The sequence below is a fragment of the Oncorhynchus tshawytscha genome, linkage group LG11 (genome assembly GCF_018296145.1).
Source record: "Oncorhynchus tshawytscha isolate Ot180627B linkage group LG11, Otsh_v2.0, whole genome shotgun sequence".
NCBI lineage: Eukaryota > Metazoa > Chordata > Actinopteri > Salmoniformes > Salmonidae > Oncorhynchus > Oncorhynchus tshawytscha.
In genome coordinates, this window is record NC_056439.1 from 43,322,237 (window position 1) to 43,394,325 (window position 72,089).

The 72,089-nt window shown below is 43.1% G+C and overlaps 1 long non-coding RNA gene across 1 annotated transcript; it reads right to left on the minus strand.

The window, feature by feature from the left end:
• Window positions 1-19,996: 19,996 nt before the first annotated feature.
• LOC112262333 lies at window positions 19,997-59,535 on the minus strand. Its single transcript, XR_002955337.2, has 3 exons — window positions 59,013-59,535; window positions 58,181-58,241; window positions 19,997-21,070 (listed from the first exon to the last, which is right to left on the minus strand). It is a non-coding gene; the product is annotated as an uncharacterized LOC112262333 (long non-coding RNA).
• Between the last annotated feature and the right edge of the window lie 12,554 nt (window positions 59,536-72,089).

Consider the following 72,089-nt stretch of genomic DNA (forward strand, 5'->3'; position numbering starts at 1 on the left):
TGTCCTCCTTATAGTGTTCTCTAACATATGGAGTATGTCTGGATTCTGAAAACAACATTTCACATTCAATATGAAAACTATTAATATTAATATCTCAAAAGTATCCTTTTTTAATTGTTTATTGTTTGGAACAATACACTATTCAAATAATTCATATTTCCAGAAGGGGCTCTCTGGTACTTTTAATGATATGACCCATTTATACATACAAATTAACATTATTGGTAATTAATCAATCACAGCCCTCCTTTAGGATTGCACATTCAGAAAATCACCAGCAGAGGGAGGTTCCTTTTGAATCCATTTTCCCATTCACTGTGTTGGTGGTGCTCATCAAATGTTTCAGAACTTCAGAATTAGCAGAGAGACCAGAAATGTGATGTACTTGTAGAGTACATTGTTCTTAAATTAAACAAAATCAAGAAGTGTCATTTTGATATATTTTATATGTCCATATTTGAGAGCACACTATATGGATTATAATGAAACCAGTGTTATCTGTATCACATATGGTTCACAGATCATAGGGTCTTACAGGAGACATGTACAGTATGTACTGTATAGGTTTAAAAAGGGCCTAAAATGGCCACTGTCATCATGATGTTCTAGAAAATTGTTTGTCATGCAAATGTAAAAAACAAACATGGCATTTATTCTTCCTCCAAATGAAGTGTTTATGTGCGAATTGCCAGAGCAATCCCAGAATATTTTTTGGCTTCCCTGGCGTGCAATCGCCCTGGTCCTATACGTATCATGTAGTTTGGACCCAAGCTGACATCTCACTCTTCGGATCCCCTTCATGTATTTCTAATAATGCCTGCTGGCCTATATGGATGGATATGTGTCGACGTACCTGTTTTCCAGGTAATGCCCATTGGTCTTTCTTTGAAGTTGTTGCTTCTCCACTCCTTTCATCTCCTCACTCATGTAGTAGGCTATATGCTCCACTCCTATCATCTCCTCACTCATGTAGTAGGCTATATGCTCCACTCCTATCATCTCCTCACTCATATAGTAGGCTATATGCTCCACTCCTGTCATCTCCTAACTCATGTAGTAGGCTATATGCTCCACTCCTGTCATCTCCTCACTCATGTAGTAGGCTATATGCTCCAATCCTGTCATCTCCTCACTCATATAGTAGGCTATATGCTCCACTCCTGTCATCTCCTCACTCATGTAGTAGGCTATATGCTCCACTCCTGTCATCTCCTCACTCATATAGTAGGCTATATGCTCCACTCCTGTCATCTCCTCACTCATATAGTAGGCTATATGCTCCACTCCTGTCATCTCCTCACTCATATAGTAGGCTATATGCTCCACTCCTGTCATCTCCTCACTCATATAGTAGGCTATATGCTCCACTCCTGTCATCTCCTCACTCATATAGTAGGCTATATGCTCCACTCCTGTCATCTCCTCACTCATATAGTAGGCTATAAGCTCCACTCCTGTCATCTCCTCACTCATATAGTAGGCTACATGCTCCACTCCTGTCATCTCCTCACTCATATAGTAGGCTATATGCTCCACTCCTGTCATCTCCTCACTCATATAGTAGGCTACATGCTCCACTCCTGTCATCTCCTCACTCATATAGTAGGCTATATGCTCCACTCCTGTCATCTCCTCACTCATATAGTAGGCTATATGCTCCACTCCTGTCATCTCCTCACTCATATAGTAGGCTATAAGCTCCACTCCTGTCATCTCCTCACTCATATAGTAGGCTACATGCTCCACTCCTGTCATCTCCTCACTCATATAGTAGGCTATATGCTCCACTCCTGTCATCTCCTCACTCATATAGTAGGCTATATGCTCCACTCCTGTCATCTCCTCACTCATGTAGTAGGCTATATGCTCCACTCCTGTCATCTCCTCACTCATATAGTAGGCTATATGCTCCACTCCTGTCATCTCCTCACTCATATAGTAGGCTATATGCTCCACTCCTGTCATCTCCTCACTCATATAGTAGGCTACATGCTCCACTCCTGTCATCTCCTCACTCATATAGTAGGCTATATGCTCCACTCCTGTCATCTCCTCACTCATATAGTAGGCTATAAGCTTCATTCCTTCCAACTCTCTCTCCAAGGGCCTTAGAATTGCATTGTTTAAATGTGTACATGGTGGATTGAGCAGTCCTATGGAGATGGACTGTTCGCAGGTGGTAATAATGGTGAATAAAGTCTTCAGCATTATCTTTCCTCTCAATAAGGTGGTCAATATCAACCAACCGTTTACATTTCCACCCAAACATGATTTCAGGATATTCAAATATGTTTGGGGGGAAATGGAGAACTACAACACATTTTTCCGGCAGAGATGATTGTATTTCAGGCAATTAAATGGAAATGGTGTTTGGATGTTGATTCAAATAGGGTACTCTCTCATGGGAAAAAAATGTCAAATTGATATCATCCTTCTTTTTCTAGGTTAAATTCTAGCACGTTTGATATTAAACATGAATTTGTCTAGTTCTGACAGGTAGGATACAGAGATGAGTAAGAACTGGTCAGATTCATCTAAGACATGATAATAATACACACATACAGTTGAAGTCAGAAATTTACATACACCTTAACCAAATATATTTAAACTCCTTTTTTCATAATCCCTGACATTAAATCAGAGTAAACATTCCCTGTCTAAGGTCAGTTAGGATCAACACTTTATTTTAAGAATGTGAAATGTCAGAATTATAGTAGAGAGAATTATTTATTTCAGCTTTTATTTCTTACATCACATCCCCAGTGGGTCAGAATTTTACATACCTTCAATTAGTATTTGGTAGTATTGCCTTTAAATTGTTTAACTTGAGTCAAATGTTTTGGGTAGTCTTCCACAAGCTTTCCACAATAAGCTGGGTGAATTTGGGGTTTCTAAATCAGTGTAGTATAATGAAATGCTGACCAAGTGGTTGTGTTTTTTTTCTGGGAAAAGGAGAGCTTCACTGTCTCTCTTTGGAATGTTTTCTGGGGCTGTAATCTTGGATGGAGCAAGTGAGATAGAGGCATATTTCTACCACATTGAAAAGGCCTGGAAATGTTTTGGTTGTTTTTAACCTAGGGGTTGCAAATACCCACACGCAGCAAAAAGTGTTAGTTGAGTTTAAAAAAATACTATGTTTGGATTGGTATGTTCTAATTCCTTTGAGTTTGAGGAGTTTTCCATTTTTCCTAGAGCCACGATATCTTAAAGGGGTACGTACACACACACATGGAATTTTAGAAGTTTTATTTTCTGAGTTTTAATTAAACATGTGAATTATTTTGATAAAGGGAATATTCTGGGAACCTGGGATACAACATGTAGAAAATGTTTGACGGTGTCACGTTCTGACCATAGTTCTGTTGTGTTTTCCTTGTTTTAGTGTTGGTCAGGACGTGAGCTGGGTGGGCATTCTATGTTGTGTGTCTAGTTTGTCCGTTTCTATGTATGGCCTGTTAGTCATTGTCTCTGATTGGGAACCATATTTAGGTAGCTTGTTTTGTGTTGGGGTTTGTGGGTGATTGTTTCCTGTTTTGTGTCTATTCACCAGATAGGACTGTTTTTGGTTTTCACATTTGTTGTTTTGTAAATTGAAGTGTTCAATTTGGATTTATTATTAAATGAGATGAACACTCGCTGCGCTTTGGACCTCCTCTCCTTCAGCGGAAGCAAACCGTTACAGACGTTTTTTCTTTCATTTGTCTACCACTTCTTTGAAGGGGTGGAATGACTTTTGACCTCTGTCATGGCTTTCCTTTGTGGTCTGATCAGCCTCATGGGAGGGCCATTTGGATAATGAATTTGAGGTAATTTGTGATACTCATTTTAAGGTAATTTGTGTAATTGATCATTTTGATGGAGTTTATAGTTCTTTGACATATTTGTAATTTGAACTGAACACTAAAACACAAATAACAAGAGAATAAATGAAACTGAAACAGTCCCGTAAGGTGCAAACACTAATACAGAAAACAACTACCCACAAGACACAGGTGGGAAAAGGCAACCTAAGTATGGTTCTCAATCAGAGACAACGATAGACAGCTGCCTCTGATTGAGAACCACAACCGGCCAAACACACAGAAATAGAAAACACAGAACACAGAACACAAAAACATAGAATGCCCACCCAACTCACGCCCTGACCAAATCAAAAGAGACATATAAAGGATCTCTAAGGTCAGGGCGTGACAGTACCCCCCCAAGGTGCGGACTCTGGCCGCAAAACCTGAACCTATAGGGGAGGGTCTGGGTGGGCATCTGTCCGCGGTGGCGGCTCTGGTGCTGGACGTGGCCCCCACTTCACCGTAGTCATCCCCCACCTTGTCCGCTTCCGTGACCTCCTAGCCACGGCAACCCTACTTAATAACACGGGACAGAGGGGCAGCTCGGGACAGAGGGGCAGCTCGGGACAGAGGGGCAGCTCGGGACAGAGGGGCAGCTCGGGACAGAGGGGCTCTTCAGACTCCGGCAGCACAGGAGAGGAGGAAGGCTCTGGCAGATCCTGGCTGACTGGCGGATCTGGAAGAGTCTGGCAGACTGGCGGATCTGGAAGAGTCTGGCAGACTGGCGGATCTGGAAGAGTCTGGCAGACTGGCGGATCTGGAAGAGTCTGGCTGACTGGCGGATCTGGAAGAGTCTGGCAGACTGGCAGATCTAGAAGAGTCTGGCTGACTGGCGGATCCTGGCTGACTGGCAGATCTGGAAGAGTCTGGCTGACTGGTGGATCTGGAAGAGTCTGGCTGACTGGCAGATCTGGAAGAGTCTGGCTGACTGGCGGATCTGGAAGAGTCTGGCTGACTGGCGGATCTGGAAGAGTCTGGCTGACTGGCGGATCCTGGCAGACTGACGTCTCCGGCTGCTCCATGCTGACTGGCGGCTCTGGCTGCTCCATGCTGACTGGCGGCTCTGGCTGCTCCATGCTGACTGGCGGCTCTGGCTGCTCCATGCAGACTGACAGCTCTGGCGGCTTCTTGCAGACTGGCAGCTCTGGCTGCTCCATGCAGACTGGCAGCTCTGGCAGCTCCTTGCAGACTGGCAGCTCCTTGCAGACTGGCAGTTCCTTGCAGACTGGCAGCTCCTTGCAGACTGGCAGCTCCTTGCAGACTGACAGCTCTGGCTGCTCCATGCAGACTGACAGCACTGGCTGCGCTAAACAGGCAGGAGACTCCGGCAACGCTGTAGAGGCGGAAGGCTCTGGCAGCGCTAAACAGGCGGGAGACTCCGGCAGCGCAGGAGAGGAGGAAGGCTCTGGAAGCGCTGAACAGGCGGGAGACTCCGGCAGCGCAGGAGAGGAGGAAGGCTCTGGCAGCGCTGGAGAGGCGAGGCGCACTGTAGGCCTGATGCGTGGTGCTGGCACTGGTGGTACTGGACCGAGAACACGCACAGGAAGCCTGGTGCAGGGAGCTGCTACCGGAGGGCTGGGGGTGGAGGTGGTACTGGATAGATCGGACCGTGCAGGCGCACTGGAGCTCTTGAGCACCGAGCCTGCCCAACCTTACCTGGTTTAATACTCCCAGTCGCTCTGCCAGTGCGGCAAGGTGGAATAGCCCGCACTGGGCTATGCAGGCGAACCGGGGACACCGTGCGCAAGGCTGGTGCCATGTAAGCCGGCCCAAGGAGTGGGGACCAGCACTGGGGACCAGATGCGTAGAGCCGGCTTCATCGCATTTAGCTCGACGCTCAATCTAGCCCGGCCGATATGCGGAGCTGGAATATACCGCACCGGGCTATGCACCCACACTGGGGACACCGTGCACACGACTGCATAACACGGTGCCTGCCCGGTCTCTCTAGCCCCTCGGTAAGCACAGGGAGTTTGCGCAGGTCTCCTACCTGGCATAGCCATAATCCCTGTGAGCCCCCCCCCCCCAGAAATTTTTGGGGCTGACTCTCAGGCTTCCATCCGCGTCGCCGTGCTGCCTCCTCATACCAGCGCCTCTCCGCTTTCGCCGCCTCCAGTTCTTCCTTGGGGCGGCGATATTCTCCAGGCTGAGCCCAGGGTCCTTCACCGTCCAGTTCGTCCTCCCATGTCCATTCCTTCTCTTGCTGCACATTGGGGCGGCTACACTCCCCTGGTTTAGCCCAGGGTCCTCTCCCGTCGAGGATTTCCTCCCAAGACCAGAAATTCTTGTCGCGCTGCTCCTGCTGCTGCTGTTGCCTGTTACCACGCCACTTGGTCCTGTTGTGGTGGGTGATTCTGTAACGGTTCTCTTGTGGTGAAGGAGAGTCGGACCAAAATGCAGCGTTGTGATGATTCATGTTAATTTAATAAAGGAAACCCTATACATGAAAACTACCAAAATAATGAAAATGTGAAAACCGAAACAATCCTATCTGGTGCAAACACAGAGACAGGAACAATCACCCACAAACACACAGTGAAACCCAGGCTACCTAAATATGGTTCCCAATCAGAGACAATGACTAACACCTGCCTCTGATTGAGAACCATATCAGGCCAGACATAGAAATAGACAAACTAGACAATGAAACATAGAATGCCCACTCAGCTCACACCCTAACCAACCAAAACATAGAAATATACAAAATAAACTATGGTCAGGGTGTGACAGGTTAACTTTAACCTCTAATGACTCCTCATCCCACATGAGGGAGCGTAATCATCGACTGACACTAATTAGCATAACGCAATGGACATAAATATTCCTAGAAAATATTCCTATTCATGACAATCACAAGTGAAATATATTGAGACACAGCTTAGCCTTTTGTTAATCACCCTGTCATCTCAGATTTTCAAAATATGCTTTACAGCCAAAGCTAGACAAGCATTTGTGTAAGTTTATCAATAGCCTAGCATAGCATTTTGTCCAGCTAGCAGCAGGTAACTTGCTCACGGAAATCAGAAAAGCAATCAAATGAAATCGTTTACCTTTGATGAGCTTCGGATGTTTTCACTCACGAGACTCCCAGTTAGATAGCCAATGTTCCTTTTTTCCAAAAATATTATTTTTGTAGGCGAAATAGCTCCGTTAGTTCTTCACGTTTGGCTGAGAATTCGCCCGGAAATTGCAGTCACGAAAACGCCGAAAAATGTTCCAAGTTAGCTCCATAATATCGACAGAAACATGGCAAACGTTGTTTATAATCAATCCTCAAGGTGTTTTTCAAATATCTATTCGATAATATATCCACCGGGACAAACCACCTGGTTTTTCAGTAGGACCTATTGGAATAATGGCTCACTCTGGGAGCCATCAGGTGACCAGTTGCGCAATGTAGCCGCTTACGGGTATTCTTCAACAAAAATGCGTAAAACTATGTCACAATGCTGTAGACGCCTTGGGGAATATGGAGAAAAAGTTATCTGGTTGATAGCCCATTCACTGCTCAATAGGGACGCATTGGAATGCAGCGCTTTCAAAACATGAGGCACTACCGGATTGGATTTTTCTCAGGCTTTCGCCTGCAATAACAGTTCTGTTATACTCACAGACAATATTTTTACAGTTTTGGAAACTTTAGAGTGTTTTCTATCATAAGCTGTCAATTATATGCATATTCTAGCATCTTGTCCTGACAAAATATCCCGTTTACTACGGGAACGTTATTTTTCCAAAAATGAAAATACTGCCCCCTAGTCACAACCTAGCCACAGTACCAGTGTTATAGATACAAGAATGTCACCGAGAACTTAGATGATTTTAATGGCTGAAAGGGAATCGTTAATGTGACTGACTTAGGTTTGGAAGTACAGGAGAAAATTCTTAACCTCACAGCACCTATAACACGTAAAAAAAACAAAAAAACTGCATAGTTTCCTAGGAACGCGAAGCGAGGCAGCCATCTCTGTCGGCGCCGGAAGTCTCCTAACGACTACCGCCCCGTAGCACTCACATCCGTCATCATGAAGTGCTTTGAGAGACTAGTCAAGGACCATATCACCTCCACCCTACCTGACACCCTTGACCCACTCCAATTTGCTTACCGCCCAAATAGGTCCACAGACGATGCAATCTCAACCACACTGCACACTGCCCTAACCCATCTGGACAAGAGGAATACCTATGTGAGAATGCTGTTCATCGACTACAGCTCGGCATTCAACACCATAGTACCCTCCAAGCTCGTCATCAAGCTCGAGACCCTGGGTCTCGACCCCGCCCTGTGCAACTGGGTACTGGACTTCCTGACGGGCCGCCCCCAGGTGGTGAGGGTAGGCAACAACATCTCCTCCCCGCTGATCCTCAACACTGGGGCCCCACAAGGGTGCGTTCTGAGCCCTCTCCTGTACTCCCTGTTCACCCACGACTGCGTGGCCATGCACGCCTCCAACTCAATCATCAAGTTTGCGGACGACACAACAGTGGTAGGCTTGATTACCAACAACGACGAGACGGCCTACAGGGAGGAGGTGAGGGCCCTCGGAGTGTGGTGTCAGGAAAATAACCTCACACTCAACGTCAACAAAACTAAGGAGATGATTGTGGACTTCAGGAAACAGCAGAGGGAACACCCCCCCATCCACATCGATGGAACAGTAGTGGAGAGGGTAGCAAGTTTTAAGTTCCTCGGCATACACATCAATTGGTCCACTCACACAGACAGCATCGTGAGGAAGGCGCAGCAGCGCCTCTTCAACCTCAGGAGGCTGAAGAAATTCGGCTTGTCACCAAAAGCCCTCACAAACTTCTACAGATGCACAATCGAGAGCATCCTGGCGGGCTGTATCACCGCCTGGTATGGCAACTGCACCGCCCTCAACCGTAAGGCTCTCCAGAGGGTAGTGAGGTCTGCACAACGCATCACCGGGGGCAAACTACCTGCCCTCCAGGACACCTACACCACCCGATGCTACAGGAAGGCCATAAAGATCATCAAGGACATCAACCACCCGAGCCACTGCCTGTTCACCCCGCTGTCATCCAGAAGGCGAGGTCAGTACAGGTGCATCAAAGCTGGGACCGAGAGACTGAAAAACAGCTTCTATCTCAAGGCCATCAGACTGTTAAACAGCCACCACTAACATTGAGTGGCTACTGCCAACACACTGTCAATGACACTGACTCTACTCCAGCCACTTTAATCATGGGAATTGATGGGAAATGATGTAAATATATCACTAGCCACTTTAAACAATGCTACCTTATATAATGTTACTTACCCTACATTGTTCATCTCATATGCATACGTTGATACTGTACTCTATATCATCGACTGCATCCTTATGTAATACATGTATCACTAGCCACTTTAACTATGCCACTTGGTTTACATACTTATCTCATATGTATATACTGTACTCGATATCATCTACTGTATCTTGCCTATGCTGCTCTGTACCATCACTCATTCATATATCCTTATGTACATATTCTTTATCCCCTTACACTGTGTATAAGACAGTAGTTTTTTTGGAATTGTTAGTTAGATTACTTGTTTGTTATTACTGCATTGTCGGAACTAGAAGCACAAGCATTTCGCTACACTCGCATTAACATCTGCTAACCATGTGTATGTGACAAATAAAATTTGATTTGATTTGATTTGAACTGATGTAGGGTGGGCTCGTACCAGCAAAGGACGCATACGAGTGGTTAGGAACTTGCGCCCTAGGGTTATTGGTCCAACCAGTTCAAGTTAATCATCAGAGGCCAGTTATAGGAGGCTAAAGTAGGCACAGGAGCAGTTTTGACCAGGATGGGAGTAGCTTTGTCTAGATGGATGCTATTGGCATCCCCAGGGAAGTTCCAGATGAATACAAAGCTAGGAATTAAATTAGGTTAAGGCTTTACCACTACGTTCTTTTGGTGGTTGACAATAAATAAAAATGGGGATTGTATTAATTACATCTACAGTATTATAATTAACAGAGATTCATGAATGAAACCGGGATGCAGTAAAGGGGTTCTCTGAACAATTATCCGCCACCTCCCTCATGACCTGGTAAAATAGACTGACTCTCAATATGTTATTGGCAGAAAAGGGTGGGGTATGTAGGTTCATTGCTGTACGTTTATTTTTTTAATAACACAGCTCCAGACGGATCAGTGACCAAGGCCCTGGCCGGTTTGACCACATTAGCTCATGAGTTAGCAGAGAACTGGGGTGGATACTTCCCTGACAGGGTGTTCGATAGCATGTTTAGGAAATGGAAGAATATTGTAAGTACTGTATTGTGGGCTGCTTTCACCTGTATGAGTGTGTTGGTGTGGTGTGGATGCTGTTTGGTCCCATGTGTGAGAGATTTAATCACCAGAACTCTGGAGAGATCGATGACGCAACAGATGGTAAGATATGGACCGATTCCGAGCTCCGACCAGTGGGATGACGAATACAGGCCTCCAGGCCTAGGAGAATGCTCCGTTTCTTTTAACCATGAGGAGCCAATGTTAGATGAGACTATCTTCAATGTTTAGACAGACTGTTCTTTCGTGAAGATTATGATGAAAATCCTAAAAAGAAGAGTTATAATTGGATATAGGCCTAGAACAGTCATTGATGGGTATCGGATGTAAATGCTGTATGGGTTTTGTTTATTCTTGTATAACATTTATGATTCCATATGGTGTTTGATGTAACAGTGTGTATTATTTAGTCATTAAGGGTGGATTGATAAGGGAATTATATGCTTTAAAGTAATGAATAAAATATTCCACCCTGAAACCATATAATTGTATGAAATGTATTAGAATAATAAAACTATAATCTGATGATGTGTGTAGTTCTAATCAGAATTAGAACAAGGACCTTTTGTTCCTTTTTAGTATGTAAGCAGGGTGCACGTGTGAAACAAATGATAAGAGGAGCTATCGACAGACAAGTTGTAATACTGTGTTCCTTACAGGACATTCTCTCTCCACCTGTGGAGGGGAGAAACTGTTAGGCTTGCAGAAAATTATGAAACATGTTGCAGATTAAAGAAACAATGTATCTGTATAGTGAAAAAACACTGACTGTCTGAGCAAGGCGTAGCTTAAGATTTGAACTTGTTTGTGTGTGTTATAAAGACTGTGTTTGCATTCTTGACTTTAGAACGTTCTCGTGAATAAACTGTACGGACCTTTTGCACAAGTCTTTGCCTAATTATTATTAAACCCAGGGTCTTACAAACCTCAGGGACTGGTCAAAGCTATTGATTGTTAGTTATTATCATTGGGATTGAAAATTCTCCGAACAGATGCGCTGTGTTCGCACCCAGTTCTCGTCACCCCGGACTTCTCAAAAAACCTCCTGGTCCAGACAGAAGCGTCTGAGCAGGAAGGCGAGGAGCACCCAATCATGTACAGTATGTCAGCTGGAAGCTCCTCCCGAGGGAGAAGAAGTTCTCAATTGGAGAAGGAGTGCCTCGCTTTGAAGTGGGCACTGGACTCCCTCAAGTATTACCTCCTCGGGAGGAAGTTCACCCTGATCACTGACCATGCCCCCCTTGTGTGGAGGTAAGTACACGAAAGACCGTGTTGCCCGCTGGTTCCTGTCCTTACAACGATTCTCTGTCATCCACAGGTCAGAGGCCCAGCATGGCAATGAGGACACCCTCTCCAGGAGGCATGCAAACCTAGCCCTGAGCAGGCCTCCCTCCCAGTCAGGGCTAAGGGGGTGGTATCCCAGGAGGTCTACCCCAGGGGGTGGTAATAGAGGGGAGGTACGTGATGCGACGTTGGCTTCCTCTGCTGGGAGTACACGAGCTGGGCACCCCGACATGGATAGCTCCAAGTGGAGATAACTAGGGGAAAGTGCCAAGCAGCCGTGGAGGCCACATAAGAGGAGCACTGTGGCACACCGCGAGGGAGAACCGGGAGAGACCAACACAGAGCCAAAGCTGAGAAGAAGGACTGAGCCAACACTACGTGATTTTCTTTGTTATGTTTATTTCATGGCCGAGTAAAGTTGTGTTTGTGGACTAAAACCTCCCTGTCTCTGTGTTAATCTCTGCACGCTCAACCTAACACCCCACGGTTTACCACTATATATCTATCTATATATATATAGATATATAGTGGTAAACTGTACCGTGGGGTGTTATATAATATATATATATATCCGCAAGTTCTCCCACTTAAAAAGACGAGAGAGGCCTGTAATTTTCATCATAGGTACACTTCAACTATGACAGACAAAATGCGAAAAAAAAAACAGAAAATCACATTGTAGGATTTTTAATGAATTTATTTGCAAATTATAGTGGAAAATAAAGCTGTTTTGCTATATGCTGAATGCACACTGTATATGCTAGATACAATTATATAGGAACTATTTTCATGGTGTTACATCATACCATGAAACATGGTACAGAGGTTTTCACATTACTACTTCATCAAGATTTCACCATCAGCAGCTCTGTACAAACTTTGTAAAATAAATACTTTTCAAAACCGCACCACGGAGCTAATTGTTTTTGCTTTGTGTGCCAAACCAGTCAACAAGGGTGCTGAAAAAATGAATGCCATAATTGATTCATATTTTTAGCCACATAGTTAGAACAGAAGTCTAATGGAAAAAGTAATAACTTGTAATGCAAATTAGCTAATGTGATGAAGCCTTATTTGAAGTCAAACCTTTTGTTGTCAGGGCAACTGTACTCTCTGTTTTTAAACCCAGCAAGGGACCTTTTACACTTTTCAAAGCGATATTTTTGCTTGAATAATTCATCACACTATAAATCCACAAATGGTGCTGCCTTGGTCTGTGTGGCCCGCTGTTTAGCGCTATACTACTTCCTAATGTGGGCTAAGACATTCCAAGCAGAGGTGCAACACATCACAAATACAAAAGGCAAGTCACAATTATAACACTGCTTTTATGAAGAAAAACATGGACAACGCTAAGTCCAAAATCTATTTTGACCGTATCAGTCAACAGGATGAACTGAAATCCAAATCTAAAATCCTAAAAATAAAGGTGAAAACGTAGATTATTTTACAGACCCATCAAACTGAAATCTCCTATATAGAATTGTTTTAAATCATGCCCTCCAGTGCTATAGTAAAAGCCTGAGTGACCTACGGTATATGTTGCTTGGCAGTGGGACCTGACTGCGAGGCAGTACAGCAGCAGCAAACCTGAGCCTGGGTGATATGGAGGTCTGTGTGTCTGTGTGAGAGCAGGGTAAACTGATACCCCCACTCTCTTTCCACACTGACCTCTGCCAACTGTGTAACAGGAGAGAGGACAGGAGAGTGGACAGAGAGAGAATAAGAGAGAGAGTGAGAGAGAGTGAGAGAGAGTGAGAGGACAGAAGGAAGAGACAAGAGTGAGAGGGAGAGCGAGCGAGAGAGTGAGAGACAGTGAGGGAGAGAGAGAGGGGGAGCGGGGGATAGGGGGAGAAGAAGAAGAGGGAGAGAGGAAAAGAGAGGAGCTGTTGTGTGGCTGCAGTGGCCAGACCAGACATTGTGGTGGTGTGCTCCATGCCTGCAGGGGCTGGTGCTCTGGGATGATGGCCCCTCCACAGGGCCTGAACTCCTGTCAAGAGCCACACACGTAGAGACAAAAGATGCACACACACACAACCACACACACACTGAGAGGAAGACAAAAGCATGCACACACTCACACACTCACACACACACACACACACACACACACACACACACACACACACACACACACACACACACACACACACACACCACACACACACACACACACACACACACACACACACACACACACACACACACACACACACACACACACACACACTGTGTTCCATGCAATGGCACTAAGGCTACATTAAAACAGCAATATCCATCACACACCCCCACCAACAGAGAGAATGGCCACTCGAATATGCAAACTGTATCTCCTAATTTGCATAAATGACACCCATTGGCCACAAAACAGCCAATATGATTAGTCCAAGACATATACACAGTAGACACCAACATACTAATAGAATCCTCACAGGCACACACCTGTAGAGTTTAACAATACTTTGACATACATAAACATACACTGCCGTGTATCGTCACAGGCGTTATCACAAGTAACACAATACTGTTTAACCACCTAAACACTCCCCCATTTGTTGACTTGACTAATATTTTGCCCAGGTGACAACCAATCCGGTCCGTACATTTTCTGTTATCTTTTATATTCCACAGACAGAGATAAGGATAGATGTTTCTGCTCTATACTGGAATTATGAAAACGTATGTGAGTGGAATGAAATATCTAAGATAAGGGCCATAGAGGACACACCTTAAGTATAATAATGAGAACCCTGATTCATTATTTAAAAAATAAACATCTTAGATTTTCTGAAGTGCCTCTTACAATGTCACGTTGGTGTTTGGCGAGAAACACTCTAAGATACATACTGTTCTTACAGTTTTTTCCAACTGCTTACACACTTTTTCAAAACTGTCTCCTTTTTTTTCAAATCTCTACACACAATTCCCAAAACTGCACACACAAAATGCAAAATGCCTCACATCTCCTTCAAAATGTAACACTGCATTCGAAATTACATAAACACATGTCAGAATGAAGCATTTGCATCAAATGGCAAACACTGCTTTCATAAAAGGACATTTTTGTATATACCATGTAAACACAAAGCTCTTTGGTCTTTCATAGGCTTATATCTACATTTCAACACAATGTTCTACGGTGAAAGTAATCTGCTGAGAGGGGTAACAAGTACACTGTAAACACCAATGTAATGTAGAAACAGAAAATATTTATTCGGCCAAACATTACTGTTGTATACAGTAGCATACAACAAAACCATAAACATATGTAAACCAAAAGTATATTCTTTAGAATACAGTAAAGAACACAATTGTGTGTGTGGGGTCCTGGGGGGCAGTCCAGGAATTGGTAGGGGGAGGCAGTCACCAGTGCTAAGCTACGCTTCATCTCTTCTCCGGCCTGGGTCTGGCCACAATACTTTGTCCACATCACAAGATACTTCCCTCGATGTTTGGCAAGAGAAAACGTATCTCCTAGCATGGCGTATCCAACCTTGGACAGAGGCAACCTCTATGTCCCCACATGGAGGGAAGTATCTCCTAGCATGGCGTATCCAACCTTGGACAGAGGCAACCTCTATGTCCCCACATGGAGGGAAGTATCTCCTAGCATGGCGTATCCAACCTTGGACAGAGGCAACCTCTATGTCCCCACATGGAGGGAAGTATCTCCTAGCATGGCGTATCCAACCTTGGACAGAGGCAACCTCTATGTCCCCACATGGAGGGAAGTATCTCCTAGCATGGCGTATCCAACCTTGGACAGAGGCAACCTCTATGTCCCCACATGGGGGAAGTATCTCCTAGCATGGCGTATCCAACCTTGGACAGAGGCAACCTCTATGTCCCCACATAGAGGGAAGTATCTCCTAGCATGGCGTATCCAACCTTGGACAGAGGCAACCTCTATGTCCCCACATGGAGGGAAGTATCTCCTAGCATGGCGTATCCAACCTTGGACAGAGGCAACCTCTATGTCCCCACATAGAGGGAAGTATCTCCTAGCATGGCGTATCCAACCTTGGACAGAGGCAACCTCTATGTCCCCACATAGAGGGAAGTATCTCCTAGCATGGCGTATCCAACCTTGGACAGAGGCAACTTCTATGTCCCCACATAGAGGGAAGTATCTCCTAGCATGGCGTATCCAACCTTGGACAGAGGCAACCTCTATGTCCCCACATAGAGGGAAGTATCTCCTAGCATGGCGTATCCAACCTTGGACAGAGGCAACTTCTATGTCCCCACATGGAGGGAAGTATCTCCTAGCATGGCGTATCCAACCTTGGACAGAGGCAACCTCTATGTCCCCACATGCGTCCTCCATTGCCTGGAGAAGCGGCATGCGGGCATAGGGTTGGCGATCATACACTTTCTAGCGCCAGGCTGAGAAGAATTCCTCTATGGGATTTAGAAAAGGTGAATATGGGGGTAGGTACAAAACTACAAATTGTGGATGGGTGGCAAACCAGTTTTGGACCAGAACAGCCCGGTGAAAACTAACATTGTCCCGTAAAACCACAAATCTAGCAGGCTCCTGATCTGGATCAGGGACAAGCATTGTGTAAATTGCATCCAGAAAAGTGAGCATATGGCCGGTGTTGTACGGACTCAGTGTGGCATTGTGATGGAGGATGTGCCTCTCTCATGGTCAAACCGTGGTTGATCACATGATCAACAAGTGTTGCCCTAATCTCATCAGAGATGGCTCTCCTTCCTTTTCTTCTTTGTCCTCGTCCTCTTCTTCCTCTTCATCTCCCTCCTACTCCTCTTGCTCTCTGTCCATTGTTGGCATCCATTGTTCAAAACAGGTAATCTGACCTTTGACCTGTTTATAGGCCTATACTACAGTAAAGCAGTGATTGGTTAGTGATCAGTTAAGCTATTAGTGTTTGCACATATGAGGAGTATGTGTGTGTGACCTGGTGAATAAGTGTAGCATTTTGATTGGTTGTGTTTGGAAAAGGAAAGCAAGTCACTTCCTGTTCGATTTTTGTGTTTTAGGTAGAGAATTGTGAGTAGTGTTTCGAAAAAAGTGTTTTATGCAATTGACAACTGAGTCAAAGGCTGAGAAATAGCTAATGGTTTTGGTGTGTAGTTTTGCACTTTGAGTGAGAGGTTTCAAAAATCGTGTGACATGAAAAGATTTTGTGTGTAAGCAGTTGGAAAAAACTGTAAGATAACCTGATGAGGGTATGTGAACTACGAACTGTGTCTGGTCAATGCCTCTCAACCACCTCTCACCCTGTTAACGTTTCATGACGACTTCCATGACAGCTTCCACGACAGCTTCCATACTGCCTTTGAAAGCTGATATGAATTCCCTGCATTTTGCCCATCAAGGGCCGGCTTTACAGGGGCCAATGTTCCTGTCTCCGAACATGGAGGGAGTGAGGGGGCCAAAGGTTACATTAATCCACATCAACAGAGTCAAATGATTTACGCCCTGTGCAAGCAAACGCCACTGCCATGGGCTCTGTGTGGCGGCGGAGTGGAGGTCTGCAAGCCCACTGCCAGCTAAACTAGCCTGACCCTCGTCACTCTTCTCCTTATCTGTCTCTCGGCTGTCCGCTCCTCATTACTCTTGTATTGGTGATCTTGTGTACTGTATTTGTATGTGTATGTGTTTTGATAAATGTGTGTCTGTGTCTGTCTACTTGAGTGTATCAGTTTGTCCGTGCTATCAAGTAAAAATGCATGTGCCTGATTATGTGTGTCTTTCTGTGTGTGTGTGTGTGTGTGTGTGTGTGTGTGTGTGTGTGTGTGTGTGTGTGTGTGTGTGTGTGTGTGTGTGTGTGTGTGTGTGTGTGTGTGTGTGTGTGTGTGTGTGTGTGTGTGTGTGTGTGTGTGTTAGACTCAGTCTGGGAAAAGACGGAGCAGGCTCTCTCACACACACAGCCCTGCCCATGAGTTCCAATCAATAGCCAGCCGGTCCCCGCGGTTGCCCCGAGCAAGCTGTTTGAAAAGTCAGAGTAGCATGAAATGGCCATTATTAAATGACTGGAACGGACACATATAGAAGGCTATGCATTAAGAGAGCAAGCTCACCAATTAAGGGATCAGACCATTAATAGTTCTGGATGAAACTGGCATCTGATCACAGATTACATGCACTGGAAATAAAATCCATTCACTCATTGGTGGTGCACTCATTCACTGTATGCTGTGAAAATATAGAGCTCCAATGACAGGTCCTAGCCTGTTTTGTAACTCCACAAATTTCAAATGTGTTTGTGCCCCAGAGAGTTGTTATGAAGCACATCTCTTTTATCCTCTCTCTCCCTGGCCATTCAAAGGAAGAAACAGCTCAAATATCTCTATTCGGTGTTCAAAAAAGCCCAACATCCAGTGAAAATTAGATTGAAAAGGCAAGCGACAGCGAAGCTCATTAGTATTCAACACGCTGTGTAATCGAGGTCCCTCTCAGTTCAGTGACCTGCTTCGGTTCAGACTCTATCGCCCGCGTCAATTTCTAAATGAAATGGCACAGCAGTAGACTTTGTACTCTTCCAGGCACTACTTTCCTTTTTTCGAGTAGCACCACACATTTATTCCAGCTCAAGGAAGATCACTGAAACAGACTTGCTTATTTCAACACACTTCTGAGTGAACATTGGCACAACGTTCACCTTTGGAGCCCTAGGCTTATTTTTTATGATTTTGTGTGCTAGCTTGTTTTTAATATGAATTATTTACCCCTGAGAGACAATGCTAAGATACCAGGGGCCTCGTTTGCTCTTCGTTTTACAGCTGGTCAGGCAGAAATACAGCTTCTGAACGTAGAGTCACTCTGACAGCTGGGAATTGCCTTTTTTTTGTTCCAATTTTGCCTTCCCATTCCCATTCCATTCCAAATCCATTCCCAATCCATTCCCATTCCCAATCCATTCCCATTCCCATTCCATTCCCAATTCATTCCCATTCCATTCCAAATCCATTCCAAATCCATTCCCAATCCATTCCCATTACCAATTCATTTCCATTCCATTCCCAATCCTTTCCTATTCCATTCCCAATTCATTCCCATTCCATTCCCAATCCATTCCCATTCCATGCAAGCATCGGAAAACACACAGAGCTACGGTACATCCAGCAAAAGGTTACAGAGTACCTGGACTGTAGGGATGCGTAGACACTTATTTCTGACGGCTTGGCCGGGTTGGGTTGAATGCAGAAGACACATTTCAGAGGAATGCATTCAGTTGTACAACTGACTAGGTATCCCCCTTTCTCTTTCCCTTTCTCTCGACCTTGAGGCTTGATTCTTGATTCCGGCAGTCCACAGTGTGTACGAGGGTGTATCGATCCCGCTCTCTCCAAATTCACCCACGCAGAGACACAGCACCGCACTCACTGGTTAACCCTTGACCTTTTGGTATAGGACCTACATGATACCTCGGAGTGTTGTGGAATTTACCTCGCTACATGGTAACTGAGTGGGAGGACCTCTGATTACTAAAGTATCGGGTCCCTGGGTGATGCATTCAATCATTTTGAAGCTAATGTAAATAAATGTTAAATGGTTGGCTAATATAAGCCAGCAGGCTAAATTTTACTCATCGGCTTTACTTTTTACCTGTTCTTATTGGTACCTTCACACACTTGACCAGTACACTTAAAGTCTAAGTAGTCAAAAAATAATACTTATGGTAGTCCCTATATACTTATGATAGTACCTATATACTTTTGGTCGTACCTTTATATTTATGATAGTACCTATATACTTATGGTAGTAAGTGTCCCTGAGACGCAACCTCTGCTATAATTAAGAAATATCCCTTTGGTATGTCACCTTAATTGCTGAAGTCCTTGAAGCTTTACTCAGCACTAGGGCTGTGGCGTAAAATTTGTCAGCCAGTGATTTTCAAGCAAAAAACTAATGGTAATTGACCGTTAATAAACATAAAGATATTAAGCATTTCCTGGATTCCACAGATAGCCTACAAGCCACTGATGCAGACCTTTGGAACATCTACCTTTTAAGAAGTCTAATAAATTGATGTAATATAGCGTACACTTTCACAATAAATCCATTATTTATTTTAGACAGGTCTAAAAAAAGCATGATATGAAGATAATGTAGTCTATTTCAGAAGAACAGAATAGCATACTCTGAGTACAGCAGGTTAATATGCTTAATTTAAATAAGTTATTTGGCCACTTTAATTGTGATACAAACCTTATCAAAACATATAGGCCTATGGGCTAGGCTACATGAGGTGTGCGACTATGATTTAAAAACGTAGCTAAAAAAAAGGTATTGTTTCTTATGCTAGTCATCATTCACAAGCAAGAAAAAATGCATGTCATCTATACACTTAAATAGTGAATGGAGGATGCTTTTCCTGTGGTTCATTTTCATGCCAGCCAGGTAGGCTATACTCCTGTTGAAAAAATAAGCAATGTGTTTAATATTAGGAAAGTTGTGAATAAAGCCAGTAGGCCTAGCCTGTAGAAAGCTGATGGGATCCGCCTCTTTTTTAATAGAGGCCATCACTCTGTTTTCTCGCGTAATTGCAAAGCCTATAGAAATGTTGTGCAACATGAGCATGGGCACTCATGAAGTGTTTGATTAGATTTTCAATTACATCTGAATTGATGTCAGAGTGATTAGAGGGACAATAGAGTGCAGAGTGCCAGGCAGTTAGCTAGTTTGGTAGGCTACTAATGACCATCATCAGCATCAGAAATTGGAGAAGCCTAATTACCGGTCATGTGGAATTTGACTGCCTTTATGCCTGGTGAGTGCTGGTGTGGCGGTAATACGTCACCAAAACAGACTTACTCAGCACCACACTGAAGCAGGTATACATCGTCTGCAAGGCAATGAACTATGGAGAGTGTTTTGATTATACAGCAGGAACCATTACTTGACATGAACTTCCCCTTACCTCCAGTGTCCTCACAGAAAAGACGATGGGCCTTAAGTGGGTGAGAGTTTTTACCTATTTATTTTCTGCTTGTCTGCTACATTTATTCAGAAAAAAATTGGATGTTTGAGAGCCTCTCTAAAGTCGCTAGTCAGCCGACCCTCACTCGACCCACAAACCTCCCTCTCAGCTTGTTTGCTATTTAGCAGGAGATTCTAATGAAACCAGAATCATCTGTCTGACCTGGGTGGCATGGATAACACAGAGAAATGCTTGACAGGCTTAAGCTACTGTAGCTACCTACCTTACGGCATTTTAGCATCAAATGTGACGATACAGCAGTAAGACATTACAATACAGCAGAGCCATATCCTGTAGGGTGTTTAACTGTTCGTAGCTCTTATCGGACCATTGAAAACCTTTGGTCTGATTGGCCAACAGTCCCTGTAGGGGCTCGGAGGGTCTAGGCATAACTGGTATCTTACTGACACCAGCGTTGTACTGCCCTTCTATCTCCTCCCCGACTGCTTCCTCTTCATCAACCAGCTCAGCAGACAAACAAAAACCCGGTTTAGATTAGATACCAGCAAAGCCTGCTGGCACACATGGATTTGCGAAAGAGCGAGGGGAGGGCTGTGGAAGGCTGCTGCCGGGCCTTGGGCCAAGGTTTGGATCCCCGGACGACTGGCGTCCTTCCAGCTCAGAGGAGCGGGCGTTCCATGGAGCTCTGTGCGCTCCCCAGACACGGGAGAGAGCCATAGACATCTGTATAATGTGTTAGAATGAGAGAGATAGAGAGAGGGAAAGAGGGAAGGACAGAGGAAGAGAGAGAGAGAGAGAGAGAGAGAGAGAGAGAGAGAGCAAGAGAGAGCAAGAGAGAGTAAGATGCGGCTGGCTCTCACACAACAGGACATCCTTCCACACACATTACACATGTCTGCTCCAATCCACTCACACAGCCAGGACTACACTCACACCACAGCTCCAATCCCTCTGACTGACAGCCCATACCTGGGATCCCTCTGTGCTGTTAGGTATCGGCTGGCAAAGGACCGCTAGCATGTTCCAAAGTCACACTGCAATATAATTATTCCTAGGCTTTAGTGTTTGGGAGTTATACTTACAATAGGGCAAGGGTTGGATCGAAGGGGGTAATCTTATTGGGATGAGAGACAGGAATTACCAAACAGAGACAAGAGAGTACACCCTCTGTTTTCTCTGCCATGTGGAAACATGGCTTCCAAAGGAAGATGAAGCCAATGTGGCACTGACATCACACTAAACGCTAAAGCTGTTTCTATCTCAACTACGGCAAACTTAACTTCTCTAGGGTATGGGGCAGCATTCGGAATTTTGGATGAAAAGTATGCCCAAATTAAACGGCCTGCTACTTGGGCCCAGAAGATATGATATGCATATGGTAGATTTGGATAGAAAACACTCTAAAGTTTCCAAAACTGTTACAATAGTGTCTGTGAGTATAACAGAACTGATTTGGCAGGCGAAAACCTGAGAAAAATCCATTCAGGAAGTTTTTTGGGGGAGGTTTGTAGTTTTCTATTCAATGCCATTACAGTATCCATTGACTTAGGACTCAATTTGCAGTTCCTATCCCTTCCACTAGATGTCAACAGTCTTTAGAAATTGTTTCAGGCTTGTATTCTTATAAATGAGGGACTAAGACCATTCTGAATGAGTGGACCCTGATGTGTCACTGAGCTTTTTTATGCGCAATCCCGAGAGAGTTCATTTCTTGTTTACCTTTTATATTGACAACGTTATTGTCCGGTTGAAATATTATAGATCATTTAGGCTAAAAACAACCTGAGGATTGAATATAAACATTGTTTGACATGTTTCTATGAACTTTACGGATACAATTTGGATTTTTTGTCTGCCTGTTTTGACTGCGTTTGAGCCGGTGGATTACTGAAGAAAACGCGCGAACAAAACGGAGGCTTTTGGATATAAAGAGACTTTATCGAACAAAAGTAACATTTATTGAGTAAATGAATGTCTTCTGAGTGCAACCATATGAAGATCATCAAAGGTAGGGGATTCATTTTATGTCTATTTCTGAGTTTTGTAATGCTTCTGCTTGGCTGGTTACTGTTTGTAATAATTTGTCAACTGGGCTATGTTCTTAAATAATCATAATGTATGTTTTGCAGTAAAGCATTTTAAAAATCGGACACCGTGGTTGGATTCACAAGAAGTTAATCTTTAAATCTATGTAAAATATGTTTTGGTTTCTGAATTTTTATAATGATTATTTCTGTATTTGAATTTGGCGCTCTGCAATCTCACTGGATGTTGGCCTGGTGGGACGCTAGCCACATACCCTAGAGAGGTTTAAAGAAAATCCAACAAAAACACCAAATTGCTGTGATTAAAACATGTCCTCAAGTGCTGGCGACTGTTCACTTATCAAAGAAATAAAATAATATACAATGAGTGTACAAACATTAGGAACACCTTTCAAATATTGAGTTTTGGCCTCAGAACAGCTTCCATTCCTTGGAGCATGGACTACAAGGTGTTGAAAGCATTTAACAGGGATGCTTCCCACAGTTGTGTCAAGTTGGCTGGATGTCATTTGGGTGGTGGACCATTCTTGATACACACGGAAAACTGTTGGAGTTCTTGACATAACTGGTGCGCCTGGCACCTACTCCCATACCCAGTTCAAAGGCACTTAAATATTTTGTCTTGTCCATTCACCCTCTGAATTGCACAAATCCACAATCCATGTCTCAATTGTCTCCAGCCTTAAAAATCATTATTTAATTAACCTGTCTCCTCTCCTTCATCTACACTGATTGAAGGAGATTTAACAGTAGACATCAATAAGGGATCATAGCTTACACCTGGTCAGTCTATACCATGGAAAGAGCAGGTGTTCCTAATGTTTTGTGCACTCAGTGTACACAAGTAGGGGAGTCACAGCTTTCTGGGATAATAATACAATTATAACGGTACACAGGCTTGTGCTGTATGAATGGAGTTGACTTTCAACTGCGTCACTCGATTATTGATAGGAATTTATCTCCATGGAGACGCATGTCAAGTTGGTACGGTTGGACACCTCTTGAATATAAAACAATCAGACAAAACAAAAAGGGCTACGTCCTCAAGTGTAAAAGAGCACTAACAGCCCAACCATCGGAGTCCTCCACAGCCCTGTAATAGCCATTGAAGTCGTCAGCCTTGATCACGATACTGAGTAGCTTGTTGACTGTGCCTGTTGAAGACACATTATTACGACTGCACTATGTATACCACAAAGTGGGCTTGGCTCACCGCATGAAATCTTTAGTTTCCAACGCAGCTAGCTAAAGTCAGATAATGGCACTAATGAGGATCTTGTATCAGTTATTAACGAGACAGGATTTGTTATTAGTTAGAAGGAAGTTCCATGCCACTCACATTAAAGAATGAACAACTTCAGATTCGTCTAGGGCCTTAGAAGAGTGTGAGACTAGATGTCTGAGTGATGTTCCATTTTGATCACTTCTAATGACGTGATCAGAAGACTTATCGTCATGACACTGAAATGGAAGGCTGCAGGAAAACTAGTGTGATTCGTTAACATGGGGCAAGCTGCTGAAGAGCAGCCAGGAGTGACAAGCAGCCAGGGGTGATGAGTGCTGGGGTGACGAGCAGCAGTGGGTGTGTGTCTACACATGTAAGTGTTGAATTATTCATCATTAAGTGACAAAATAAAAAAAGATCTCGCCAAGATGAAATTAAATTGACATTATTTATGAGGCCAACACATTTTCAAATGTTTGAATAGTTTAAGGAATACTATATTATGGCACATTCTTAGATAAAACTGGTCCTGTTTTAATTTTTAGATGAATAACTCATTAATAATCATAACGATAGTGGTCCCGACGAATAGTATGCAGATCATTCCTCTATAATAGATTGACCAACACGCTATGGCAAATTACATCTGCAATGAGAATGGGACACTGGAAAATAGCTCTTTATCTAAGCCTGGTTCTTCATATCTCAAGGACATCAGACTGGCCTCTGCCCAGTACCCTGCATTGTCACTAGCCGGCCTCCACCCAGTACCCTGCACTGAACTTAGTCACTGTCACTAGCCGACCTCCACCCAGTACCCTGCACGGTCACAAGCCGGCCTCCACCCAGTACTCTGCATTGTCACCTGGCCGACCTCCACCCAGTACCCTGCATTGTCACTAGCTGGCCTCCACCCAGTACCCTGCACTGAACTTAGTCACTGTCGCTAGTCGGCCTCCACCCAGTACCCTACCCTGTCACCAGCTGGCCTCCAACCCATACCCTGCACTGTCACTAGCCAGCCTCCACCCAGTACCCTGCCCAGTACCCTACCCTGTCACTAGCCGGCCTCCACCCAATACCCTGCCCAGTACCCTACCCTATCACTAGTCGGCTACCACCCAGTACCCTTCCCTGAACTTAGTCAAACAATACATTTGTTTTGATTTGTGCCTTGTCCCTATCAGATACATTATACCTATCGTATATAATAAATAATAGATTCCCCTATAGCTTTTTATGTTAATAATTGTATGTTGACTGTCAATCATAATCCCGCAATGGACACCTCCTCTGTCAAGAGAGTGGCAACCAATTGCTGATGGAGTTTTGTCTGATCATTTTTATTAGGGTATCAGTATTCTCCAGAACCAGTTATGCAGTTCACAAACAAAATCTACCCTCATATCAAATATGTCTAGGCACACACTTCAAACAGAGGCTGGTTTAAATGCGCATGATTGTGGACAAAGCATACATGAACATTCTAAGCTATTGTCCTGGAGGGTGTGCAAATCCATATGTGTCTGTTTACCCTCTGTAAATGGAACGCATGCTGAAAGATGCACAACACACCCTGTTTGTTAACAGGGGTTAAGGTTTAGGGGAAGCGGATGATTTTGAATCTCCATTTATTTGGGGCTCTGTCGAGGCACGAGTGAAATGCATGCTGGGTCTCCACACAACTCAGCGCTAATGGAGTTCAATGCCCCCACTGCTTCCCCTCTAGCCTTTCATTACAGTGGGGATACTTTTCTGTGTGTGTGTGTGTGTGTCCTAAAAGGGAACAAGCTTACTTTATTTTTGACTCTATGATTGCACCTGCCAATATCCCCTTGTGTGTTACAGGACTCCTGAGTGGCGCAGCTGTCTAAGACACTGAATCTCAATACTGGAGGCGTCACTACAGACACCCTTGTTCAATTCCAGGCTGTATCACAGCCGGAAGTAATTAGGATGACATAGGGCAGTGCACAATTGGCCCAGCGTCTTTAGGGTTTGGCTGGGGTAGGCCGTCATTGTAAATAAAAATATTTTCTTAACTGTCTTGTCTAGTTAAATTTAATTAAAATAATAATGCTACAGGCCAGTCCATTGGCTGCTAACACTACATATTTTATCTTCCCTCACAGTTCTGTCACGTGTGCTCCCTCTCCGGGCCCCTAGGTCACCAGACTGCCTGTTATGGCGCACACCTGTCACCTTCGTCATGCGCACCTGCGCGTCATCACTCACCTGGACTCCATCACTTCCTTGATTACTTGCCCTATATATGTCACTCCCTTTGGTTCCTTCCCCAAGCGTCATTGTTTCTGTTTCCTGTCTGTGAGTTGTTTGTGTGTCTTGTTTTATATTATGTTGTGTTTATTTTATTCAAACACTCACTCCCTGAACTTGCTTCCCGACTCTCAGCGCACATCGTTACAGCTTTGTTGGTTTAGCTGATGCTCAGAAATATATCCTCTCTTGGCTCCTTCTCAGAACCCAAGTCTCTCTGGTCCATGTCACTTACAACCCTGCTCAGAACGATCACTTCATCCATACATTTATATGTACATATTCCTTTTCCATCCCTTTAAATTTGTGTGTATAAGGTAGTTGTTGTGGAACTGTTAGATTACTTGTTAGATATTACTGCACTGTCCCAACTAGAAGCACAAGCATTTAGCTACACTCACATTAACATCTGCAAACCATGTATATGTGACCAATACAATTTGATTTGATTTGTATTTCCTGTGGACACCATGTGACATTAGGCATCCCCAACTCAGACAACGCTTTTGAAAGCCCATTCAGCACAAACTGAGTGGAAATGGAACATTTCACCACAACTTAAGTACCCCAAATGGGATTTACATCATCTAGGTCTTCCTGGTGGTCTATCATCTGAGGTTAGTAGGGTAGCACATGGTATCAAAGCATGCTACCGGCCCATGGAACCACCTTACATTTCAACACGGAGAATGGCCGTTCTGGACAGGTACTGTATGACATCATGGTGGCGTAGCTGAAATATACACCTCTCTTCTTTTCACCTGGATGGTTCCATAGGTTCCCACTGCCCCATGTCTTAGCCGTAAACACAGTGTCCACTTCATCACCAGTCCCTGTGGTGCGCGGTATAAGGCTCGAGGAAAGAGATGCTTCTTCAGGGATGCGCATAAAGGACAGCTACAATTTATCTTGTCGGGGTCACCAATCTGAAGTTTGAAGTTTTGGTCCTGTGATAAAACTCAGTTCTTGTCAGGGCCATGAGCTTGGATAAATGGTGTTCAGTAGAATGCAGTTCAGATGTGCTATATACTGTTCAATTGCCCTTTTCCCACTGTATTTCTCTCTTACGCTGTCATAGTGGCCAGCATTCCAGATCTATCACACACACTCCACCTTGTTTCCTGTAATAGATGGGACATGGCAGCAGATGAAATCCAAGGTCATGCTTTCTAGCTCTGCAGCCATTTATTAATTTGCTGAGGGAAATGAAGCCTGACATGAGAGAGCCACTCCAGAGGTCATTTGGGAGGGTAATCAAACTGATCCATTTACTGAACGATGTGGAAAGCATCACATCTACAATGCATGTATGTGTGTCTGTGTGTCTGTGTGTGTGTGTGGGGGGGGGGGATTTAGAAATTTGGCCAGCATCGTCCAATCAAATTGTACACACATGTTTACATCTATGAGTGAAGAGACTCTTTCACTGTGCTGTCCTAAGTGACTGTAAGACTTAACAGAGATAGATAATGCGATGCAACCTCTATTTAACCCATCCACATATACAGAATAATCAACCTTATACCCATTCCAGGGTCCAATCAATCATTCAAATAATAATGAATCCAGGCTCCATTTCTAATGCCCTCCTGGTCTGTAATTGATTTCCAGGAACTGAAGCAGAACAAATATAGACACAAATTGCCCTATTTTTCAGTCTTTAGACTGCTACATTAACTGGGAAATATATTTTTCATAAGAGCTTCTTAGAATGGAATGAGGTGCATAAAAACGTTCTACCGTTGCCATTTGCTATTCTTGAAATGAATTAGAGTTTGGTCCCCAGAGGGACTGGGGCCTGTTTTTTTGCTGATTCCACACTGATTTGCAAGGAGGGACATGGCAAGCACAGCAGCCAGAGGTCCTGAGTGTGTTGTCAGCCGTGTGCTGTAAATGCATAGAATTACAATGTAAAATGTCTACAACATCTGTATAGAATACGCTGGACTGAATAACTAATGAATTGAACACATCAATTGGATGAGAAAGCCAAACAAACCACGGAAGTACAGTGAACATGAATAACAAGTATTGTTTAATTCCTTGGGAATTATGACTCTGGGTCCGGGCACAGTAGCCAGCTCAAGCTCCGCCTCCAGAGAATGACATACAGTAGTATGCAGATAGAAAAGAGGTGCAATCTGTACAGGGTTTAAAAACACATCTGAACCATATTCTTTACTTTGGAAGAGAAGTACAGTTGATTTCCACTACAACCATTTCAAACTGAACACTCAAACTCTTCATATCTCTGCCAAGAACACAAGGGGTTATTCAAGTTACCAGATCTAATTTCTATTTTGCTGGAAATTAGTCCATAGCGATACAATCATTTGAAGAGACTGATAAAAAAGTGACAAATTCATGGTCACGCGTCACTGGGTCCGATTTCTTGGGAGCTGTGGTTAATTCTGTCTACTGTGGTGTGGGCTGTGTTCACTCTGTTGCGCAGCGGGCAGCCCTGCCTCCAGAGAACCCAGCCGTCTGGAACCCCACTGACACAAAACGGTCAGAAAAGTCTGATGTGCTGAACAAGCACTCACCACTCGCTATTGCACTGCAATTTCATCATCCGCCGCCCGATTTGATAGGCATGTCCTCTTATTAGAAAACCTGGGGGGTGGTCAGAGAAATCGAGAGCATCTTCATCAAAATGCAAGATGAAACACCCGCAGTGAGCACAAGGTCAGCTCGATTGCAAATTCAACAGTTATATAAATAATACATGTTTTGGAAGTACAAATGACTTCTATACTTCTGAGAAATCTGTTTCAATTGCTGGAATTTTAGCGTATTGGCGAATACTGTTACTGGGGTTTCTGTTCCTGCTTTCGTACCAATTCATTAATTTCGGGGTATGTACCTCACCCGAGGGGGACAGGGGGAGCAGGTAGTGGTGTCTATTCAGCAGCCTAAGGTCTGGGGGTAGAAGCTATTGGCCAGTCTTACAGTTTTTGCCATGATGCTCCAACACTGTTTAGGTGTTATAGGGCAGTGTGCAGTGCAATGGCGATTGTGTCGTGATGCAGCCCGACAGTATGCCCCTGATGGTGTCCATGTGGTTTTTGACCATTTCAGCTCCTCTGAGATGTGTACACTGAGGAACTTTATTTTTTTCATCATCTCCATGGTGGCCCCGTTGATGAGGATGGGGGCATGCACTGACTGGTTTCTCCTGAATTCCACAATTAGCTCCTTTGTTTTTCTGACATTGAAGGAGAGGCTGTTTACCTAGGACCACGCCGTCAGAGTGCCTACCTCATCCCTGTAGACCTTCTCGTCGTTGTTGGTGATCAGGCTTACTACTGTCGTGTTGTCAGAACTTGACAATGGAGTTGGAACTGTGTGATGCCATGCAGTCGTGGGTATACAGTGCCTTGCGAAAGTATTTGGCCCCCTTGAACTTTGCGACCTTTTGCCACATTTCAGGCTTCAAACATAAAGATATAAAACTGTATTTTTTTGTGAAGAATCAACAACAAGTGGGACACAATCATGAAGTGGATGACATTTATTGGATATTTCAAACTTTTTTAACAAATCAAAAAGTGAAAAATTGGGCGTGCAAAATTATTCAGCCCCCTTAAGTTAATACTTTGTAGCGCCACCTTTTGCTGCGATTACAGCTGTAAGTCGCTTGGGGTATGTCTCTATCAGTTTTGCACATCGAGAGACTGAAATTTTTTCCCATTCCTCCTTGCAAAACAGCTCGAGCTCAGTGAGGTTGGATGGAGAGCATTTGTGAACAGCAGTTTTCAGTTCTTTCCACAGATTCTCGATTGGATTCAGGTCTGGACTTTGACTTGGCCATTCTAACACCTGGATATGTTTATTTTTGAACCATTCCATTGTAGATTTTGCTTTATGTTTTGGATCATTGTCTTGTTGGAAGACAAATCTCCGTCCCAGTCTCAGGTCTTTTGCAGACTCCATCAGGTTTTCTTCCAGAATGGTCCTGTATTTGGCTCCATCCATCTTCCCATCAATTTTAACCATCTTCCCTGTCCCTGCTGAAGAAAAGCAGGCCCAAACCATGATGCAGCCACCACCATGTTTGATAGTGGGGATGGTGTGTTCAGGGTGATGCGCTGTGTTGCTTTTACGCCAAACATAACGTTTTACATTGTTGCCAAAAAGTTAAATTTTGGTTTCATCTGACCAGAGCACCTTCTTCCACATGTTTGGTGTGTCTCCCAGGTGGCTTGTGGCAAACTTTAAACAACACTTTTTATGGATATCTTTAAGAAATGGCTTTCTTCTTGCCACTCTTCCATAAAGGCCAGATTTGTGCAATATACGACTGATTGTTGTCCTATGGACAGAGTCTCCCACCTCAGCTGTAGATCTCTGCAGTTCATCCAGAGTGATCATGGGCCTCTTGGCTGCATCTCTGATCAGTCTTCTCCTTGTATGAGCTGAAAGTTTAGAGGGACGGCCAGGTCTTGGTAGATTTGCAGTGGTCTGATACTCCTTCCATTTCAATATTATCGCTTGCACAGTGCTCCTTGGAATGTTTAAAGCTTGGGAAATCTTTTTGTATCCAAATTTGGCTTTAAACTTCTTCACAACAGTATCTCGGACCTGCCTGGTGTGTTCCTTGTTCTTCATGATGCTCTCTGCGCTTTTAACGGACCTCTGAGACTATCACAGTGCAGGTGCATTTATAAGGAGACTTAATTACACACAGGTGGATTGTATTTATCATCATTAGTCATTTAGGTCAACATTGGATCATTCAGAGATCCTCACTGAACTTCTGGAGAGAGTTTGCTGCACTGAAAGTAAAGGGGCTGAATAATTTTGCACGCCCAATTTTTCCGTTTTTGATATGTTAAAAAAGTTTGAAACATCCAATAAATGTCGTTCCACTTCATGATTGTGTCCCACTTGTTGTTGAATCTTCACAAAAAAATACAGTTTTATATCTTTATGTTTGAAGCCTGAAATGTGGCAAAAGGTTGCAACGTTCAAGGGGGCCGAATACTTTCGCAAGGCACTGTACAGGGAGTACAGGAGGGGACTGAGGACATACCCTTGTGGGGTCCCCAAATTGAGAATCAGTGTCAAGGAGGTAATGTTGACTACCTTCTCCACCTGGGGGAGGCCAGTCAGGAAGTCCATGACCCAGTTGCATAGGGAGGAGTTCAGACCTTGGGCTGTGATCTTTGTAAAGAGCTGATAGGGCACTATGGCACTATGGCATTGAAGGCCCGAGCTGTAGTCCTTTTGTCTAGGTGGGTGAGGGGAGTGTGCAATTCAATGGCGATTGCGTCGTCCGTGTACCTGTCAGAGTTGTAGGCGAATTGGAAAGGGTCGAGTGTGTCGGTGAGGGAGGAGGCGATGATGACGGAAGTGAGTGCTAGGGGTCGGTAGTCATTCAGATCAGTTACTTTTCCTTTCTTGGGCAAGGGGATGATATTGGACATCTTGAAGCAGGTGGGGAAAGATATATCATAAAAATAATATACATTTCTTTCATTTTTGTCTTAATTTAAGGTTAGGGTTAGGAATAAGGTTAACAGTGTTGCTAAGGTTAGGGTTAATGTTAGGGTTAGGTTTAAAATAAAATATAAATAAGATAAAGCCATAAGACTGCTAAATAGTTAGATAAATTGTTAACCAATAGTTACCCGGAATGTCTACATTGACTACATTTATTTTTGCACTAACTATTTTCGCTCATCACATACACTGCTGTTCCAGTTTATAATCTACCTAAAATTACATATCTACCTCAATTACCTCGTACCCCTGCACATCGACTCGGTACTGGTACCCCATGTATATAGTGAAGATATCGTTACTCATTGTGTATTTATTCTTTGTGTTATTATTTTTCTATATCTTCCTCGTGTCATTTCTTTTTTCTCTCTGCATTGTGGTGAAAGGCCCATACATAATTATTTCACTGTTAGTTTACACCTGTGTTCACGAAGCATGCGATAAATACAATTTGTTTTGATTTCCTAGCATTCTTCTAAAAGGCTACTCCTGATCTGCTCCAATCAAGACCTTTATTCATTTCAACAGCTTGAACAATGGATTGTGTCTGGATAATTGTTTTAATTAGCAAAGTGCTCTTTACATTCCATTGAACCAGTTTCAGTGAAAAACCACCCATACTAAAAGACGGCAGACACGTCACATGAAATAGAAAAATAAAAGAAATCTCTTTAACACAGACAATCCTCCAGGTGCTGTAAAGTAGTTCCAGCGGGCATTAGGCGGAAACCAATGAAACCGTGAGTCCTTCCGCTTCTGGCATTTTATTCTAACTAAATAATGCAATGGCAAGGATTCATTGGAGGAATCCATTAAAGAGGTCTGATATATAATGCTGAGATGCATGATCAGACTCTTATCACTTTCAGGGAGCATGTTATAGTGCAATGGGAATAACTTTCTATTGTCATGTCTCTGACTAAGTGCTTAACCCTTTGGTGGCTTGTCGTATAAACTTGCTAATGAGTTCGGGATGCATTATACAACTCTTACATCTAGATATGATACAGATGGTGTATAACCCGGGGCTGTGTGTACTGTACAATGGCGAGATTGGGACACTGAAGGCAAGTGCAAGCTGTGGAATTAGCGGATGACACATTTCTCAGCCCTGCCACCTAGACTTCTCATCAGCCAAACACACTGGTTACAAAGCTAGTATTACTCGATATGGACTCCAGAGGAAGGTCATAAGCGCAAAAAGTGATTATACAATTTGAAGCATCTGAGCGCTGAAAAACCAGAGAGATGATTTGTTTGATGCCAGCTATTTCTATTCTGGCTGGCTTCTTTTGAGGAATCCTCTCATTAAACATAGTCTATTGAAGAGCAAATGAGGTTGACAGTGTTCCATCATCTTGTCAAAGGCAACGCACGCTGCAGCGTTCACAGGTGGAGTCGTTAATGTGCTTTCTCATCCACTAATCTTCCTGTCAGTAATGAAGTCTCTGCTTAAGTGTGGGAGAGCAACTGTCATCTATTAGTGTCAGCCATTTCCATTAATGGCGATGGCACGGATCACTTATTATTTCCTGATTAATAAACACTCTTAATGCTGAGCGTGTCCTCGTAGCCGTCTCAATAAAGTACAGCTTCATTTAACGATTAGCGTTAGCGCTAATGCTAATATTGCTGTTTACACTCATGGAGGCAAGAACATTGGCTTTGTGTTGTTGTTAGCATAAGAAAGGTTAGGTAATGTATGTATTTCCTTTTTTTAGTTAATTAATTAATACATATACCAATACATTATTATTCAACATCAACCTCCTACTTCCAAGGTAATAATATCATAAACATTTCACATTACCTTGATATTTGGACTTCCTGCAGCACAAACAAGTAATCGAATTAGCTCACAGAATGAAGCACTATTGATTTCAGTAAAAACATTACACAATCAATTTTAAGGGTGGCTAATGATATTCCTTTACATTTGTGTGCTAACGCTGTTGTGTGCTAACGCTGTTGTGTGCTAACGCTGTTGTGTGCTAACGCTGTTGTGTGCTAACGCTGTTGTGTGCTAACGCTGTTGTGTGCTAACGCTGTTGTGTGCGTGTTTTTTGCTCTATTTGGATGTTGATGCTGGGAGCGTGATGATATGAGGCTGCCTCCCAGACCACATAATAATGGGAGGCTTAAAGGTGATCTAGCCTCCCATTGATCAAAGCTGTTTAACCTGACATTCACTTAGCTCATCATTCTAACATCTTCTTTTTTTTGTTGCCTTCAAATGCAAAAAATTTAACTGAATCAGAGTAAAACTCCAACTTGTCCTGCGGTCTAAAACATTAATTCCTTCTCCCTCCCTAAAAGGGACTCTTTTACACATGCAAACAGTCACACTTGTCTAGCAATACAACGTCTTTTAAATATTCATGTTAACAGAGCTTGAACCTCTGTCACCGTTACTTTTAGTTGGATTATGTATTGGACACAATTAGATTCTAGTGGCGGAGTACAAATAGCCTGGGGATGTTTGCATGAATTACGCCATGCCGGAAACGATTGTAAGGTATTGTATTGCAGTGTTCACATTCTGCCTGTGTAAATCTCCCACGGTCTCCAGACACTAATCCTTCCCGCAGTAAATTCTATGTTGTCTCATTTTGACGCCAGGCCTGGGGATGTTTTCTTTTCAATAATCTCATAGGCAAGTATAACTTGATTAGACTACAAAAATTCAAGGGTAAAACTATTGATTGTATCCAAATGGAATTAATCTGAAATACAATTATGTTGGCCATCTTCTCCGGTATATATTTGTCTGTGGCTCTAAATCAACATCTCACATTCACATAGACTTAGAGGCAAACTCAATCCAATTATGTAGATAAAATAGGACTAATCATGCAACACAATTTGAATATGAGCTTCACGGGCAGGTCGATAAGCATAATCATTCACCGGGGCCAAATTTACAGCACAATTTCAGATAACACAGAAAGAGAAAAGGGCAGAATTGTAACTATAAATAGTTAACATACGCAGTATAGGGATCCAGATAAGAGGGAGACATTTCATTAACTGAAAAAAAAAACAGTTGATTAAAATACTTTTTCCTATTTACCACCATTTCCATAATTTATACAGGATGAGCTTCTTTGTGGAAAGGGACACATTATTGTTCTGAATCTTTCAGGCTTTATTTCAAAACGTAGTGATCCACAACCAAAGATCCAAGAAAGGACTTCACCCCCCATATTGAATAGTCATATGGTAATGTAGGTCATAATTGGAAGGGTAAGACACATCTTCTCACATTTAGAAAGCTGCTCATTTCCTCATTCCCACTACCTTATCTTAAGGCTGCGTGTAGACGTCTATTTATAGGCAGTAAATTCATTAAACACTGATTGTACCTTTGAAATTCTTAATGTATACAATTTAATCGGCAATGACAACAAATACTCTACCAAGTCTACATCTTGGTCAAGGGGATTCATTTAATGTCAAGGACATCCCCCTAACACATTGTTTTGTTTTTTGCACGACACATTTTTTTCTGAAAATCAGCAATATGTTTTCCCTTTGAGGGATCTTGCTCTGAAATTTGGTGACTGATCATGTTTGCTTATCTGGCGGCTAGATAGAGAGGCCTGAAACCTCTTGATCATGGAATCAATCTCGATGGAAACACTAGATTCCTAGCGTATTGTAATGCTGAAGGAGAGAAACTAGGCCGTGTGGAGGCCGTGTGGAGTAGTTCGGTTTAGTCAGCAAAATAAACTAGGACGTGTGTAGAGTAGTTCGGTTTAGTCAGCAAAATAAACTAGGACCTGTGTAGAGTAGTTCGGTTTAGTCAGCAAAATAAACTAGGACCTGTGTAGAGTAGTTCGGTTTAGTCAGCAAAATAAACTAGGACCTGTGTAGAGTAGTTCGGTTTAGTCAGCAAAATAAACTAGGACCTGTGTAGAGTAGTTCGGTTTAGTCAGCAAAATAAACTAGGACCTGTGTAGAGTAGTTCGGTTTAGTCAGCAAAATAAACTAGGACCTGTGTAGAGTAGTTCGGTTTAGTCAGCAAAATAAACTAGGACCTGTGTAGAGTAGTTCGGTTTAGTCAGCAAAATAAACTAGGACCTGTGTAGAGTCGTTTGGTTTAGTCAGCTAGACAGTCTAGGCTGTAACATACTGTTCCACAGTCACCACATACTGGATAGAAACTGCAGGAGCTTTCACAGACCAAACATGGCACAGCATGACAGTCTTCATAGACAACAAACCCAAGCTCAACACATGCTTATAGTCTTCAGTGAGATCTACTGGGCTACAGCTCTAGATATGAGGGTGTTCATAGAGACAGTACCCAGCACAGCTCAGTATAGAACCGTACACTGCTTAAACCTCTGGAGGTAGGGGACAATGATCTGGGTCTGATTGACAACCCATCAATTGTCAATTATAAAGGATCTTCAGGTACATTTTCAACTGTGTAAAAATTGCAGTTTTTAAACATACCAATCCAAGAAACTGCTGAAACTGAAAAAAAGTCAGGTCTGGTGCCAAATGTTCAAGGGTTAACTTCCACAGCCTTAAAGGCCCAGTACTGTCAAAAACATGATTTTGCTATGTTTTATATACAGTACCAGTCAAAAGTTTGGACACACCTACTAATTCTACCTTTTTTCTTTATTTTGACTATTTTCTACATTGTAGAATAATAGTAAAGACATCAAAACTATGAAAAAATACACATGGAATCATGTAGTAACCAAAAAAGTGTTAAACAAATCAAATTATATTTGACATTTGATACTTCAAAGTAGCCACTCTTTGCCTTGATGACAGCTTTGCACACTCTTGGCATTCCCTCAATCAGTTTCATGAGGTAGTCAACTGGAATGCATTTCAATTAACAGGTGTGCCTTGTTAAAAGTACATTTGTGGAATTTCCTTCCTTCTTAATGCATTTGGTGCTAATCAGTTATGTTGTTACAAGGTAGTGGTGGTATACAGAAGATAGCCCAATTTGTTAAAAGACCGAGTCAAAATAAAGAAAAACCCTTGAATAAGTAGGTGTCTCCAAACATTAGACCTGTCATGTATATGAATGGACCTGTTGTAAAACTGTTCCGATTTTGTGAAAGAGTTGACGTCATAGGTTTCATATCTGAGGTACAGTGTGACTACGCCCTGGTTCTGCAATGTGTGTTCTCTTCAATGTTTCCTCACTCATTGGTTGTCAGAGGTGTCAGGTTTGCTTTCTCTCCAGGTCTCTTTGGGGCTCAGCTCTGAGAAATCTCTGGCCTGGTACCTGACACACTTCTAATTCCACTCCGCCTCCCGAGAATTATCCTAGGTTTGCATTTGGCTTTCTCATTTGAACCCCTGCCAAATGGTACAGGCTGAGGAACCACCACATTCTTGCTATTTGAGTCAATCTCTCTCTCCTTCTCTCTCTCTATCTCTTCTATCTCTCTCTCTCACTTTCTTTCTGTCTTTTTCCCCTGGTTCACTGTTGAATATCCAAAATGTGGATTGCAAAACAGATTGAAATATTGGTTATTTGGAGGGTGGGAGTGGAGGGGTGGGTAACGTTCACTCATTAGAAGTATATCCTCTCTGACACACCAAGTGGAGCTTTCGTACCTCTGACAGCGAAGGAGAGACAGAGGGAAGGAGAGAGAAAAATGGAGAGGGAGAAGGAGAGAAAGAGAGGGAGAAAGAAAGAGAGAGACAGAGAGAGAGAGACAGAGATTGTGCTCCTATGCAATGGACAGGGAAAGATTCATGTAGATCTCCAAATAAGGAAGACATTAACATTCATTAGCACCTCTTTATTTTTCCCTGAGTGACAGAGGAGTGGAGATAATGGCACAGTGATTTAATGATTTTAGATTTCTTCCTCTCATACTCTCTGCTGCCACCGCCACCTCCCTCCCTCCCTCCCTCCCTGCCTGCCTCCCAGCCTGCCTGCCTCCCTCCCTCCCTCCCCCAGAACACAATCAGCAGATAGATTTAGCCCCATTTTTTATGAATTCCTCACAGACCCAGCTTCACATAATTACACCCAATTCTGCCACCTTATCTCTCAAATTAAAAAGATTAGATTATTTGTGAAAGAAATGTATGCAGCGTCTCTCAACAGACAGACCCAGCCAGGACCTCAGTATTGTTGAAAGTGCCTCATTTTAATATATTCATATACCGTTTATTCTGTCAACAGAGAGTCTGCATATTGACTCTGATGGAGAAGGTTTATTTTGGCACCAATATCTAATATCAACAAGCCCCACGAAATACATGATTGGTTTAGATGAATATATCACTACAAAATACTAAAGTTCTTTCAAGAATCCACTTAAAAGAGTCATCACTGCTTTTCTTTGCTATCTGGTATACAATAATTGAGAGTCGTATTAAGAGTAATTTATGTATGCAACAAAGAATATGGCCGCAACGAAGGCTTTATTGTGATTCAGGCTTGAGCATAGACTGCTATACCTTCTGTATTGTTCCTTATCACAGCAATGGAATACCTCTTCCCTTGTTCAGATAAAAAATACAGCAAGCACAATGAAGTGTTGTGATAATAATTCAGCCCCTTTGTTACTATTCAGTGAAGTTTAAATGGTCTTTGTCAAGAAAAAAATGGATTATCTCAGGTTTTAACTTTGCCTGACAATAATATAGTTTTCTGTTATTTGCCTCCATTCATTTATTTATAGTCCTTATCGTCCTGGCAAAATGTTAGCAAAATGACTTGAACATACAGGAGTGAAACAATAGCGGAAAACTGTAACAAGATTTACTGAAACAGACCGAATAAAAGCAGCTTGATTTGACATGTTGACAAAGCAACAGTTTAATTGAATTAGACCTGCTATTGTATGACATACTATCACTCTGTTCAATCTAATGCACAAACTCACATTTCCCATTGAAAACATGTCTTATAAATCAATAAAAATATATATAAAGTCAAAAAAGATAAGCGTTATGAGGTTAATGTAAAGAAATAAAGTAGAAAAAAATCATGATTTATTGTGATTTAATTTGAATTTGAACAACACGAGAACACATTTGGATTATTTTACCTGAAATCTTGGACCCATGATAGTCTGTTAGTCAAATGAGGTTTATCCTAATGAGGATGCATCATTTCCTTTGTGTGATGACCTGCTGTAAAGTGATCAGTGATGGCTTTGGGAAGAAACAACACTGACCTAATGTAATTCTTAGTGTAAGGAAACCAATCAGCCCTGCGTCTAACTCATCCCTAACATCACAACCACTACTGTAGACATAAGCTTATGCCTTCACCCCACAGTGTCACCAATTGATTAGCTGATTGAGATCCCATTAATTCCGGGTCAGGCCTTAAGCTTAGTCTCCAAGCAGAAGCCCCCTCTAGAGGATTAGTGTCCTACTGATCAGATGTATATTTTCATAGGGAATTAGTGGGTGGGCTGTCGTAGCGAGTCATTGTGGTGAATTGATTTGGGTGGAAAGAGGTGGAAAGAGAGGGTGAGAGGAGATGAGGATTGGGTGGCGTGTGCGGTTGATGATGTTGAGCCGCGTGTTTCCCGCCTCATGGCGTTATCACCAAGATGAGAAGCATGGCATTCTGGGTAGCGGGCCTGAGCTCATCCTGTCACATTTAATCACTGCAAAAGCAAAGGGGAGCGAGAACATGTGTTTGTCCTTCAAAAACACGACTGCCATTCAATCGGCATCATTACGCAGCCGATGAAATCGCTGTCTATGTGATCTTAGAGATTCGTAATTGAATCGGGTGGCGATGCCTTTGATAAAAGCAATAGCGTTTTTGGTATACAATAAGGGCGCGTTTTGTATTTACCCTGTTGTGTTACAGTATTTAGATTTTCCACAAGACAAGGTTAATACGATCATTATCCAGTTTCATGAGCAGACTGCTCTTAAATACAGTTGACTTTGGCACTAAGTCCTATAGAGGACGATGTTGAAATGAGCTGTTCATCTTTGAAACATCATTAAAGGTCCAATGCAGCCATTTTTATCTCAACATCAAATAATTTCTGCTTAACAATTAAGTACCTTACTGTGACTGTTTCCAATTAAAATGGTCAAACAAGGATTTAAAATTGCTTCATAGTAAAGATCAATTTCTCAAGCAAGAATTTTGCTAGGACTGTCTGGGAGTGGTCTGAGTGAGGGGCCTAATTGGAGGAGCCTAATGGGAGGGATGTGTAACCTGAAAACTAGCTTTATTGGCAGAAAGGTTTGAAACTCTCTTTGTTATTGGTCTACGTGAACGGATGATCTCCACATGTGTGGTTCCCACCTTGAAGCATGGAGGAGGAGGTGTGATGCTGTGGGGGTGCTTTCCTGGTGACACTGTCAGTGATTTATTTAGAATTCAAGGCACACTTAACCAGCATGGCTACTACAGCATTCTGCAGCGATACGCCATCCCATCTGGTTTGCGCTTAGTGGGACTATCATTTGTATTTCATCAGGACAATGACCCAACACACCTCCAGGCTGTGTAAGGGCTATTTGACTAATAAGGAGAGTGATGAAGTGCTGCATCAGATGACCTGGCCTCCACAATCACCCGATCTCAAACCAATTGACATGGTTTGGGATGAGTTGGACCACAGAGTGAAGGAAAAGCAGCCAACAAGTGCTCCGCATATGTTGGAGCTGGTCGAGAGAATGCCAAGAGTGTGCAAAGCTGTCATCAAGGCAAAGGGTGGCTACTTTGAGGAATCTTAAATGTTAAATATATTTTGATTTGTTTAACACATTGTTTTGGTTACTACATCATTCCATATGTGTTATTTCATAGTTTTGATCTCTTCACTAAGAATTCTAAAATGTAGAAAATAGTCCAAAAAAAGAAAAACCTGTGAACTTGTGATTTGTACACGCTTAGCAAAAAGAAAGGTGCTATCTAGAACCTAAAAGGTTTATTTGGCTATCGCCATAGGATAACCCTTTGAATAACCCCTTTTGATTCCAAGTAGAACCCTTTTGTGTTCCATGAAGAACCCGTTCCACACAGGGTTCTACAGCCATATGGTCCTCCTATGGGGAAAGCAGCAGAACCCTTTTGGAACCTTTTTTTTATAAGAATAGCTCATTGCCCTCCAGGAGAATTTCTCTAGCCTATATGTTCTGTGCATTCAATACTTTCAACCAAAACTTCTATTGGTATCTGTTTTGGTTTGAACATGGTTGGCTGCTTTGTGTGACACATTTGAAACAGCTGCATTTTTTAGTTGCATCATGCACAACCCTTTGCACCAATTACATGTACATGGGTAGCATACTGTAGGACACAAAACATTGGGACAAATTGAATTAGTAATGGAATGTTGCAACATGCGGTAATCTCTTCTTAGATCTATTGGTCCCACCAGTGCTACATTATTTCCAGAGCAAGACTCCTAGCAGATATGAATATTCTCAGCTAGTTCTAGGTAATTCCCCTATAGCTTTCCCAGTGCATTCACATGCATTTACCAGGCAGACACAAGTCCTCCGGCGTATTGAGACTGCTGCGGCAGACACACAGCATGCTCACACCCCTTGTCATACTGAGACCACTGCAGACTCTAAAGAGTTGGCTCTGACAGGGCAGTCTGTACCTGCGGGGTGAAATGTGTGTGTTTGTGTTTAAGGGAGAGGGGTGATACTGAGCAGTGCCAATCTCTAAGACAGACAGACTCAATCTCCCATGTGCACTGAAGTGGCAAAGAGCACCACTAATGATAAGTCATGGTTGGACAGCTCACAGTCACAAGGGAAGCTTTTAACCCAGACATCATTAAAAAAAAAAACTATTAGAAAGCAAATAAAGTTGAGGGCTTGGTTCATATTAGATAGTGGATCCTTTAACCTCAAACATCAAATGTCAACAATTTAGACCTTGTAAATTAAAAAATAAGAACATGAACTGGCATGTTCTAGATCTGAAGTCACAAGACTGAAACGGACACTCACTTGGATGAGGAATATAGGAAATGACAAGCCATCAATTCAACTTGATTCCAAGGCATGCAACAGTAACAGTATGTTGACTACCAGCCTTAATCAGAGAGAGTTTATTTGCTCTCAGTAATCTTCAAAGGGGGGGAGAGGAGGCGTGTGGGCCTACTGTCAGTATTTGTTATCACATAGAGAAAATACTGGAAGATGTCCAAATAGGCATGTCTAAGGATATCTAATGAGGAAATATCCAGCCATACCATGTATGATATGTGGAGGTAATCCAAAAATGAAAAGCAAATCAAGCTCCAGATATGGACCTCAGCCAAAAGAAGCATATCTGGAATCAATATAGATATGTGATGTATACAGTTAGTATTTGTCAACATGAAGAGTGAAAATATGATGTCACATATCTCAGGATATTGAATGAGTCCATATCCGGCCATAGGAAATGTCCATGCGTGGTATTCGGAGTAATCCCAAAATCATATATGTGTAAAAGACACATCTGAATTCAGAATTTGTCAGGATATGGTGCAAATCCACAAAACTCCAAATATGCATTGGAAATGTTCTGTATTCTCTAGAATATCAAAAACATGCCATGTGAAGATATCCACTTTTCACCTAGTGCTCTCTCTCTCTCTCTCTCTCTCTTCCCTCTCCCTCTCTCTCTCTCTCTCTCTCTCTCTCTCTCTCTCTCTCTCTCTCTCTCTCTCTCTCTCTCTCTCTCTCTCTTCCCTCTCCCTCTCTCTCTCTCTCTCTCTCTCTCTTTCTTTATCTCCCCCACTTTCTCCCTCCCTCCCTATTCTCTCTCTACTCTCTCTATACTCCCTCTCCTTCTACATGAACTCCCATTGCCCAGTCTGAGCTACTGGCTTCCATAATCCTGGAAGGTTTAGCGCAGCATTCATGTGATTGGTTAGACATTACCAGTCGCCATGTGATTGGTTAGACATTACATCAGAATGATGTAATACTCCCAGGACTGGCTGGGGGAAGGGGTGAGGATGAGGAAACGAGGGAGGGAAGGAGGTTATTATTGGAGCCCCTGCCGCCTGCAGCCAGCATCAGAGAGCCTCCTTAATCCCAAAGCACACAGCAGTAGGAAGAAGAAGAAGGATGGAAATAATAAAGAGTGTTTCCATTAGAAGGAAGAGGAGGAGATAAGCTCTGGTGTGCATGCTGCAGTGTGTGACGGTACAGCTGTTTGTGTGCCCCAAGGTTATTATACTTTTGTGTTTTTATATTAGTTTTTATTTTTATTAGTTTTTCAATTTTGATCAGAAATGTTGTTTAGTTTCAGTTCGTTTTCAAAGTTGATTCGCTAGTTTTTATTTAGTTTAAATTGTATGAAAATATTTCAATTTTGTTTTTATATATATCATCCTAGAATCTAAAAATAAATTAGGTGGCATTTTTTTGTCTTATAGTAACGTGTTGCAGGAATTAAATTCCTCTGTTTTAATACCCAATTAAAATTAAACACTCTGTCAATTCATAAGGATTTGTATGACCCTTATTTTATAAAAATGGACAGAGCCCGGTCTTAAAGTCAAACAGCAGATTTTATTCACGAGAGTACTGCTCCTTACACATTTTATCACAGGTTATAAACTGAAAATTACGTCAGCGTTTTCTAAATGTTCCATCTCTTCTTGACACTGGTAGAAAGGCTCTATAGTTCTCAAGCCTTCCCTTCTCGCCTTGAGCCAAGGTCAGCCTGTGTAGATAAGCATTCTAGCCAGTCTGGCGATATAGTTCATTAATTTCTACCAAGGAACAGACAGTCATTGTTCTAATTCTTGATTATATTTACACACATTATATTCAGTACTAGGATTAAAAAGAAAATTCATACATATACAGTAGCATAATAGTATTCTGATTAGTACATACACAGTAACATACTAGTATTCTGATTAGTACATATACAGTAACATAATAGTATTCTGATTTTTCAGTCCTGATTGAAATGTATACATAATTAGTCATTATTGATAAAAATTCCCTTAACATAACGTTATACTATGCTATTATATTTGGTTCTGTTATGTAGAATACTACCATTACGTAATCTTACAGACACTGATTCAGCTTTGATCTAACTTTATTAAACGAGCACCATTCGCCTGATTAGCCTGTTCTCTTCGAGTAGACCAGAGACTGTGTGTAACGTAGAGAATCCTGCACATGCACAGAAGCTTCGGGACTTGTAGCTGTCGGGAATAGGGCTCCACAAAAGTCGGATCCACTGCCACAGTTTTAACTTTAGTAGTACGTGTAAGAAGAATCAAGTTAGCTACCTAGATGATATTTCCCCTGTTAGCTAGTAAACTAGGCCTATTTGAAACGTTGCCATCTCCTGGCTGCGTTTACCCGCCAGATGAAGTAGCTTGAAAACCCCATTGAAACCCCATTAAAAACTAAACATAATTCATGAATGCTTTTAGATTATTTTAGTTTGTTTTGGAGTCAAATATTTTGTTAATTATTAACTACATGTTAATTATTTTATTTATTTAGCTTTTCAGTTTTAGTTTACTACAATAACCTTGGTATGCCCATCCTCACACAAAACAGAAAATTGACTTTTGGGGAGTTGAATCAATCATTAATTGTAAATAGACAGAAGAGAGGAAGACAGTGCCAAGGAGTTTGAGTTGGGTGAATTATGATTCAGAGGCAATTTGTCACTTCAATGCAAGGTAGAGATTATGTATTCTGCTGGATGAACCATGGTCCATGATATAGGTTTCTGAGGTAGTATCATAAGCATCATACACTGAGTGTACAAAACATTAGGAACACCTTCCAAATATTGCGTTGAACCCCCTTTTGACCTCAGAACAGCCTCAATTCATCGGGGTATGGACAAGGTGTCAAAAGCACTCCACAGGGATGCAGACTCCAATGCTTCCCACAGTTGTGTCAAATTGGCTGGATGTCCATTGGGTGGTGGACCATTCTTGATAAACATGGAAAACTATTGAGTGTGGCAAAAAGCCAGCAGCATTGCAGTTCTTGACACACTCAAACCGGTGTGCCTGGCACCTACTACCATACCCCCTTCAAAGGCACTTAAATACTTTAACTTGCCCATTCACCTTCAGAATGGCACATACACAATCATTGTCTCAATTGTCTCAAGGCTTAAAAATCCTTCTTTAACCTGTTTTCCCGCTTCATTTACACTGATTGATGTGGATTTAACAAGTGACATCAATAAGGGATCAAAGATTTCACCTGCCTTTAGCTGGTCAGTCTATGTTAAGGAAAGAGCATGTTTTGTAGACTCATTGTATGTCTGTGCTTTAGATTCATGTGACTGTGAATGAAACTGTCCACAATATGATATTTACTTCCCCAAAGTGGAAGATAGTAGCTCTGTTGTTACAGCTTAAGAGACTAGAGACTTGAGAGACTAGTCAAGGATCATATCACCTCCACCCTACCTGATACCCTAGACCCACTCCAATTTGCTTACGACCCCAATAGGTCCACTGACGATGCAATCACCATCACACTGCACACTGCCCCATCTGGTCAAGAGGAAAACCTATGTGGGGCGGCAGTTAGCCTAGTGGTTAGAGCATTGGACTAATAACTGAAAGGTTTGCAGATCGAATCCCCGAGATGACAAGGTAAAAATCTGTCGTTCTGCCCCTGAACAAGGCAGTAAACCCACTGTTCCTAGGCCGTCATTGAAAATAAGAATTTATTCTTAACTGACTTGCCTAGTTAAATAAAGGTAACTAAAAATGTAAGAATGCTGTTCATTGTCTACAGCTCAGTATTTAACACCATAGTATCCTCCATACTCACAATTAAGCTCGAGACCTAGGGTCTCGACCCCGCCCTGTGCAACTGGGTCCTGGACTTTCTGACAAGGCGCCCCCGGGTGGTGATGGTAGGAAACAACATCTCCACCCCGCTGATCCTCAACACTGGGGCCCCACAAGGGTGTGTTCTCAGCCCTCTCCTGTACTCCCTGTCCACCAATGACTGCGTGGCCATACACGCTTACAACTCAATCATCAAGTTTGCAGATGACATTACAGTGGTAGGCCTGATTATCAACAGTGATGAGATTGCCTACAGGGAGGAGGTGAGGGCCCTCAGAGTGTGGTGTCAGGAAAATAACCACTCACTCAAAGTCAACGGAGATGATCGTGGACGACAGGAAACAGCAGAGGGAACACCCCCCATTGACGAGACAGTAGTGGAGAAGGTGGAAAGTTTTAAGTTCCTCGGCATACACATCACGGACAAACTGAAATGGTCCACCCACACAGACAGCGTGGTGAAGACGGCGCAACAGGGCCTCTTCAACCTCAGGAGGCTGAAGAAATTTGGGTTGTCATCTAAAATACTCAGGCAACCTCAAGGCTCTCAAGAGGGTAGTGCGGTCTGCACAACGCAACACCTGGGGCAAACTACCTGCCCTCCATGACACCTACAGCACCCGATGTCACAGGAAGGCCAAAAAGATCATGAAGGACAACAACCACCCGAGCCACTGCCTGTTCACCCCGCTATCATCCAGAAGGCGATGTCAGTACAGGTGCATCAAAGCTGGGGCCGAGAGACTGAAAAACAGCTTCTATCTCAAGGCCATCAGACTGTTAAACAGCCATCACTAACATAGAGAGGATGCTGCCAACATACAGACTCAAATCTCTGGCCACTTAAATAAATTGACTTAATAAAGGTATCAGTAGTCACTTTAAATAACGCCACTTTAATAATGTTTATTCTACATTACTCATCTCATATGTATATACTGTTCTATACCATCTACTGCATCTTGCCATCGCTCATCCATATATTTATTTGTACATATTCTATTCATCCCTTTACATTTCTGTGTATTTGTGTGTGTGTATAAGGTAGTTGTTGTGAATTTGTTAGATTACTGTTAGCTATTACTGCATAGAAGGACATAGAAGCGCAAGTAATTTGCTACACTTGCATTAACATCTGCTAACCATGTGTATGTGACCAATACAATTTGATTTGATTTTATTGATTTTATTAAGTGAAACATTCCAAATTTAACATGACATACTAAAACTCCCCTTAGCCTTCAGGTAAAACAACTCCATTTTGAGAAAAATAATCCAATCGTCTTTTAAAACTGAACTGAAGTATTGCCACTGAGAAGTGTCCGGAATCAACAGTTGGCCAGAAGACATCATGAATGATTTCTATTAGTTTTCATCTGTGAATTTGGATTCATTACAAAGACTCTCCAGTGTCCACATTTAAGAAAATGAATTTTGAGTGCAGTGGTGGTCACAGGTCAATAATAATGGCCAAATACTATTCTGGCTCTAGCATATGCCCTGGAAGCAGATCTGTCGAGTCAGTAGGAGTCTCCATTTTTAAATACATCTGTAAAATGGTATTGGAGAGCAAAATTTGCCTTAGGATCCTATTGATTTTAACCCCAAAATTAGCTTCCAAAGTGATTTGATGGGCAGAATGAGCCCATTCCATGTTGTGGTGTAATTTAAATGAGATTCCAGGAAACAGAAGTACAAGTGCAGAATGCTACCCAGAACATACTGCACTATAGGATTTTAAGTACTCAAAAGCTCTAGGTCAGAAGTTGTCAAAATGTAAATTTCATCGACTTTTCATCGACATCGACTTGGGACAAAATAAAAATGATTTAATATGTTGCATGCTATATCTCAGATGGCTTACTAAATAACATAGATCAGGTATTCCCAAACTGGGAGTTTCTCGCAAGACTGGCCTATCTGGGTGATATTTTTTCTCGCCTGAATGATCTGAATCTAGGAATACAGGGACTCTCCGAAACTATATTCAATGTGCGGGACAAAATTGAGGCTATGATTAAGAAGCTGGAGCTCTTCTCTGTCTGCATTAAGGACAGAGGTCTTTCCAACATTGTATGATTTTTTGTGTGCAAATGAACTCAAGGTTATGGACAATGTCAAATGTGATAAAGCGAAGCACCTGAGTGAGTTGGGTATACAATTACGCAGGTACTTTCCCAAATCGGATGATACAAACAACTGTATTCGTTATCTCTTTCATGCCCTGCCTCCAGTCCACATACCAATATCTGAACAAGAAAGCCTCATTGAAATTGCCACAAGTGGTTCTGTGAAAATTTTATTTAATCAGAAGCCACTGCCAGATTTTTTGATTGGGCTGCACTCAGAGTATCCTGCCTTGGCAAATCGCACTGTTAAGACAATGATGCCCTTTGCAACCACGTACCTATTGTATGTGGTAGTGGATTCTCGGCCCTCACTAGCATGCTAACTAAATACAGGCACAGACTGTGTGTAGAAAATGATTTAAGACTGAGACTCTCTCTAATACAACAGTGCAGAGTTATGTGCATCCTTTCAGGCACACCTTTCTCATTAACCTGTGGGAGTTATTCACAATTTTCGATGAACAGGTTTTATATGGTTAAATAAAGAGCTAAATTTATTGATTATTATTCCACAACGCGTTAGTGGAGTGGGACTAACCTTCCACAGAGTTGTATTATCTTCCAGATAACGCATAGACCTCTGAGTTTTTTAATTAACCAGGTAAATTGAGTGAAAACACATTCTCATTTACAGCAATGACCTGGGGAGTAGTTACAGGGGAGAGGAATGAACCAATTGGAAGCTGGGGATAATTAGGTGCCGATGATGGTATGAGGGCCAGACTGGAAATTTAGCCAGGACACCGGGGCTAACACCCCTACTCTTACGATAAGTGCCAAGGGATCTTTAATGACCACAGAGGGTCAGGACACCCATTTAACATCCCATCCAAAATACATCAGCATACACAGGGAAATGTCCCCAATTAGACCAGAGAAAAGAGTGCCTCCTACTGGTCCTCCAGCAGCATCTGGTCTCCCATCCAAGGACTGGCCAGTACCAACCCTGCTTAGTTTCAGAGGAAAGCTAGCAGTGGGATGCAGGGTGGTATGCTACTGGCATGCTGAGCTGATCATCCCTTTTATAACAAATTTGTCCCTATAAATGTGTTCATTTGCAGGTAGAAATGTGTTCAACATCCACTGAAGTAGCTAGCAAGTTATTAGATAGCTTCAGTAGTTGCCTTTTTAACCAAACAAACAAACTTGCTAGTTTACCTAACCAAACCATCAGTCCAAGCTTGTTATTATGAAAATCAAATTCAACAATGCCAATAATGTTTTTAATTTGACTTTTGCAAACAGAGCATGTAAGAATGAACTATAGAGGGCCTGCAGTTGCATCACAAATAACCTAGCAACCACACCAGGCACCATGTTGGAAGACCAGAGTCATGGTGGAAGTCCTCCAATCGTCCACATGGCTGGCTGTGTTTTGCTACCACTGGGAAGATTGCCCATTTTTTTGTTTTTCTAAGGACCCATAAAACAGAGGCAGTGGGATAACCTATTCAAGTAAGTAAATATATTTTGAAAATTATATGTATATTTTTATTATTATTAGCTAAATAGCTATCTTCCTACAGGAACTTAGTGTTCAGGCTAACTCAAATGAGATGCTAAAGTCATATTATTTAGCTAGCTAACGTAACATACTGTAGAGCTAAGTGAATTAAATATCCAGGTTGTTAAGTTCTTATTAGCTAGTTAGCTAGCTATCTTGATGCATGTACTGTTGCAACTCAAAATACATTTGTAGCTGGGTACTGTAGCTAGCTAACAGCCATGGTAGAGGGTGAAATGATCAGCTAGCAGTTCCAGCTGTCAGATAACGGAGAGTAGGCTACTCTGGATAAGGCAGGTACATTTGTGGGAGGACATTGTGTAAAGATTCTCCAGTTCCAGTCCCTAGCGAGAAAAACTGAGGACGGAGAGGTATAGCAGCATAATATTCAGTGCTGTCTAATTTGTCTAATTTGAGTATAATGAAGCCTGTTTCTTTGTGATGTTTTCTGTCCTCAGATACAGAGAGCTGTGAAACACTGCCTGCAGAAGAAGAGGTCCCAATAAATGTCATAAGAGAATAAGGGCACATCCTTGTATACCATGGGTTATATCTGTACCTATGTTAGCATATTTTGTAAGCAAAAATACAGTTTTAAAGTCACACACAATGTATAAACCTATTATAACTGGAGCAGGCCAACCCTGCTGGGTGTGCAGTGTTCTGTTTCAGCCCAGCAATAACAAACCTAATTCAATTTTTCAAACCTAATGAGTTGATAATTAAGTGTGCCATTGCTGGGCTTAAGTAGAAGTCTGTTCACCCAGTAGATCAGGGATGAGCAGAGCAAGATTGGCCACCTCTGATAAGGACCTTAAAAAAAACTTTATTTGCCACATACGCAGAATACAACAAGTGTAGACTTTTCTGTGAAATGCTTACTTACAAGCCCTTAATAAGCAACAGTGCAGTTCAAGAAGAAGAAAATATTTACCAAGTCGGCTAAAATAAAAAGTAATACTAAAAAGTAACACAATAAGAATAACAATAACGAGGCTATATACAGGGGGCACCGGTACCGAGTCAGTGTGCAGAGGTACAGGCTAGTTGAGGTAATCTGTACATGTAGGTGGGGGCGAAGTGACTATGCATAGGTAACAAACAAACAGCGAGTAGCAGCAGTGTACGAGGGGGGTGGGGGGGGTCAATGTAAATTGGCCCGTGGTGATTTTTATGAATTGTTCAGCAGTCTAATGGCTTGGGGGTAGAAGCTGTTGAGGAGCCTTTTGGTCCTAGACTTGGCGCTCCGGTACCGCTTGCTGTGCGGTAGCAGAGAAAACAGTCTATAACTTGGGTGACTGGAGTCTCTGACAATTTTCTGGGCTTTCCTCTGACACCGCCTATTATACAGGTCCTGGATGGCAGGAAGCTTGGCCCCAGTGATGTACTGGGCCGTTCACACTACCCTCAGTGGCAGTTTACGGTCAGATGCCAAGCAGTTACCATGCCAGGTGGTGATGCAACCGGTCAGGATGCTCTCGATGGTGCAGCTGTAGAACCTTTTGAGGAGGAAAAGGTTTTGTCGTGCCCTCTTCACGAATGTCTTAGTGTGTTTGGAACATGATAGTTTGTTGGTGATGTGGACACCAAGGAACTTGAAATTCTCGACCCGCTCCGTCTGCAGTATAGTGGCATTTGCCTTATGGGCATTTGCAACTCACCCTTTGAAATTGTGCATATTGTTTTAACATATTGTTGAGCTATATGTTCTCAATTTAAAAACTATACCAGTAAACGCTTCCAGTAAACGCTTCGCGTTCCTAGGAAACTATGCAGTTTTTTGTTTTTTTACGTGTTATTTCTTACACTAGTACCCCAGGTCATCTTAGGTTTCATTACATACAGCCGAGAAGAACTACTGAATATAAGATCAGCGTCAACTCACCATCAGTACGACCAAGAATATGTTTTTCGCGATGCGGATCCTGTGTTCTGCCTTACAACCAGTGTAACGGAGTGGATCACATGCAGCGACCAAAAAAAAAAAAACGACTCAGAAAAAGAGGGAAACGAACGTCTTCTGGTCAGACTCCGGAGACGGGCACATCGTGCACCACTCCCTAGCATTCTTCTTGCCAATGTCCAGTCTCTTGACAACAAGGTTGATGAAATCCGAGCAAGGGTAGCATTCCAGAAGGACATCAGAGACTGTAACGTTCTCTGCTTCACGGAAACATGGCTAACTGGAGAGACGCAATCCGAAGCGGTGCAGCCAGCGGGTTTCTCCACGCATCGCGCCGACAGAAACAAACATCTTTCTGGTAAGAAGACGGGCGGGGGCGTATGCCTTATGGCCAACGTGACATGGTGTGATGAAAGAAACATACAGGAACTCAAATCCTTCTGTTCACCTGATTTAGAATTCCTCACAATCAAATGTAGACCGCATTTTCTACCAAGAGAATTCTCTTCGATTATAATCACAGCCGTATATATCCCCCCCCAAGCAGACACATCGATGGCTCTGAACGAACTTTATTTAACTCTCTGCAAACTGGAAACAATTTATCCGGAGGCTGCATTCATTGTAGCTGGGGATTTTAACAAGGCTAATCTGAAAACAAGACTCCCTAAATTTTATCAGCATATCGATTGCGCAACCAGGGGTGGAAAGACCCTGGATCATTGTTACTCTAACTTCCGCGACGCATATAAGGCCCTGCCCCGCCCCCCTTTCGGAAAAGCTGACCACGACTCCATTTTGTTGATCCCTGCCTACAGACAGAAACTAAAACAAGAAGCTCCCACGCTGAGGTCTGTCCAACGCTGGTCCGACCAAGCTGACTCCACACTCCAAGACTGCTTCCATCACGTGGACTGGGAGATGTTTCGTATTGCGTCAGACAACAACATTGACGAATACGCTGATACGGTGTGCGAGTTCATTAGAACGTGCGTTGAAGATGTCGTTCCCATAGCAACGATTAAAACATTCCCTAACCAGAAACCGTGGATTGATGGCAGCATTCGTGTGAAACTGAAGGCACGAACCACTGCTTTTAATCAGGGCAAGGTGTCTGGTAACATGACTGAATACAAACAGTGCAGCTATTCCCTCCGCAAGGCTATCAAACAAGCTAAGCGCCAGTACAGAGACAAAGTAGAATCTCAATTCAACGGCTCAGACACAAGAGGCATGTGGCAGGGTCTACAGTCAATCACGGACTACAGGAAGAAACCCAGCCCAGTCACGGACCAGGATGTCTTGCTCCCAGGCAGACTAAATAACTTTTTGCCCGCTTTGAGGACAATACAGTACCACTGACACGGCCTGCAACGGAAACATGCGGTCTCTCCTTCACTGCAGCCGAAGTGAGTAAGACATTTAAACGTGTTAACCCTCGCAAGGCTGCAGGCCCAGACGGCATCCCCAGCCGCGCCCTCAGAGCATGCGCAGACCAGCTGGCCGGTGTGTTTACGGACATATTCAATCAATCCCTATACCAGTCTGCTGTTCCCACATGCTTCAAGAGGGCCACCATTGTTCCTGTTCCCAAGAAAGCTAAGGTAACTGAGCTATACGACGACTACCGCCCCGTAGCACTCACATCCGTCATCATGAAGTGCTTTGAGAGACTAGTCAAGGACCATATCACCTCCACCCTACCTGACACCCTTGACCCACTCCAATTTGCTTACCGCCCAAATAGGTCCACAGACGATGCAATCTCAACCACACTGCACACTGCCCTAACCCATCTGGACAAGAGGAATACCTATGTGAGAATGCTGTTCATCGACTACAGCTCGGCATTCAACACCATAGTACCCTCCAAGCTCGTCATCAAGCTCGAGACCCTGGGTCTCGACCCCGCCCTGTGCAACTGGGTACTGGACTTCCTGACGGGCCGCCCCCAGGTGGTGAGGGTAGGCAACAACATCTCCTCCCCGCTGATCCTCAACACTGGGGCCCCACAAGGGTGCGTTCTGAGCCCTCTCCTGTACTCCCTGTTCACTCACGACTGCGTGGACATGCACGCCTCCAACTCAATCATCAAGTTTGCGGACGACACAACAGTGGTAGGCTTGATTACCAACAACAACGAGACGGCCTACAGGGAGGAGGTGAGGGCCCTCGGAGTGTGGTGTCAGGAAAATAACCTCACACTCAACGTCAACAAAACTAAGGAGATGATTGTGGACTTCAGGAAACAGCAGAGGGAACACCCCCATCCACATCGATGGAACAGTAGTGGAGAGGGTAGCAAGTTTTAAGTTCCTCGGCATACACATCACAGACAAACTGAATTGGTCCACTCACACAGACAGCATCGTGAGGAAGGCGCAGCAGCGCCTCTTCAACCTCAGGAGGCTGAAGAAATTCGGCTTGTCACCAAAAGCACTCACAAACTTCTACAGATGCACAATCGAGAGCATCCTGGCGGGCTGTATCACCGCCTGGTATGGCAACTGCACCGCCCTCAACCGTAAGGCTCTCCAGAGGGTAGTGAGGTCTGCACAACGCATCACCGGGGGCAAACTACCTGCCCTCCAGGACACCTACACCACCCGATGCTACAGGAAGGCCATAAAGATCATCAAGGACATCAACCACCCGAGCCACTGCCTGTTCACCCCGCTGTCATCCAGAAGGCGAGGTCAGTACAGGTGCATCAAAGCTGGGACCGAGAGACTGAAAAACAGCTTCTATCTCAAGGCCATCAGACTGTTAAACAGCCACCACTAACATTGAGTGGCTACTGCCAACACACTGTCAATGACACTGACTCTACTCCAGCCACGTTAATCATGGGAATTGATGGGAAATGATGTAAATATATCACTAGCCACTTTAAACAATGCTACCTTACATAATGTTACTTACCCTACATTGTTCATCTCATATGCATACGTTGATACTGTACTCTATATCATCGACTGCATCCTTATGTAATACATGTATCACTAGCCACTTTAACTATGCCACTTGGTTTACATACTTATCTCATATGTATATACTGTACTCGATATCATCTACTGTATCTTGCCTATGCTGCTCTGTACCATCACTCATTCATATATCCTTATGTACATATTCTTTATCCCCTTACACTGTGTATAAGACAGTAGTTTTTTTGGAATTGTTAGTTAGATTACTTGTTCGTTATTACTGCATTGTCGGAACTAGAAGCACAAGCATTTCGCTACACTCGCATTAAAATCTGCTAACCATGTGTATGTGACAAATAAAATTTGATTTGATTTGATTTGATTTCTATAGCCATTGAATTCTACCATGCTGATATACTGTGCATTAATGGGAAATAATGGACACTCCAGAATGCCCTTCAAGCCTATCAGAAACTAATATTCAACAATGTCATGGTATAAATCAATACACCAGTAAAGAATCAGGAAACTAATGATAAGGCCCCACTTATTCTGATAATATAACATGTAAATCATAAAGTCTTTCATCCAATGACTTGAAAGATGTCACCGATCACACTATTTTGATATATGTCACTGTGAACCCCATTTCACCTCATGCAATTTTTGGAGGCCCCCACTCTGACGGATAGTAAATAATACATGTTTATTTCATATATCATCTATCAAGAAAACCGTCCTTGTTGAAATGTGAAACCAATTTGCTGTCATCCAGAGAACGGTGCTTCAACTCTCTGAGGTATTATACAATGAAGTTCTCACACATTCTATTCTTGGAATACTGCCCATGTGAAGTCGGACAGCCTTAAAAAAAACACCTGAATGACAACTTGATAAAATAGAACGACTGCCATTTAACATTTTGCTGAAGGCTAAGGGGGAAAACAATGCAATGACTCCCAGTGAGTGAACTGTGTAGAGCCATGTACTGTATAACATAGTGATATACTGCAGGAAACCTGTCATTCTGTTCGAGTGGTTTTATGATGTCTCAGGAGTGTTGGTGTCTGATACTAACTGGGCTATCTGGGTCAGGGTTGCGGGGACAACAGGGTACAAGCTGTCTATGAGCTGTGGTCTGACTGTGAGCTGCACTGTTGGACACTGTCTTTCTCTGTGTGTGTGTGTGTGTGTGTGTGTGTGTGTGTGTGTGTGTGTGTGTGTGTGTGTGTGTGTGTGTGTGTGTGTGTGTGTGTGTGTGTGTGTGTGTGTGTGTGTGTGTGTCCAGCGTGCATGCGTGCGTGAGTAGCTGTATGATCATAAATGTGTGAGAGGTCTTGGCGGACCAGACGGTAACTCTGCTGAGGTGAGTCTGCTGTGGTTCGACTTCGCAGAGATATATGAAACAGATTGTCTACTGTTATAAACAGTAAAGTGTCCATGGTCCGTCAGCGCTGTCCTACACTATCTGTGATGTAGACAGTGTTCTATGACAGAATGTGTCTATATTTACCTATACTGGGCTGTGTTTGGGATTGGTATTGTCTGCCTGTTTCTATGACTGTCTGCTCTGCTCTCCTCTCTGGGATGGGCAAAATCAAGTGACCCGAGCAACTTTGAACATGGTATGATAGTTGGTGCCAGGCATGCCGGATCCAGTACCTCAGAATGGGCCGCCCTCCTGGGCTTTTCATACACGACAGTGTCTATGGTTTCCCAAGAATGGTGCGACAAACAAAAAAACATCCAGTCAGAGGCGGTCCTGAGAGAAGTAAGCTCGTTGATGAGAGAGGTTGAAGGAGAATGGCAAGAATTGTGCAAGCCACAAACAGGCCACAAACAGATAAATAACGGTGCATTACAACAGCGGTGTGCAGAATGGCATCTCGGAACGCACAACTCATCCATCCTTGTCACAGATTGGCTATTGCAGCAGACAACCACACCGGGTTCCACTCCTATCAGCTAAAAACAAGAAGAAGCAGCTCCAGTGGGCATGTGATCACCAACACTGGACAACTGAGGAATGGAAAAACATTGCCTGGTCTGACGAATCCTGTTTCCTGTTGCATCATGGTTATGGCAGAGTCAGGATTTGGCGGAAGCTTTGTTACAGGTAAACGTCAAGGACATTTGATTTCTTCTTCACAGAGAGAGCCCCCGGTGTCCACTGTTCAGTAAAGGACACCTTTTCCCCATTAAAACCACTCTATTTCTCCTCTTTTTGAGAAGCCATGCCTCTGGATTTCCATCTCTGGCCCGTAATGAACACATTGTGGAGCAGATTAAATAATAACGCAGAGAGGATATGCGCTCAGCAGAATGCTTTACATCATTACTTATCTAATAAGCTGTACGAGGCAACTGTCATTAACACTGGCGCTGATGCTAATATTCACCTCCCACCATGCCGAGCGGCGAGCGGTGAAGGTAATCTGCTGTACACTGCCAGTATGCAAATCTAAAACTGTTACTGTCTGGATGCAGCCTAATTCCACATTATTCTCAGAGTAGCTGGGCCAATCAGGTTGACTTTGAAATGGATTGTGGGTGATTAGCCGGGAATGCTGGGAGAATGCCGAGGTGCTCTCCGGTGAACCCGCAGCTGGTGCTTGGAGTCAGTCGAGCACCGATCCAGGTAATTAATTCTTTGACAAGCACCAGTGATTTGGAAAATCAGTAAGAATGGCAGACGCTGATCAAAAGAGAAACACAGGGAGAGATGTCTAAACACCAGGCTTTAGAGATGTCAGTCACAAGGGCTGCTCTAAGCTGGCCCAGACACAAGCCTTGACTACAACTGACAATGGGAAAGGACCAGACTGCAGAATAGCAGTGTATTGATACAAACAACAAACACAGATCGCAACAAAGATTGTGTACGCACTCAATGCAGACACACGCCACATTCATATTACATACACACAAGTCAAGACAGACTATATAGACACAAAAAATATATAACAGACAAGCCGTAGTCCACACAGACAGGCTGTGCTTGAAACCAACCTCATTTGCAGTACAGCACTTACATATACATAACAAATATTGTCAACCAAACCATGAACAGATCCCACATATAGGCTGCCTGGAAAAACAGTGTAATTATATAAAAACAGTGTATACGCATGTAATCATATAAAAACAGTGTATACGCATGTAATCATATAAAAACAGTGTATACACATGTAATCATATACTTTGACCAGGGCGTGAAGAACAATAGGACCTCAAAGGGGAGGGTCCGGGTGGGCGTCTGTCCAGGTGGCGGCTCCGGCGCGGGGCGTGGACCCCACTCCTTTAATGTCTCAGGTCCCTGGATAGTCCACCCCTCCGCCACCATGGCCTAGTAGTCCTCACCCAGAACCCCACTGGACTGAGGAGCAGATGGGACTGAAGGACAGCTCGGGAGAGGCAGCTCGGGACTGAGGGAAGCTCGGGAGGAGTCAGGAGTGAAAAACAGTGTATACACATGTAATCATATAAAAACAGTGTATACACATGTAATCATATAAAAACAGTGTATACACATGTAATCATATAAAAACATCCACACATACATAACAATACATGCACACATATTGCTCATCCTAAATACACAGGGGTCGGGGGTGATGTTATATCCTTGATTCAATCATGTGTACAGTGTATTCTTTTTTTGATTGTATAGAGAAAAGAATGGAGCAGAAAACAGTAATGAAACATCATCCATACAGCTATTAGGGAAACACTGTCCAGAATACAAATTCCCCATGAAGCTAGGTGTTTGTTTTCACCCATCAGCATTCATTATGCGAGCAAATGTATCATTCGAGTGTACCTATCGATCACATATTAAATCTCCTTGTTGTATTCCTCTTCAGCGTGTCGCTCGGTGAGAAACAGAAGGGTGACTAAATGTCACGGCGACAATATGCACCATTGTCAAAGGTAGCTTTATTGATTGGGAGAGGGGGTACTGGATAGACCGGACCGTGCAGGCCACTGGAGCTCTTGACACCGAGCGCAAGGCTGGTGCCAGTGCGGCGAGGTGGGAAGCCTGTCGGGGACCAGATGAGCCGGCTTCATGGCATTTGCCGACGCTCAATCTAGCCCGGCCGTACGCGGAGCTGGAATATACCGAACCGGGCTGTGCACCGCACTGGAGACACCGTGCGCTCCACAGCATAACACGGTGCCTGCCCGGTCTCTCAGCCCCGGTAAGCACAGGGAGTTTGCGCATTTTCTGAAAACCCGTCGCCTGACATTTTTGAAAAGGTGTTCCTGTGTGTCACCGTCCCCCATTGTTGAACACAAAGAGCACAGACACTTAGCCAGAAGGATTTTTACTCTATAGTCTCTATAAGCAGCAGATGTAGATTGTGACGTAGCTAAATGTATATCTTGTTCATTTTATTTATCAATCTGCATGGATTTTTATCTTTCTACAGTCCATATTTTTCACTACAAGTGGACTAAACCCTGGGGTGCTGGTATCGCGTGTGTGCTGCCAGCTGCTAATCAATGGCTATACACGTCATATGGGATCTCTGGGATGGTAAATGTCCAATTAACTTACCAGAGATGTGCAGCGTTCTTCAGACAACTCAGAAATGTCTCCCTGTGGGACTTCCCTTCTCCTTCAGATCCAAATGAAAGAGAACACAGAACACAGAAAAGGATATAAAATCAAAGTGTACATGTCACATGCACAGAATACAACAAGTGTAAACCATCCAGCAAAATGGATCCATACAAGCAATGCAGAGTTCAATATGAAAGGTACGGCAAAGAAATGGTGTCTTAAAAAATAAAGCACAGAAACAACACTAGGTCAGATAAAATATTGTAACACATGAGAAATAAAACACTTAAGAATGTAAACTATATAGTATATAAGGCCAGTACCAGTACAAGTACCATATCAATGTGCAGGGATACAGTGGAAGATGAGCCCGGTATGAAAAGTGATAAAAAGTGACTGGGCAGCAGCATAAATAATCATAAATAGTAGCAGCATCGTAAATGGGGAGAGAGTGTTTACGTCTGATTGTGTGTGTATGTGTGCGTGGCATCAATATGTGTGTGTGTGTGTGTGTGTGTGTGTGTGTGTGTGTGTGTGTGTGTGTGTGTGTGTGTGTGTGTGTGTGTGTGTGTGTGTGTGTGTGAGACTGACAGTGTAAGTGTGTGTGTGAGACTGACAGTGTAAGTCTGTGTGAGTGCGTGGATAGAGACATATGAATGTGCATAGAGTCAGTGCAGATAGAGTCAGTACAGATAGTCAGTATAGATCGAGTGAGTGCATATATATGTACAGTAGTCCGTGGTGGGTATCCATTGATTAGCTATTCAGCTGGCTTTACTGCTTGGAGATAAAAGCTGTCTCGGAGTGGTTGGTCCAAAGTACTTACCAATTTTTGGGGCCTTCCTCAGACACCGCCTGGCATAGATGTCTTCGATGTTTGGGAGCTCGGCCCCAGTGATGTACTGGTCCGTCCGCACCACCCTCCGTATATGAATGGAAGCAGATCTCTAAAAGGAGTGTTGTCACATTTAAGCTGTATAGCTGCCAAACATGTCAGGCTTAAGAGCAATCCTTAAAGCCCAGCTGAGTTTCTGTGGAAAGCCACATGCACAGTGGCGTGCTCAGTTTGTTCAGGTCAGGAGGTGTGGAGTTATTTTGGCATTGCTTTAAGCAGCTTTCTTGATTAACTGGCCCTCGTCTCCTTTTCTCTTTAGCAATTAGCACAGATTTGCATTTTTTCTTCTGTATGGCTCCGAGCGTCTTGTTTTAAAGCAGGCCAGATAAAACCGGCTTGTCGTACGACATTAGATTCCACATTATTCCAACAGAAACAGCCGAGGTCTCCGAACAGCTTCTCAGCTCCTTTTGCTTCCTTGCATTGTTTATCTGTTGCTAGGACTGGAGAATCTAGGCACTCATTGTTTTGCACCAAGGGGATCCGGTTCGACCTGGCGCTCAGATTAAGCAGATCTCCTGATCTGTTTGATGACCTTACATTGGACGACTCTGACAGGAACAAGTTAGTAGAAATCTCCTTGTAGGTCCAAGACCCTATTCGTAATCCAAGACCCTATTCATTAACACAGCAGACAAATTGTTATTGTCATCAGAGAGAAAGAGGGAGTGAAAAGAAAGGAGAGAGAGAGAGAGAGAGAGAGAGAGAGAGAGATTAAAGTTTGACAGCAAAGTCTCAGGAGTATGTGCTGTAAACTTTGAGTGAAAGCCTTGCACAGCAACAAAGTGATATACACATGAACAATTGATGGAGCATTTAATTCAGTGGCTCTGTTAGTGGGAGAATCAGGTAATCAAGGAGAATCAGATGTCCCTGATGCCATAAAGGATTCCAGTGTATTAAGCACCACCTGCGGTCTATGGTCTATTTTAGACCTGTACACCCAGAGATGAATCCCCACGCTCCACGACGCCCTGCCAAGACATACAGTCCTCACACAGGCATGCAGGGTCAGTCTCTCTCTCTGTCTCTCTCTCTCTCGCTCGCTCTCTCTGTCTCTCTCTCTCTCTCTCTCTCTCTCTCTCTCTCTTCTTTCTCTTCTCTCCTCCTTCTGCAATGGAGCGTAGGTCACTTTACAGAGCTTAGACATTGCTGTAGATGACTTAATACTACTTTCTCTGATGTGTGTTGGTACACAGTAGTACCAAAACCAACTGCTAATGATGATAACACCACAGTATTCTATCACACCTGTCTGTGCTTTATAGTGCCAAGAGACTTTCCACACAGAGGTTGTAAATAATTGCAGACATCTCTAGCTAGGTTTCCATCCAATTGGCGATAGATTTTCAAATTTGGGTATGTTCAAAAATCTGCTGAAAAACAATTTGCGCATTTTCCCACCAGAGATGTGTTTCCATCAAATTGTTGCAGATAAAAGGCTGTGTGTGATGACATAGTGCACATACAAATAGCTCCAAAAAACGATGTCATAATTTTTTGAAAGCTTGCTCTTTTTTTGGGCTTACAGGAACAATTTGAGACAGAAAAGACTGTTTTGACATTTCTATCAGCATTTTCTTAATTTGTGTGACAGCAATCAACACCTTCCTATGTGGTGATCTCTATTTCCCCGCGATCAGATGACATCTGCGTTCAGCAGTGTGGGAGTGGGATGACGCTACCGATGCTGCCATTAACCACCACTGCCGAGGTGCTAAACCATCTGATTCCCTTTCAACCAATGTAAATGACGCCAGGAGCGTGGCTTCTTAGTAACATCCAGCCAGCTCTTTCATTCGCTGCCTGGAGTGGCGAGGTGGGGGAGGGGGGTTTGAAGGGTGGGGGCGGGGCAGGGTGCTACTCTCCTCACATCGGAATGGTAATTCACCAGTAGGGTGACTGTCTCCACAACGGAGAAGGGGAGAGCCACGCATCCCTGACAGGGACATCAGTTTCACAAAACATTTCCCTCCTCTGCACCTGAAAATGCGGCATAATCACACACAGGGGCGATGCACCATGAAATGAAATAGGGCCCAAGATCCAGAGGAGCGGACACAGTCCTGTGTCTACTGAAATGAGGACCATTTTTTACCAGGAGATGCCCCGTGTCTGGAGTATGAGAACCCAGGTCAGCAGCTATAGGCTGATCATACCGACCAATGTCACTGTTCAATGTAAAACAGAAACGTACAGTGTTTTCAGCAAATGCCGAGTGTGGGGATTCAATGTGAATGTCGGTTTTTCTGAGGGACACTGGCAAAACAAGCCATTGGCACACTGTAATCCTTGGAGGTAAGGTAAATAGGTCAACGTTTCAGCACCATAGAAATACAACTCTACACTGTCTGCGTTCACACATGAGCTCCACATTTGTGTGGGCATGCTAGAGAGTTCTGTTCATGCAGAAGCAGCTGTTGCATATCTAATCCTCACAGGTCTGTGTATTGTAAGACACATTTGGGCTTGTAGGAGAACAAATGTTGCCAAGCATGATAAGAACCACTGTAGATGATTATTCATTGCTCCCAGCTAAGGTTCGGCCAAAAATAAAAATCCCAAACGGATTACTTTTTTCCAAAAGCTGCACAGTATCTACCAGATGCATCAGTGTTCCTCCAAGCAATCAAGAAGTAATTCCCTTTATCGGTTAAGATAAATATTTAGGTTTGGTGCTGCAGGGATGCATTCAGTGCATATTAACTGCACTGTTTAAGCACCTGTCAGGGATTTGGTTCTCATCAAAGATAGGGCATTCTGTCTCTCAGAGTGCAAGCATCAAGCTGTTAAGTTACCAGTGGTGAAAATAGCATGGCACTACCTCACTGGGAGAGATAAACATCTCAGTCTTCAGTGCCTGTCATCCACCACATGTACTATCAACCCAATCCAGAACAACAGACCATCGCGCTAATGTTGTTTACACTCTATGCAAATGATCAGTAAACATACATCTGAATACAGAAAGGGGAGACATTCCACACAGAGGACCTTTAATGCATATGCTAATGAGTGATCTCATGGCACGCGTGTAAAATTAAGAGAGGAGAGCAGCATGAAACCAGAATTACAGAGTAATATGGAAATGTGCAGATGTGTGGATATATTATTGCTGCTCGTTATGACCGGAGAAATGGCCCTTGTTAATATTCAAACATCTTGATAAAAAAAGGACACAAATGAAGGAGGTCCCCAAGGAGCGACAGGCCAAAACACACTGTGCAACTGAATCAATTTAAGGGGCATCACATGTATACACTAAAACAAACAAAGAGCATGCTGGACCACTTAAAGGGGTGCTGAACTTCCTGATTTGGCCTAGTTTTCATCTTGGTCATTAAGAAATGCAGACATGCATCAAGCCCATAGGGGGCACAGGGGCACAAGCCCTTCAGATAAAAAATGTAATAAAATTGTTGTTGTTGTTTCTCTGTAATTATACTAGCCACAAAGTATTTTTCTGAATTTGGCATTAGCTATCCCGAACACAGTTCATTCAGAAAGTATTCAGATGCCTTCATTTTTACACATTTTGTTACATTACAACCTTACTCCAACATGGATTATATAAATTAAAAAATCCTCATCAATCTACACACAATACCACTTAATGACAAAGTGAAAACAGGTTTTTAGAAATGTTTGCAATTTTATGAAAAATACAAAACAGAAATACCTTATTTACACAAGTATTCAGACCCTTTGCTATGAGACTCGAAATTGAGCTCAGGTGCATCCTGTCTCCATTGATCTTCCTTGAGAGGTTTCTACAACTTGATTGGAGTCCATCTGTGGTAAATTCAATTGATTGGAAATTATTTGGAAAGGCACACGTCAGTCTATATAAGGTCCCACAGTTGACAGTGCATGTAAAACCAAAAACCAAGCCATGAGGTTGAAGGAATTGTACATAGAGCTCAGAGGCAAGATTGTGTCGAGGCACAGATCTGGGGAAGGGTACCAAAACATTTCTGCCACATTGAAGGTCCCCAAGAACACGGTGGCCTCCATCATTCTTAAATGGAAGAAGTTTGGAACCACCAAGACTCATCCTGGAGCTGGCCGCCCGGCCAAACTGAGCAATCGGGGAAGTAGGACCTTGGTCTGGGAGGTGTCCAGAGTTCACTCCAGAGTTCCTCTGTGGAGATAGGAGAACATTCCAGAAGGACAACCATCTCTGCAGCACTCCACCAATAAGGCCATTATGGTAGAGTGGCCAGACAGAAACCACTTCACAATAAAAGGCACATGACAGCCCTCTTGGAGTTTGCCAAAGGTTACCTAAAGGACTTTCAGACCATGAGAAACAAGACTCTCTGGTCTGATAAAATCAAGACTTAACTCTTTGGCCTGAAAGCCAAGCAACACATCTGGAGGAAACCAGGCACCGCTCATCACCTGCCCAATACCATTTTTCAACAGCAGGGACTGGGAGACTAGACAGGATCGAGGGAAAGATGAACGGAGCAAAGTACAGAGAGATCCTTGATGAAAACCTGCTCTAGAACGCTCAGGACATCAAACTGTGGCAAAGGTTCACCTTCCAACAGGACAATGACCCTTAGCACAACGCAAGAGTGGAATCGGGACTAGTCTCTGAATGTCCTTGAGTGGCCCAGCCAGAGCCCGGACTTGTACCTGATCGAACATCTCTGGAGAGACCTTAAACTAGCTGTGCAGCGACGCTCCGCAACCAACCTGACAGAGCTTGAGAGGATCTGCAGAGAAGAGTATGAGAAACTCTCCAAATGCAGGTGTGCCAAGCTTGTAGCATTATATCCAGGAAGACTCGAGGCTGTAATCACTGCCAAAGGTGCTTCAATAAAGTACTGACTAAAGGGTCTGAATAATTATGTAAATATAGTATTTCATTTTTGTATTTTTACATTTGCAAACATTTCTAAAAACCTGCTTTTTGCTTTGCATTATGGGGTATTGTGTGTAGATTAATGAGGGGGAAATACGGAAAAGGTGAAGGGGTCTGATTACTTTCCAAATACACTATAGGTTCTGAATCTCCCAACTTAATAATTAGCTACCAAGAAGCAATTTCAGGCTATCAATCACGTTAGAGTAGCTACCTTGTCTAACTACAAGTAACTGCCAAAGTAAAGTAAACATTAACATACAGTGTCTTAATAGGTCATTGGGCCACCATAAACCAGAACAACTTCAATGCACCTTGACATAGTGGTCTGGAACTAAAATAATGCTGTCTCAGGCGCCACTCCAGAATCTCCCATAAGTGTTTTAATTGGGTTGAGCTCCGGTGAATGCTCATATGCTCATATGCTTAATGCTCATAAAACCATTCAGTGACCACTTGTGCCCTGTGGATGGGGCATTGACATCCAATGGGGGCATAGCTATGGTAGCCAAAATAATGGCCTGCCCAGCATTTTTATACATGACCCATAGCATGATGGGATGTTAATTGCTTAATTAACTCAGGAACCATGTGTGGAAGCACCTGCTTTCAATATACTTTGTATCCCTCATTTACTCAAATGTTTCCATTATTTTGGCAGTTACCTGTATCTTAGCTAGCATGCCTGCGGCAAGGTTGGTAAACTTTATGAAAGTAAGCAATAATTAAATGTACTGAATAACACTCACATTCCTTACAATATTTTACCCAGACTTTACAGAGATGCAGAGAAACATATTTAGTTTCTTTAAAAAAAGAACCACTCGTCAGCAACATACAGATACTGTAGCTCAAGAGCTATGCTTAGATATGCAGAAAAATATTCCTGATTTTTTTACATAGAATTAAGCATAATGATTATGGCTCTAGATTGCAGGAAAAAGCTGTTTCAAGTGTTTTGAAAAATGTTAAATTCTCCAATTTCCGAACGGGGGGACTAGTACCCCTCTAGACCAACCCCCCAGCCATCCTAAAGTACGTTGTGCCCCCTCAGATTTTGGGGGTACATGACAGCCCTGAATGCAGCAGCCATGACTGAAGACAAATGAGAGTTTTGAGAGTCTTATGGAGGTGGTTTAATGTGAGTGTCTCTTGTGTGTATTGGGACAATATTTTAATGTTGCACATCTTTTAGTTGTCTCATTAAATTCTATCAATATTTGTATATGGATTTCTACTATTTGAATTTGGTGTGAGGTTTTTAAGTCATTGGAATCTGGAGCTATTGACATTGAAAAATATTGTCCCATGTATATTGACTGATGGTCCTAACTAGCCCTAAAGTAATATAAAATGTCAAACCAAATTGACCATTGATGATTACTTGGGTGCTGCCAGCTAGCTGTGGGCGGGATTGAAATAAACCCGAACCAAGGAATTTTTTTACGGTTCCCTTCATTCCATGAAATTACATTTTTTGTGTGATCTTCCAAATCTCAGTTTTGGATGAGACTGATTTTATCACCAACATTATCCTATTTACACTTTGTAGTCAATTTTGACACTAGAATAAATGTTTAAGACTCATGTCAATACCACATAGGCTGTTTTCAAAACTTGAAGTTGCTTTTTAGGTTCAAGTCACTTGTGTATCTCAGGTCACGTCTGGTAATGCACTTAAAACAAAATGGCAGACGGTCATGAAACTCGCAACACCTGAAGGTCATTTATCAAATTGGTCTGCTGCAGCTGTCCCAACTTTCAAGGACCTCTAGTCTTTTTTGACATGCCCTTCAATTAGGCCATTTTCATGTTTTACCCTACAACAGAAGAGAAGACTTTGAATCAACATAGAAATGTTCTAGAAACATTCCCATTTGAAACGACCATGTACCCTTTTAACGTTCTATCTGCATCCTGATCCTGATATCCCCTTGGCTCGTCATTGTTTATGTTTTCAGTGGCATTAGGGTCATCATTGCACCTATGTTAATATGGTGAGAGATTATCGGTACCTTGTCTTTGTATGTTGTGTACTGTATTGCACTATTGACTTTGTCTTGCAGCATATTGGATAAAATCAACCTTGTTTCCATACCCAGATGCTACAAGGGAGATACTGTAAATGGATTCTGCAGAGGGAGATTGTCAGTTAGCTCGTGTATTTAATCAGTGTATGAGGACAATTAGCAGGACACAAAACTGCTTTAAATGTGAGTCGGCGCACATTTTAGTGGCGTTTGTTAATTTTACTCTGACATCATCTTGGCTTCGCTTGGGGCCTTGGTTCTTGGAAATAAACTGAAACGGCTGCCAGAATCGGATATTTATTTATATCAATGGCTCTAAGAAGCCACAGAGTATTTGTAACTCTGGCCACCTATTTAAAACGTCTAGCACAGGAGGAGGAATGTTATGACATAACTAAGCCAGTTTACATAATCAGAAACCATTAGAGCTAGATGGAACACTGAAACATGTTCTTTGGATTCATTGGATTTGGGTATTTCCAGTTGATGATGGAGATCTACACCAAACTTTCTAAGAGTATTTCTAAGGCATGATAATGAGCATTTTCTAAGGCATGATAATGAGCATTTTCTAAGGCATGATAATAAGCATTTTCTAAGGCATGATAATGAGCATTTTCTAAGGCATGATAATGAGCATTTTCTAAGGCATGATAATGAGCATTTCTAAGGCATGATAATGAGCATTTCTAAGGCATGATAATGAGCATTTTCTAAGGAGTGATAATGAGCATTTCTAAGGCATGACATTTTTTATTTCTAAATAATATGTTTCGGCTGGGATGGTCTATTTGCTGTCTGCTGCTGAGCTTTATCTCTAGGTCTATTGTCATGTGATTATGTGCTAGATGCCTCCCTTGACATAACACCACTGAAGCATAAAGCCAAAATAAAAGCAATTTAAATGTCAACATGCATGATGTCCATGCTAAGTGCACTCGCCTAATGGTTTCATTATATCATATTATATTTTTAATATATATTCCAAATGGCCATTTAAACCAATTGTGGGGCAGATAGGGCTCATAACAGACACGTTAAGTCAACTTCTTTTCTACTTCTGGATGTTAAAAGTGAAGTTCAGAAAAAACACAATCTCCTTGAGTTCACTGCAAATCACATTATAATATTTCTGAGGACACAAGACTTGAAGGCCATCATCTTGCAAGTGCAAGTCATTCTGCCACTCACATTAATGATGCATTGATATGATAATCTGATCACAGTCAGAAAACGGAGTACGGTGCATTGAGATAAACAAGCAAAATACCTACTGTAAACAAGTCCTAACATGTTCTAAGCCATCAGAACACAGGTGCAGGAAGGGGTTAAAAAAAGATTAGTCAGTTTCTCTCTCGCAAGCAACACACTCTAAACACACCCTCTACACCCCATGACCTCTCTTCTTTAACTTCCAATCCAGCGCTTCTAGTCAACTTCAAATCGGTGTCTGTGCCAGTCTTTCTTAACCTCCAAGTCTGGCGAGTCTTGTTACAGCTGTATGGTGGGGACAGAGTAGGTACTGTGCTGGGGCTCCTGATTAACCCCAGGGCCAGGTCCAGGGCCAGTTTACACAGCCTAGACAGATCCACTTTCACCAGCCTCGGCCCCTGTAATGGGACCCCACTACATCAGCCCACATCAAAGAGATAGGGCCAACAGGAATGTCATGTTCAGAACCAGAGGGAGAGAGAGAGTGACAGAGAGACAGAGAGAGTGAGAGAGAGAGAAAGATTGAGAGAGAGAGAGACGGAGACAGACAGAGAGAGACAAAGAGAGGGGAGAGAGGGTCGGGCAGTGTGTTTGTGGAGAGAGAAAGGGTTTTTTCAAATCAAATCAAATCAAATCAAATCAAATTTTATTTGTCACATACACATGGTTAGCAGATGTTAATGCGAGTGTAGCGAAATGCTTGTGCTTCTAGTTCCGACAATGCAGTAATAACGAGCAAGCTAACAATTCCAAAAAAAAACTACTGTCTTATACACAGTGTAAGGGGATAAAGAATATGTACATAAGGATATATGAATGAGTGATGGTACAGAGCAGCATAGGCAAGATACAGTAGATGATATCGAGTACAGTATATACATATGAGATAAGTATGTAAACCAAGTGGCATAGTTAAAGTGGCTAGTGATACATGTATTACATAAGGATGCAGTCGATGATATAGAGTACAGTATCAACGTATGCATATGAGATGAACAATGTAGGGTAAGTAACATTATATAAGGTAGCATTGTTTAAAGTGGCTAGTGATATATTTACATAATTTCCCATCAATTCCCATGATTAAAGTGGCTGGAAGAGTCAGTGTCATTGACAGTGTGTTGGCAGTAGCCACTCAATGTTAGTGGTGGCTGTTTAACAGTCTGATGGCAGATAGAAGCTGTTTTTCAGTCTCTCGGTCCCAGCTTTGATGCACCTGTACTGACCTCGCCTTCTGGATGACAGCGGGGTGAACAGGCAGTGGCTCGGGTGGTTGATGTCCTTGATGATCTTTATGGCCTTCCTGTAGCATCGGGTGGTGTAGGTGTCCTGGAGGGCAGGTAGTTTGCCCCCGGTGATGCGTTGTGCAGACCTCACTTCTGGAGAGCCTTACGGTTGAGGGCGGTGCAGTTGCCATACCAGGCGGTGATACAGCCCGCCAGGATGCTCTCGATTGTGCATCTGTAGAAGTTTGTGAGTGCTTTTGGTGACAAGCCGAATTTCTTCAGCCTCCTGAGGTTGAAGAGGCGCTGCTGCGCCTTCCTCACGATGCTGTCTGTGTGAGTGGACCAATTCAGTTTGTCTGTGATGTGTATGCCGAGGAACTTAAAACTTGCTACCCTCTCCACTACTGTTCCATCGATGTGGATGGGGGTGTTCCCTCTGCTGTTTCCTGAAGTCCACAATCATCTCCTTAGTTTTGTTGACGTTGAGTGTGAGGTTATTTTCCTGACACCACACTCCGAGGGCCCTCACCTCCTCCCTGTAGGCCGTCTCGTCGTTGTTGGTAATCAAGCCTACCACTGTTGTGTCGTCCGCAAACTTGATGATTGAGTTGGAGCGTGCATGGCCCAGCAGTCGTGGGTGAACAGGGAGTACAGGAGGGGGCTCAGAACGCACCCTTGTTTGTTGTTGCCTACCCTCACCACCTGGGGGCGGCCCGTCAGGAAGTCCAGTACCCAGTTGCGTCGGGGTGAACAGGGAGTACAGGAGGGGCTCAGACCCAGGGTCTCGAGCTTGATGACGAGCTTGGAGGGTACTATGGTGTTGAATGCCGAGCTGTAGTCGATGAACAGCATGTGTGTGTGTGTGTGTGTGTGGTGTGTTTCAGTATGGGAAGGGATCAGTCTCAGTTTCTAGACAACAGGACATCATCCCTATCTGGGCCAAACTCGCTAAAGTGCTTCCCATTTTTCATTTGCAGCGTAGTGAAGAAGTTTTAATTTAATTTAGCTGCGAAGCAAAGGTGTTTGGGGTTGTTTGGCATCTGTCTGGACCAGCTATTCCTCTTTAGAGTGCTGCCCAGGCGTTTCCAGTGCTACAGCTCCCTGCCTGGCTATACTTCACTATGCTCAATCTTCTCTCTTACCTCAGTGGCCAAACTATATATATCACACCAGGCAGCCGCACCAAAATCAATAAACTAACTGATCACTGACATAACTCATCAACTGAACAGTTGAAGTCAGAAGTTTACATACACTTAAGTTGGAGTCATTAAAACTAGTTTTTCAACCACTCCACAAATTTCTTGTTAACAAGCTATAGTTTTGTCAAGTCGGTTAGGACATCTACTTTGTGCATGACACAAGTAATTTTTCCAACAATTGTTTACAGACAGATTATTTCACTTATCACAATTCCAGTTGGTAGCCTCCACAAGTCTGGTTCATTCTTGGGAGCAATTTCCAAACGCCTGAAGGTACCACGTTGATCTGTACAAACAATAGTACGCAAGTATAAACACCATGGGACCACACAGCCGGCACACCGCTCAGGAAGGAGACGCATTCTGTCTCCTAGACATGAACGTACTTTGGTGCGAAAAGTGCAAATCACTCCCAGAACAACAGCGAAGGACCTTGTGAAGATGCTGGAGAAAACGGGTACAAAAGTATCTATATCCACAGTAAAACGAGTCCTATATCGACATAACCCGAAAGGCCGCTCAGCAAGGAAGAAGACACTGCTCCAAAACCGCCATGAAAAAGCCAGACTACGGTTTGCACCTGCACATGGGGACAAAGATCATACTTTTTGGAGAAATGTCCTCTAGTCTGACGAAACGAGAATAGAACTGTTTGGCCATAATGACCATCGTTATGTTTGGAGGAAAAAGGGGGACGCTTTCAAGCCGAAGAACACCATCCCAACGTGAAGCACGGAGGTGGCAGCATCATGTTGTGGGGGTGTTTTGCTGCAGGTGGGACTGGTGCACTTCACAAAATAGATGGCATCATGAGGGAGGAAAATTTGTGGGCAAAACTGAAAAAACGCGGGCGAGCTAAGAATCGTACAAACCAGACTCAGTTACACCAGCTGTCAGGAGGAATGGGTCAAAATTCACCCAACTTATTGTGGGAAGCTTGTGGAAGGCTACCCGAAACGTTTGACCCAAGTTAAACAATTTAAAAGCAATGCTACTGAATACTAATTAAGTGTATGTAAACTTCTGACCCACTCAGAATGTGATGAAAGAAATATTCTGACATTTCACATTGTTAAAATAAAGTGGTGATCCTAACTGACCTAAGACGGGAAATTTTTACAAGGATTAAATGTCAGGAATTGTGAAATTGAGTTTAACTGTATGTAATAGCATTTTGCTTCGACGTCATACTAGGCCTATATTAAGTCAGACTTCAGAAAGTAACATCATCCAGTGTGGTGAGAGATGGCAAGAGAAGAGGGGAAAGGATCATCATGTGATTGTGATGGCGTCGAGATGTGGGGTGGAGAAAGCAGGTGCTCGTTCTGTCAACCTCCGTGTCTGTACCGTCTCCCTCTCTCTCCTAATCTTCACAGAGAACTCAGGATGACCCTTGTCCCCATAGAGGGGATCTAGTCTCAGAGCCGGGTCTTATATATGACCGAAGATCAGATCTTTGATCAGAACTTTGCTTTAGTGGAGATCGAGGCATGCCAGCTAGCTACTACCTGTGTCTTTGTTCCCTTCCCTTTGTGCAAAACACAACACAACAACAAAATGGTGCATCAGGTTTGAGTGTACATGGCGAGCGGAATGAAATTGTCACATCCATCCCATAACAAACACGTCTTTCCCGTGATATCATTGATTAACCAAAGTCACATGTCCACGCTAAGAAAACAAGAGAGAAACATCAACTGTATTCTGTCTCAATTTTGGCTTTTCAGAGAACACCCAACTCAATTGAACCTTTACATCCAGCCTTCCAGTACCATGAAATGCTAGACCACTTTATGGGGGATGTGAGAGGATGGTTTATCCAGCACGCCCCACCATGAGTTACATTTCCCCATAATTCAATCAACAGAATGGTAGGGGGTCTGACAGGGATAAAACAAATCAAACCAATCTCTGAAGATGAGCAACAAGTTTCTTCCTTGAAGTTCCCCATGTGAGTTCTCTGTGTGAGATCTCTGTGTGAGTTCTCTGTGTGAGATCTCTGTGTGAGATCGCTGTGTGAGATCTCTGTGTGAGTTCTCTGTGTGAGTTCTCTGTGTGAGATCTCTGTGTGAGTTCTCTGTGTGAGATCGCTGTGTGAGATCTCTGTGTGAGTTCTCTGTGTGAGATCTCTGTGTGAGTTCTCTGTGTGAGTTCTCTGTGTGAGATCGCTGTGTGAGATCTCTGTGTGAGATCGATGTGTGAGATCTCTGTGTGAGATCGCTGTGTGAGATCTCTGTGTGAGAACTCTGTGTGAGATCTCTGTGTGAGATCTCTGTGTGAGATTGCGTTAATTTTGGAAAAGGGCCACACCCCCAAAATATGGAGTTGTGGAAAGCCTTTAAGTCCCAGTGAATCCCTAGCAGACCTGGGTTCAAATACTATTTGAAATAATTTAAAACTCTTTAGCAAGGTTCGATTGAACTTTCCTGTTCGAATGAAACCAATAAACTAGACCCAAAAGTGCAAAA